This window comes from Lepisma saccharinum, chromosome 28 (assembly GCF_977018435.1).
Source record: "Lepisma saccharinum chromosome 28, izLepSacc3.1, whole genome shotgun sequence".
Taxonomy (NCBI): Eukaryota; Metazoa; Arthropoda; class Insecta; order Zygentoma; family Lepismatidae; genus Lepisma; species Lepisma saccharinum.
The window spans coordinates 32,746,761-32,818,849 of record NC_139256.1 but is presented as its reverse complement, the minus strand read 5'-3'; the positions used below and the strand labels follow the sequence as shown (position 1 = coordinate 32,818,849).

The window sequence follows — 72,089 nt, the reverse complement described above, 5'->3', positions numbered from 1 at the left end:
TCCGTGCTCGCAAAACTGAGCATTCTAGATTAAATTACTTAGAAGAACGCCGGCGTTACGCGCAAGTTTTGGAAAGGGAGAGGTAGAAGGGGGGGAGAGGAAAGTGAGGGCTCTTCAGGAGGCCATCCAGGGCCGGGATACGAGGAACTTGTGGCGGATTATTCGCAACCTGCAAGGGAGTCGGTACACAATAGGCAGTATCTCTGCACGGAGCTGGGAGGATCATTTTCTCAAGCTGCTGGAAGGGGAGGGGGGTCAGGGGCTATTCCAAACGAGGGCAGGTTCCTGGGTACTTTTGTTCCAATCCTTGACGAAAGTGTGTCGAGGCTGGAATATGATGCCGCTGTTCGCTCGCTGAGGAGCGGCAAGGCGGCGGGTATTGATGGAATCGGGCCAGATCTCGTGAAGGTGCTGAATTGTAACGAGCGATTGGCAGAAACGGGAAGGTCTCTGCTCAACAACATATTCAATAGTGGAACCTTCCCCAAAATATGGAAAACGAGCGTTATTTGTCCTCTATACAAGGGGAAAGGGGATGTAAATGACACTAATAATTACAGAGGTATTTCTCTCCTGCCCGTGTTAGGGAAAGTATATTGTAGTATCCTGTACAACAGATTGAGAAAATGGGCCGATATTTTTGATAAACTGACCCCCCTTCAGGCTGGTTTCAGGTCCAATTATAGCACTGTAGATAATGTTTTTGTCCTGAACACACTGATCCAAAGCAAGTTAAACGAGAAAAGGGGAAAATTATATTGCTGTTTTGTTGACTTCGAAAAGGCGTTTGACTCTATCAATAGGCAAATGCTATGGGGGAAGTTAGGGGACATGGGGGTTTCGGCTAGAATGATTAATACGCTAATGAATATGTACAGAGGGGTCAAATTTTGTGTCAAATGTGGGCAGGAGGTGGTGTCTGGGCAGCACGAGAGCACGGTAGGCGTCAAGCAGGGATGCATACTTTCACCTTTACTTTTCATTCTTTTTATTAATGACGTTGCTAGCTTCGTGGGAGAAGAAGAAGCTGAAACACCGGAGATAGTCGGGACAACGATACCAATGCTTCTCTATGCGGATGATCTCGTTTTAATATCAAACGAAGTACAGGGGTTACAGCGGGGATTGAACAGACTTAAACAATATTGCACAACATGGAAGTTGAAGGTAAATACACGAAAAACTAAAATAATGGCGTTCAAGAAAGGTTATGTTTTCGCAGCAAAGGAGCGGTGGACCTATGGGGATTCCGAGCTTGAAAGGGTCAAACGTTTCACCTATCTAGGCATCACGCTGAGTATGGCAGGGGAGTGGACAAAGCACATCGAAGGCAGAAAGGGAAAAGCTTGTTATGGGCTGGGCAAGGTAGAGCGACTGCAACGGAAAGTCCCTACAGTCAGTGTGAGATTGCTGGACCAAATTTATGAAGCAACGGTGAAAGCAACCCTACTTGACGGCGCGGAACTATGGGGGAGGGTAGGGGGGCGAGTAGCGAATCAGATACAAGCACGGTTTTTGAAACAAATACTGGGAACCGGCACGAGTGCAAGCACGTGTGGCGTCCTGAGGGATATGGGAAAACATAGGGAGGATGTCGAAGCGAGGATGAGATGCTTCAAGTACTGGATGAAGCTGGAACAAGGGGCCGGAGACCCCCTGAAACAACAGTGTCTGCGAGTTCAGATTGAGGAAGGGTTCGCACGCCACTGGGCAAGTGGGATTAAGGACGATTTGTACAGAATGGGTCTGGGGGAACTGTGGGAAGAGGTGAGAGGCGGGAGGTGCGAAACTGGGATGTTGCAAATCATAAGGGAAAGGTTGGTGGACAGTAGCAGGCAAGACATCATGGCAGAATGTAGGGAGAAGGTAACGCTCGTCGCCGCACAACCGCCAGGGATGTGGGTGGAATGGGGGAGAAAACGATACATTGATACGTGTACGTACCAGCAAAGACGTGGATTCGCCTGGTTCCTGCTAGGGGGGTGGAAGCAACACAAACTAAAGGGTTCGGACGGTCGTGCCATCTGCACGTTATGCGGCGAAGAGGAGACGAGGGCTCACATCCTACACGAGTGTGTTTGGTCGGCACCCCTGAGAGAACGCAAATGGGGGGACAGTGCAAGGGACAGCATTGAGCAGACCATCCAGGCTATATGTAGGGAGGAGAGGAGTGGTATAACGAATGTAAATATCAAAGCCCTGGGCTCCTATTTGCATGCAGTTTGGAGGGAGCGCAGGAAAATGCTGCAAGGAGTCAGTGAAAGTGAAGGGTACGGAACAGCAGGGGCTCAAGCATAAGTGGAGAGTGTAATGTAGTGTTGTGAAAATGAACAATCTCAAATGTAAGAAGAGGACCACATTGCTATTTATATATGTACATAATATGTATTTTTTTCCAAATGTTTCTCTTTATACATGTTTCTGAATGTATGATAAATGGGGTGCATGTTTAAGGTCGGGGTGTTTATGTAACAATATTGTAAGATACGCACAGCCGAAGGGCTCGTATCAATATCAATAAATATCAAAATATCAAAAGATTTTGGGTGTTTCTCGGCAAGAGAGTTTTTCCAAAAATGTCTGTTGCGAAAAACTACAATGGTGATCTACATTCTGAGATTGTGGGTTCACCGAGTGTTATACACTACCTTCAGAGAAACACATACAAACCAATGCAGACGCTTGACCGAGTCAGTGTGCGCATCAAATGGTAGATTCACTCCGTCCACCGCAGGTTGAGTGGCGCCACTTGTCTTCAGTCGACATTGAATTGCTCTGTGTGAAGTTATCATTTTATTTTTCTGTTTTTGAAGTGTTGACCAAATACGATGTTGACCGAATATATAAATTGTCGATCTCTGCTAGTGCTTTTATATGTAGCGTTTTGTTTTCCACAATAAAAATGAATATAGAAACTTTTATAATAGAAGTAAAGATTACAGTATCGAAATATTGAATGAAAAACGCTGGGAAGAAGTGGACATTTACATCAGATTTTCTTCTTTCGTTCATCTTTCATTAGAAGCAAGACCAGCAGATCTTCATCTTCTGAACGCACATTTGCAATTGAAAATATATTTTCACCAGGGCCACTGACTAGTTCTACAGAGTGGTGTTGAGTGCGAGTGGCTTGATGAAAAACGTGACTTGAATTACTGCCACACATAGAATCTAATGTACGAGCATGAAACGATCCACAAATGCATAACACCGCGAGAAGGGGCCCTTAATCCTCTCCCAAATACATTATTGAAGTTCTACAATAGAGAAACCTACCCTTTCACGGTCCAGTGACGGCGATTGGGTTCCGAAACTAGGGGTGCAAGGTGCCAAAACTGCGGGGGCAAGGACAATTTACTTCACGTTGGTAGATAAAAGTTTAGCATAGTACGGGCGCAAAAGTGGCGAACCCCCCCCCCCCCCTTCTCCTCGCCGCCACTGCTTTCACCCAAAAAATCGACTTTCTTTTAGCAGCCATTTGAAGTTCTACCTCACTGAGGACAGACTCAAAGCGAGTCAACAAATAAATCAGCCACGAGATATTCTCGCCACACGACCAACTTCATTTGTACTTCTGCGGCTTAGGATATCAGTCAGTCTGGTGCTTGTTAGTATTCAAGACAGATCCACAACTCCAGTCACATGTCATGATATATGCTTGTTAAATTCCAATATTTTACTCTTGACCATGCCGTCACAGTAAATTATTTAGATGTAAAGCAACTACCTCGTTGCTCTGGCAACTACAACTTGAATTAACTGTCGCTGATAGCTCGAACAGTTTTCAAAAGTTACTTCATTTAGTAACTTGAGCTATAGTTGTTTTGAGCTGCATTTTGAATATAACTGAGAGTTTAAAAAGTAACACTAACTTTCATTTAATTATAAACCACGGGGAATTCCATGCCAAAGTACCCCATAATGTCAATTTTCAAAATTAAATGGCATTCTATCTTTACAGTGAACCATCTAAAATTGTCATTTGCATAAAAATTTAAGAATAATACATAATTAAGTTAGAAGGTAGAAAGTATTTTACATGTTAGTTTATTTCAACCTTTTTATTTACTTGTGTTTTCTATTGTGTCCCACCCGTGACACCAAAAAACAATTAATTTCTCCTCTAACTGTTACATTTCACCCACTACTCCACTAGAATATTCAAATGTCAATTACCTTCTCTCTCTTTGTATTTTCATCATTTGACAATTCACAGAAAATAAAATAAAGAGGTAGTGTTTTATCTGCCCCACCCGTGACACAAAATTGTTTACTTATCACTTAAATTTAGGAAAGTAAGTGTAGTTATGTTTAATCAACGATGTCAAGTTTCATATTCCATTGCACAGAAACTGTAAGGAAAATATTGCTTAACTATCAGTACAATAGTTACTTTAATTTCAAAAATGTAGTTCACGTGTACCACCCGTAACAAATGGAATGCACCACGTGTGGTTAAATATGAAAATATAGATCTTTGAATACTCATAGTAATCCTCGTATACTTGAATAACTTATGTTTTTCACCTGCTCGTAGAGTGAGATTATTTCCATAATATCCTTGGCTGTTGTGCAGTTGGAGCTTGGAAGTGAGTCATAACTTCCAAAGACTCCAATCAACAAGCGAGCCGCTGACGTCATCTTAATCCAGCGCCTATCACCAAGTCTCTTGCTGACGTTCTGCACTGTTGATAGGCTCGCTAAATATGCTTGCGCAGTTAGCTGGAGATGTTACGGAAATAATCCTAAATAATCCTACTATAACAAATGTAGTATGAAGACTAACATTTAGTTTCTTTTTTAGGGTATTGTTATTACTATTGAAATATACAGAAAATTAACTATAAATTTAATTACCCGTTAATTGAAAATAAGTTTAATTCTTTTCGCGACTGGGCCTACTCGATAGTGTAATGGTAACTCCGTCACCTTGTAATCGACAGGTCCCAGGCCCAGTGAAGGCACTGTTTCAGATTTCAGTTAAAGATGTAGGTCCAGTCCCGATTAACCTATTCGAGCATAAAGAGGACTTAAACAATCACTAGAAATAAGAACATAGTGTCCCGGTTAAGGCAGAACTACTAAGGAGAACGACAGAAGATAAGAAACATGCAACATGCTTGGCCAAACACATGTAAGTGAAATGACTAATTATTCAATTATATGATGTTAACAAATATCCTGCGTTCCTCTATTAAAACGATCCAACAAAAAGTGGACATTTTTTTACCGTGATGTATAGTGCAGTGTAAATGGGTTCTTGGTCGTAAAGAACCTTATTATGTATAGAGTATTTCAATTCGGTCCAGGAACCTTTTTTTCCGGATGAATTTAAATACGGTCCAGAAACCTTTTTTCCATTTCAATTTAAATACGGTCCAGGAACCTTTCTTGCGGGTCAATTTAAATTCGGTCCAGGAACGTTCTTTAAAGATACAATACTCAACTTGGACCGAATTTAAGTTGTGTGAGAAAAACGGTTCCGGTCCATTCGTATTTATGGGTTTCTGAACCTTTACCAACCCTGGTTTGAAGTTTTTATAACTATCGGTATATCAAACTATATAACTATATATATCAAACAGACTTAGATGTGTTATATGAATGGAGTTGTGTGAACGATCTTAGTTTTAATGTCAAAAAATGTTGTTTCATGCAGTTGACGAATAAGAGGTTTACTTCTCAATCTACTTACTCCATTAATGGTCAAGTACTTCCACAGGCAGATATAGTTAAAGACCTGGGTGTCCATTTAGATTCTAACCTGACTTTTAAACATGTCTCACTTGTGATTAAAAACGCGTACAAAACGCTAGGTTTTGTTATAAGAAGTACGAAGAATTTTAGAGATATTGACTGTATTAAAACCGTATATAAAAGTATAGTGAGAAGTAAACTTGAGTATGCGTCTATTATATGGTCCCCTCTTTATAAATCTTATGAAAATAATCTCGAAAGAATTCAAAAAAAGTTTCTAAGATATTTATATTTAAAAAAATATAATAGACCACCACAAATGACAACGCCCTACAGAGACCTCCTTCTGGAATTTAATTTCGAAACCGTTAGCAATAGGCGAAAATTGTTAGATCAATTGTTCCTGTACAAAACGGTAAACGGCATATTAGATAATAGTTTATTTCTTGGACAACTTCAGTTTAATATAAGGAAGACTAATTTACGTTGTAGAAATATGTTCATCCTAAAAATTCCAAAAACACAAAGATTTAAGAGCTGCCCGATTAATAGAATTTGTGACATGTATAATGAAATTATGATTTATAATCATTCCATAGATTTTTGAATGCCATTCTTGACTTACAAGAATACATTAAAGACAATTTTTGAAAGTACGAATATGCAATAGTTAATACATAATAACATGTTAATACATAGTAATATACGTAATATACTCAAGATTATATGATTAGGCTATTATTATTATTTTTATTTTACTTATAAACTGTTCTGTATGTTTATACTTCTGTAATGAATACAATTTGTGAATAGATTGCATATGTATCCATCGTAATTGAAGTTGTATTGTAATTCTGTAATTTTGTAATTATTATTTATTATTATTAATATTAATATGTACGCCTTATGTAATTGGAGGATATACCTCTGTTGAAGGTAATAATAAATAAATAAATAAATAATGGTTATTTACAAGATCTTTTGACCGAAATGGGATATTTTTGCCATTAGTCAACTTGAGGCAAAAGAGAGAAGACATCAAGATTGAATCCATTCTGCAATATGTTCCATTGAGAAACCTATGGTTTGCAACAATGCTTTTGTAATGAATCTGAATGCGAGTGATCATTATGAATTCATACTTATTAGTCTGATACTATACGCATGTGAGAGAACACATCAAATTACTAATCACCACATTTACGAAGTTTTTAAAACCATGTACTCGGTAAACCCGAAAATTATAATTGTGAAACTTTTATCATAGTGAGAAGAATATTTAAAATGCATGTTACGTTATGTAGTATTTAATGAAATAAGATAATATATAACGTCTCTGATATGTTGAACTGTTGCGTACAGATGATGAGTTGGTGTTTTAAGAACACTGGTGAACAGAAGGGTTAACCGGGACTGCACCTACAGTTTTAAAGTGAGATCCGAACCACTATGTGGCCCCACCGGGTATCAAACCCGGGACCCCTTCATTACAAGGGGATGACGTTACCGCTGCGCCATCAGGGAGGCCCCGTGTACAGATGATGTTGGAGAGGCAGATTTTGGCTACATCCTCTTTTTCAGTTTGTTTGTTTCCACACACACACACACTGAGTAGAATTTATTCCGCTCTTCTAATGCTTTGGGAGAAAATAAACAGTTTTTTATGCCCTGAAGCTAGTAAATAAGTTATTAAATTCTGAAGTGACGTTTCAACATCGTGTTATTTTTATCGCACGCAGTTGCCAAGTTGTCATCGTGTGTTCTTTTGCTTTGAATGCCATGTGTATATTGTAGATCAAGAGCACAAACATCTCGAAATACTGATCGAAGCCTGGAAGGTAAGCTTTATCCATTCTGTTCTCTAGTTTAAGACAAAAAGATGTAAAATATTGTAGAAATTTTATATATTTCAGGGATAATTTTTTGAATGCGATATGTGTGAAGTGTCACATTTTGAGAAACAGATTCAGAGTAATTTTCTTGAATTTGTCAATGTTCGAAGCTAAAAATGTAAAACTCGCTACTGAAATGAGATAACTTTAAAGAGAGTTTGGTGTATTCTCAATAATTTCAAGAATATACATAATAATATTGCCTGGAAAAAGAAAAGGTAAGCATAGAGAATGAACTGTTTTCTACGGGGTCAGTTCAGTGTTGCCAGTCAATTTCTTTTTAGAAAATTGTCCCGTATTCCACAAACTGTTTTGATGTCATGTAAGGGTTTTTACGCGACACCAATTCGTCTCTATCTGGCTAACAACAGCTTGAAAATAATTTTTCTATTCAGGGAGAGAAATTACAAAAGCCGATGTTGACTACGATGATAATTTCATCCATATCGAATAGATCCAAAATAAGAATAAGTCTATCTGGAATCAATGAAGGGATCCCGGGTTCGATTCCCGGTGGAGGTACATAACGGTTCGGATCCCACTTTAAACTGTAGGCCCAGTCCCGATTAGCCTTACTATGCAAAAAGTGAACTTAAAACACCAAATCAATCAATCAATCAATCGATCGATCTTACAGGAATAATATGAACAGCAATGAAGTTTCTTGTTTACACTTACACGTCTTTGCATTAAATTATTGTTATTATAGGTAATTCACTTTAATCTGTTTCTAAATACATTGCCAAATCATGCCAAACCTGAAATGTACTTTCAGTGAAAGTATTTACAATTTCGGCTCATAATTATAGTGCAGAATATATATTTTCATAAATAAATCTCCGATGGCGTAAAGAATGGAACAAACGTTTATGTAATAACAGTTAAATCATTCGTGAATTTAAACATGTCATGCAACTTTTTTGTAATTATTTGTTGTAAGAAAATATTAAGAAATGACAAATTATCAGATAAATGCACTAACATTATGAACTAATATCTGTCAGCAAGGGTCAAGCAACTTATAGTACTTAATAAAGTAAGGTCGCAAGTCACAAAACAGTAAAATTCTGCATTTAAGTTATTGTGTTTTCATTTCTAATGTAAAAATATCTACTATGATTGTCCCGGTTCAGTTGTTTTCTGCAAAGAAGAAATGTAACACATCTCGGTCAGTCATAAAAGTGATTACACCTATTTGAGAGTTCCTTCAGTTTCTTACCTTACTTTGTCAGTTTGGAATGGGAAAGAGCCTATGGAATTTCCGTCTTTGGCGTTGTCATTACATAATATAAGTGATTGTACCCTCGAAGATGTTTTCACTATATTGACCCAACACAACCAATACAAGAATATCTTCTCGTAGTCTATATCATTCACAATTCTTTAAAATGCAGACTCAATATTTCAAGCATGTTTAGAGTCTGATATTTTCCTTTGTAAGAGTGCAAGGGACAAGAGATTTATCCGACAATGTGTAATGCCAAAACATGTACAAGGGCAGAATATGTATGCTTACAAGACAGAAAATTAAACAAGCCTCATTAGGTCCGGAAATCGATCATAACTGAAATGTGAATTACCTTGAATACTGATACAATGCCATAAATATATAGTTTACAGAACCTTAGTGGTAACCAACACTGAAAAGTTCTCAAGGACGTACCTGCCAATAGAGCGTATAACGGAGAAAGGGCAATTAATGAAACAATAGGATTATACGTATATACGCTATAACAAGCGTGATTATTGTCGTACCATTTTCATGCCTCGCGGATTTATTCATTTAACAACGCTTTGCTTACGACATGGAACATACAGGAAACAAGTGAAGAGCGTGAGAATTGCGAGCTAGTAATTATCAAAATGTGTAATTCTTACCGGAAATAGTTCGTTGAGAACTTTCTCTCTTCGTATACACAAATTTAACAATGTTTTGCAAATGTATAGTTGCACCTGAATCTCTCGGAGTTTCTTCTGTTTTTAAGTTTTGGAAACAAATGGGTTTTTATTCTTTTTCAATCTGAAGTTACTCGACAAATATGATTTGAAACTGTTGGATAAAAACGAAATTGTGAGGAAAACTGATACAAGAAATTTGTCTATTTCTTGCCAAGATTTGTTTCTTTGCATTCTCGGTTAAGTACAAATGTGATGTCTTTTACAACTCATCTTCTTTCAAAAGATTTTTGTTTAGGTTTGAAACCGATACGAGACGAGATGATACTTAGTCGAGTTTCGTGAATGAAGGTTGTATCAATCTCTGTATCTCTTCATTTCAAAATCCCTGTCTCCGTTCACGGTCTCACTCGACAACTGAATGGATGATATTCAACTTGACGTCATCACGCAGGGTACTCTGGGGGAAAATCCGGCAAGGAGATTCGCGTGTGTTGAAGAAAAGCGTGTGAGAACCCTTCTTACAGCGAGAAAATATGCGTTTATCCACATTACATACTTGTTACGCCTTCGGAAAAGGTTAAAGTACACATTCTTCATGTGATCACTGTAATCACACCTTGAATCACTGCAGCAAAGACATACGCACAATGCTTTCCCTGCATGTTTTCAACGCAGGATTCGATCTGTTTGCTCGAAATATTTCGCAATGAATTGTGGGGGAAGTTGTTTGCTGAACGTCATCCATACCAGTCCCGCTTTCATCTTGATATTGTCTCGAAATCATGTATACAAAAAACGTACAAAAATAACTTCTTAAAAACGGACTATAAACGTAAGCTTCGCACGTTACATAACATTGCGAATCAACAACTCAAGGAGTTCGGCGACAGACACCCTTGAACAAACATAAAACCAGCATAACGTATTGATTGGAATTTCAAAATATATATAACCACCCCGATGGCGGATACATCTATATTCGCGATAACAGTTAGCATAAGTTGTTTAGTAATTAGAAAGGGGGTAGAATATGGGGTGTCCTATATAACACGAACAAGAAAGGAAAATTTATTTCGCAATTCATTCAACTAGACTTTAATATTTGAGCCAACTATCTTCAGATTTTATTGTAATTTCGGCATTTCTCAGGAAATTTCTCTTTTTTCTGTTCACCTAAAGTTCTGCTTGAATTTCCCTGATCCTAGGGAAATTTTCCTCCATGTGGCAACACTGGGCAGACTGATTGAGACTAGCGAACCTTGAAGCTGTCTAAGAATGGGAGATGGAATAACAGCGAAAGGAATTACAGCGAGACGAATTAAGCGCGAACGGAACAAAAGAGAAAGAATAAGAGCGAAAAGATTAAGCGCGAAAGATTTAAGCGCGAAATTTCCACTTTCGGGCTTAATTCCTTTCACGGTTTATCTGGCGACCCCTGCATGCGTGTCTGCGTTCGGGAAAATTACAAACTGATATTGGTGGATACAATATGTATTATCCCGTAAAAGTAATAAATAGGGTCCGGGAGTTTATGTCCTATAAAACTTTAAAATATGTATGTAATTATGTTATAAAAATGGAAAAATATGTCATGAAAAATTAAAAATATGTCAGAAAAATTCAGAAGTATCCCCAGTAAAGGCAAAAATATGCACAACAGTACTTTCAAGTGTCTCATTACTAATAAATAAACATAAATTCTGTAAGTGATGTCTCATGCTTTGTTTATATAATCTAACCTTGGTCGCTACTTATAGACAAGAGATACTAAACAATTCTAAGTAGTAAATCTCGTCGTTATCACACATCGTAAGCTTGTCGCAGAAAGTCGAGGCTAGACTGTGATAACATAATCTAGCTAATAGTGTGAAATGTACCTTGGATTGAGATACGGTATTGTGTTCGAGGTCAATGACATTGATTATCATAATGAATTCCTTCTTTCGTATCTTGAAAGCACGTGATTTGTATAAAAATGCATTCTAAATACCACGTTGATTGATGGCATGAGTGGTGCAAGTCCTTAACTCTCGTTTGGTCTCGATAAGGTCTTAAGGGCCTGATCTCATTCGCGTCTCGATTTGTATAAGGCAGTATTGGAACCGGTGCCATTCCTGTGTAGGCCCAATCCCAATTATCAGCTGCCGATCTCCGTAGCGCAGTGGTTAGCATAGCGAGTTACGTCGCCAGGGGCACCGGGTTCGAATCCTGGCCTAAGGTCTGTTTATCTTGATGTTGTTTTGTTTTGTGTGTTTCTTAACGCTAGTTTACTATCGTTTTCCGGTTTAAAATTACTTCTACTGTACTGGAAATTGAAATATATCCACACAGAATTGGAAACGCACCCAATCATGTTTTAGCATATCAATTAACATAAAAATTTGATTTGATTGAAATGACCTTGTCTCATCTGTTCAGTTAATGCACTTTTAGTGTATCACACGGTACAGTTTCTACTAAAAGTATATTTTGATGCCTATAAATAAACCAGGACGTCATATCTTCAGAATTACCGTTTCCCCGTTTTGGTGTGCTGAGCGCTTTATTTGTATTTTATTTGATTACATTACTTTACACTACATTTGCATCTATTGCATTATAAATTATTAGAGGCATGCATATTCAGTTTTTTACGAAAACACGAAATGTGAAATAACACATTCTAACGTAAATTTCTCATGTTTCTGAAAGGTGTGAGGTGCATTTTCCAACCCTGTTTTGTCACTAAATAATGCGAAATGAACTTAAAAATGCCAAATAGACTATTAAACACGACATTTAGAGTTTATTTACCGACGCGACACTTCCTGGAGTCAGAATTAACCTGAGAGTTATGCAATTGGTGCATAATTATGCAAAACTGGTTAATTCTGCTGTAAATATTTGAGAAGCAAAAATGTACCCCTTTATACAGGAAAAAAAAATTCATTCTGGTAACATCATAAATGTGCCATTAGAAGGGATATGTTTATTTTGTGAAGTAAGTGCAGTTTTTAAATCAAATTTGGGATTATATCCACATTTTTAAAACCAAAATGTCATTTTATATACCGCCTTTTCACCGCTATAACAGCGAAAATTTATTTTACTTACCGCTTTTGAACCCGAAATTGACTTGGTTTTTGTACCGAAATGTTGCTTTTTTATTTACCAAAATTATTTCCCTCTGCAAACTACATATTGGTCATTTTCATTCATTTTGTCCATTTTACAGGATTGTATGGTTAGGTTACAAGTTGTTCCAATTAGTTTCTATTGTACATGTAATTTGGCAGATTTTGTTTTTAATATTAAAATTTTGTTCGGGTATCCAGAACAATGTTTTAAGTGTATTAGTGAAAGTAATGACAAAGAGAAAAAATATATGTATTTAAAATGAAGACAGAGTTATCAAGCATGAATGAAATGTTGTAATATTAAATGAGAAAAACAATAAAGATTAATAAATTACACTAGGTTGTATATTATATTTACACTGATTTGAGCTGTATTCAAGTTTAATAATATATATCTGTAAGTTATATATCGGTATATACATAACAAATAAAGTATAAAAAGTTATTAGTGTTTGTGTAGTAAATTATATGTAGAAAGTGTATGTGTAGAGGATAAGAATAAATACGTATGTAGAATATGGTTTATATGCAGTGTGCGAATTAACGGGGGGTGTCGGGGATTCCCCCACAAAATAATTTATCCCCGGGAAAAGAAAATTAGTTTTATCCCTGCCAGGGATGTTCTTCATCCTCCTCAAAGAAAATGGATTTGAAAGCCTACACCATTTCTTAACTATGTAACGAACAGAATTGAAAAATCATTCGTGTCAATTGATGGTCCTGTCATCAAAGATTTCGCTACCGAAGGGAAACCAATCTGCAACTGTTAACCTCATGGTATAGTGCTGATATTTTACAAATGCATGTATTAAAGTGTTAACAAGAAACTTGTTGGGGAGTTAGATGGACGTTAAGTTTGAACTTTGAATAGAAATTTGGTCAGGTTTTCTCTGTTATTAGTTCGATAGCTCTTTTTGTGTTATGAGTTTGGGTTTTCTTAGAATGTAAATACACTGTTTCTAAATTACGTGTTTTTTTTTGTTTTTTTTTTAAATAACCAATGTTCTAAGCAGGGTTGTTAAAGGTCCAGGGTTCTATTGGGTTCCGCTGCAGGACCGGAACCTTTTCTCCCGAACAATTCAAATTCGGTCCAAGTTGCGTATTGAAAAAAGGTTCCTGGACCGTAATTTCATTGATCCGCAAGAAAAAAGGTTCCTGGAACGTATTTAAATTGATCCGGGAAAAATGGTTCCTGGACCGAATTTAAATTCATCCCGAGAAAAGGTTCCTGGACCGTATTTAAATTCATCCCGAGAAAAGGTTCCTGGACCGAATTTAAATTCATCCCGAAAAAAGGTTCCTGGACCGAATTTAAATTCATCCCGAGAAAAGGTTCCTGGACCGAATTTAAATTCATCCCGAGAAAAGGTTCCTGGACCGAATTTAAATTCATCCCGAGAAAAGGTTCCTGGACCGAATTTAAATTCATCCCGAAAAAAGGTTCCTGGACCGAATTTAAATTCATCCCGAGGAAAGGTTCCTGGACCGAATTTAAATTCCTCCCGAAAAAAGGTTCCTGGACCGAATTTAAATTCATCCCGAAAAAAGGTTCCTGGACCGAATTGAAATACTTAACAGATAAAAAGGTTCTTTACGGTGTAGAACCCATTTACGCTTGCTGATTTTCTCTCCGGGACCGGAATTGAATTTGTTTAAAATTCCTGGACCTTTAACAACCCTGGTTCTAAGGCACTTAGACCCGCAAGACAATTGTTTAGTTTGCTGACTGGCAACATACACAAATTTGCATTAAAAAGAAATCCTCCCAAAATGAAATCACATGTACGCCCCACTTAGTGAGCATCCCCCGAAAGCAAAAAGGTTAATTCGCACAGTGCTTATATGTGTGTTATAGGTTGCATTTTTTGGGGGGGGGGGTACTAGGAACGAGGATGAATGTACAAAAAGGATAACTGTAAAACATAATTGCTGCAAAACAGAAATATGATACCATTCCGGAGGGTCGTCGGAACAGTCATATGTAATTCCCGTTAGGAAGTTGGTAAAGTTAGGTCTTCTTGGTATCATAGGGTAGGGGTTGGTCAAGGCGACGATGCAAGGAAACTTGATTCGCACCCTAGTCATGCATTTGTTCGTTCAATTAATATTCAATTCCTCATCTATTTTACATTAATTTCTTTGCCAGGGCACTTGTTTTTATACAAACTTTAGCGATCTTAACTACACGTAAGCTAGGTGCTGTTATGTATCTATTATTATACGTCTTTTTATCTCTTCATGTCATAATAACAATACAATATTAATTGATTTGCATATTTAAATTTAAACATTGATCCGGGTTCGCTTCTCGGGGTGGGTGATATAATGTCGGAATTTTTCTGGCCTTGCATGAAGCGGTTCCGGGGCTCACCCAGCCTCATATCAAGAGGTACGTGGGGGCAACCCTAGGGGGTAAGGCGGCCGGAGCGTGGTGCTGATCACATCACCTCCAAAATGACCGAGATCGAGAATGTGTAGAACCCTACCCTCACATCATCTATACGTGCCTTCATGGCATGGGAAACTTTACCTTTTTATCTTTGCATTTATATTATTATTATTGTTATTTTTATTATTTCTGAGGCACTTGGTTCGGATCCCCCCCTGAAATATATTTCTAGAAACATGCCTGGCCCCAACGTACTTACTTCGCAACAGTGGCGTCGATTGGGTTCCAAAACTGGGGGGGGGGGCAAGGTGCAAAAAGTGGGGGGAAGGACAGTTTAATTTCCGTTGGTACATAAGGTTAGCATGGTGTGGGGACAAAAGCGGCAAAAAATTGGGGGACGCTCGCCCCCCCCCCTCCCCGCTTTTCAAATCGCCGCCACTGCAATTTCCTGCAGATAAATTAAATTTAATACAGTGTTGGTGTGTCATATGAGGAAACGGCATAAATTTTCTTCCACATGAACACCATTGAAGGTTGGCCACGTGACACTCTAATAAGAAGACTGGAACGTGTATCGACGTTTGAGTGTTTATCAGAAGGAAAACCTGTGTTCTTTAACACTGTGATAATCATGTTTCTGCAGATAAAGTTGTCCTGTCAGCAGTCGCATAGTGCACCTAGTAATTAAAGAGTGCTGAGTTTGGGTGTCAGGAAACTAACAGTATACGTATAAAGTAATAGCTAGAGGCACATATTTTTGGTAAATATAAAAAGCAAAATTTCGGTATAAAAACTGAGTCAATTTCGGGTTCAAAAGCGGTAAATAAAATAAAATATCGGTGTTATAGCGGTGAATAATCACACAAAAAATGCTATGTAAAATGACATTTTTGTTTTAAAATTGTGAATATAATCCTACATTTGATTTAAAAACTACACTTATTCCACAGAATTAACATTTCACTTCTAATAGCCCATTTATGTAGTTATCCGAGTATTAAGTTTATTTCTGTGTAAAGGAGTCAATTTTTGTTTCTCCAATATTAACAGCAGAATTAATCAATTTTCCGGGAATTGCATAACTCTCAGGATAATTCAGACCTCAGAAGGTGCCGCGTCGGTGAATAAACCTTAAATTTCGTGTTTAAGAGTTAATTTCGCTTTTTGCAGTTCATTTCGCATTATTTCGTTACAAAACATGGTCACAAAATGCATCTCACACCATTCAAAAACATTAAAAATTAACACTACAATGCGTTTTTTTCAAATTTCGTTTTTTCGTCAAAAACGAAATATGCATGCCCCTAGTAATAGCTATACGAGGAGAGTAGGTTCTGCCAGTTTCTTACCCTATTTTATTTCGTGAAACGGAATTCTTCATTTCTAGTTGGTTTCAGTTATTAACAACATTTATGCATTTATACTTTTCTTCGTTTATATTTTGGAGCTTTATTTTATGTAGTAACATTTCTTACCTCATAATTCAAAAGGTAAATGTAAAATTAAGGTACATGAAGGCGCGTTTAGGGAATATGGGGGTATGGCCCCACACATTCCCGATTTCGGCCTTGTTGGAGGCGATGCGATCACCACGCCCCAGCCGCCTTTACCCTCCAGGGTTGCCACCAGGTACCCATTAATTTCAGGCTGGGTGAATCCCAGAGCCGCTTCATGCTGGGACAAGGCCGGAAAAATTCACAGCCCGGGAATCGAACACGGGTCAGACGCCCTATCGACTAGACCACCGTGGCTCGACCTCATATTTCTACTTTAAATAATTGAATTCATTATAAATATTACCTGAATTTTGAGTTCTGCAAGAAGTTGGAAGAAATTCCGAGTGATGATTTAATAAATGTTCGTCTTTTGTTTCAATATTTTGAATATTGAAAAAATATATTGTCTGTATTTATATTATCTTTGTGTAATGCACAAAACAAAACAGTAACTTTGCCTGTATTATTATATGGATGCGAAACTTGGTTCCTTACATTGAAGGAGGAAAACAAATTGAGAGTATTTGAAAATAAGATCCTTAGGAAAATATCTGGACCTAAAAGGGATGAGGAGACAGGTGAGTGGAGAAGGTTACATAATTTAGAACTACATAATTTGTATTCATGTTTATTTATTTATTGAAATTTCCAGTACAGCAAAAGCCATTTTAAACCAGAAAGAAACAACAGTAAAACAATAGACTAAGATTAAAAACAGAAAAGAAAGGATAACATAAAATAAACAAAAAACAAAAAAAGCCAACAAAAAAAGTACCAAGTTAAATAGATCAGTTTCACGAAAGCGTTACTAAAGTTCAATTTTTCTATGTTGCTGATAAAAAATGAATATGAAATGAATATATCTATTTGGTTTAAAATGATATTGAACTGGTTCTGTAGCCTATGGAATAGTGAACGTTGTATGAGTGAGAGCCTGGGAGTTGTAGTGTGGAAAGTTTCCTTGCTCCGTGTTTTATGTCTGGGCACTCTGAGTAAGAGTTCGTGGAGTGGGATGCTGCATCTTAAGTTTCCATTTATGATCTTATATAGCAATTTCATATCTGCATTCTAATATTATTAGAATGATTAAATCAAGAAAACTTAGGTGGGCATGTAATGTGGCACGAATGGGAGAGGAAAGAAGAGTATATATGATTCCTCTTGGGAAACCTGATGGTAAGAGACCTGTAGGAAGGCCAAGACGAAGATGGAGGGACAACGTTGAGATGGACCTAAAGGAAATCGGTAGGGATGGAAAAGAGTATATAGATCTTGCTCAAGATAGGGACAGATGGAAGGCCTGTGTTGCTGCAGCCATGAACCTTCGAGTTTAAGAAGGCTAGAGAGTTAGTTGTTTGTGTAATGCACAACGAGAAAACTCTGGAGAAGTTGTTAATACAATTTGTGTGAATGATGACCTGTCGTATATCCCGACCTTTCATGCACAGATAGGTTAATCGGGACTGGGCCTACTGATTAAAGTGGGATCTTTCTTTAAATAATAATGTTAATATGTATTCCCTGCTACTTCTAATTTTACAGAACTACGGAACTCACAGCGAACGCCAAAATTTCCGAACAGGTCACAAGGTGACGTCAGCAGGGGTATATTGGTGAATTTCCTGTTGCGATTTTTTTTCCCAAGAATGGACCAAACCCAGAAAAACCCTTCCAATTGATTCACGCATGTCAGGGTAATGAGTCTATTAGTGGAAACGTACTGACGGAAATGATTGAGTGAGTCGTTTCTCCCCGTCCAAGCGCATCGACACAGAAGAACGGAAATCTACAAAAGCAATTCGCACCATTGAATCGACGTGCGTAAATGTTTTCTCGCTTCCACACACAAGATACCTTATCGCACTGAACCCGTTTGGCGACCTTGTGCTGCGTGAATTCCCTCCTTCCCGGGGGTGACGTCACAGATCCCCTCCCCCTCCCTTAAAAGCAGAAGCCTTTCAGGTATCGTCGCTCCACAGTCAGTCGTTCCTGCGAAGAGCAAGACGGTGGAAGGTCTTTTTTATCTCGTTCACTTGACTATTGTGTTTACGTCGTGCATCGCAAAGGAAGAAAATAAAAAGTCTGGTTTCCTGCCACTTCAAACTGTTCAATCTTCACACGAGGAACTACAACATACGGTAAGTGTGTATAAACGAACACTTGCATGCCAAACTTATTATTACGGAACGGGTTCATATGCAGAAAAAATGTGATTTTCACCAAAATATGGAATTAAATATTTATTCCATTACCTTTTTTAATAATATAAGACAAGAGGCTACATAAAAAACAGTACGCTTACATTGACATTAATTGTAAAAGATCACAAAATGTGTTTTCATTTTCTGTTTCGAAAACAACGAATGACAACATTTTGTTTTAAGTCACTGCACATCCGGCCTGTAGTCTCAAGCAGAAATTACGCGCACAACAATGAATTATCGTGTTCAACAATGTTGTTAGTTAAAAATGTTAAACAATGCTATACATACGTACAGTATTTGAAATTGTGACTTTCTTACAGTAAAGTTCAGTACATACTATGGCTTCTAAAAGGAAACGCGTAAAGTACAGCCTGTATAGTCCCTATGTGTTTAAATTACATAGTAGTACGTAATTTACGACCCTCTCAATAATCCGGCACTTCCGCGAATCCGGCACCCATATGTGCAAGGAATGGCCGAATTAGCGAGAGTCTAGTGTATTTTCACTAATATGACGCTTACTTGTTAGTGTGCGCATGCTTTTAGAATCGAACCATCGCATCAATCTAAAATATGTGCTTATTTAGTACTTTTTACACATAAAATGTTTCTGAATTTGAAATATGTGTTTATTTTGTAACTTAAGACAAGCAACGTAACCAAGCTAAGTGAGCCTTGCAAGTCTTAGATAGGCCTGTATTCTGACTTGGGCACGGCGGAAAATTTTTGAAACACTAAGGGCGCCGTGAAAAATTTTAGAAACCACTGTTGTGAACCTGAATTTCCTTCTGTCGTCTCTTAAGATGGATTTAAATTGACTCAAACTGCGTTCAATATCGCAAGACGTAATGGGAGTGTATTTCAAATTCGCAATGTCTGCTGGAGGTAACATTGCAATAATAAGAACGTTTGTAACAACCAGGAGCCGATGCTTGAGCCCTCATGCTCTATTGTTGACAACAAGCAGTGGCGGCGATTGGGTTCCAAAAATTGGGGGGGGGGGGGGCAAAGACAGTATATTTCCCTTTGTATATAAGGTTTAGCATAGTGCGGGGGCAAAAGTGCCAAAATTTGGGGAGAGAACTGTCTCCCCTAGCCCCCCAAATCGCCGCCACTGAAAACAATTGTAAATGAACAGGAATTTCAAGTGTTTTACAATAGCAAATGCAAACAGTTGAGAGGTGTAAAATTGAAAAAAAAAAATACATTGTATGACATACAACTTGTAATTAACGCAATTGGAGGGTATAAAAAGGTCATAAACTTTCTTTTCTTCGGACTTTTTCAGTTATTCGCAAGAAATTCACCCTGCAAAATGTTGAGAAATGTTCTGAAATATGGAAATAATACGTAAAAATAACTAAAATATGTAAAATATGAGCCAAAACCTAATATATGTACAAATATGGAAAATTCAAACTAAATTTTTCGAGTCTAAATGCGAAGAGATAATACAAAATATAACTGATTTCAGCTTCATACATAAATATGTATTTACATATAAATCCGTTCCCTGCTTATTATGATTTTTTTTTAAAAAAAATGAAACCTTCAATAAACGATATCTAAAGTGTTTACCAACATTTAACCTTCTTTTTTTTTAGAAGCCTCATTTCTATTATCACCTCCAGTGATAACAAAATGAGCCCATATAAAAAAGAAGACAATTTTTGTACAAGGGCAGATTTTGCTAACAACAAAATATAAACCAAATTATCAGATGGTAAAGTCATGTGTCACGCTTTAAAACAAAACGCAGCTCTGTCGAAACGCTTGCAGAAATTGAATTTAGATATTTATATTTCAAATCGCTTATTTTGTGTACGTACAAGGACATTTTCAGAGCCAGCAAAGCTCTGTTTTGTGCAGTGAAAAGTATCAATTCTTATTGTGTGTTTAAAATTAACATTACTGTATGGATCTGGAACACACTGTATTATTCACATGTAGATTTTTAGAAAAGTTATTATCGAGTTATTTCTACGAATTGTATTTTTATTTGTATAAAATTTTATATCGAGGGGGGGCAATTGCCCCTTTGTGAACCCCTGCAGGTGCTCTTGGCCGTCTGGAAGAAATAATGCAAGAAAGACGTGAAAACTAATTCCATCTTGAGTATCCTTTTGTCCTGCTACTCTTAGATTCTACTAGTCTTGCTTTCTTTTAACTTATCTATTTGCTACCATTGCCCCCCTAGAGTTGAGTTCCGTCCAAGGTTGGGGAGGGGCAATGCCCATTGCCCCTGTGGTTGTACCACTGCACCCCGTTCCCCCGTAGTTGCTTTGAACTTGAATCGCTTGAAAATACTTCATTTTCTTTAAGAGTATAATGTTTAATACAGGCGATAAGATTCCTCTACACTAAATTTCTAGGTGATAGTATAATATTGTAGGGACATGGACGTCTGGAAGGGGGGGTGTACAAGGATGGCTACACACACCCCTTAGAAATCGAATGTGAACCTAAATGTATATATTAACACGTATAATTTGATTTCAGTCATAGAAATTTACATTAATGCGATAATTTCAAATTCAAGTGGTGTTATTTGAGGGGCTACACTATTATCGGGGTAATATGCCCCATGAAAAAATGCCTTGCTAATCCTTCCGTTAAAAAATCTGCGAACATGCATGATTATGGGGCAATTGCCCCCGTTGCCCCACCCCGTGCGCACGCCTATGGTACGATAAATATAAAAACATTCGATATTTTTCTAAACTATTATAAAATTATTACTAGCTCAATCTAAATCTATGTTATTTTCGTATATTTTGTAGGTTCACATTTAAATATTTCGTATCTCGAGGATTGGGCCATGGCCCCTTCCCTGGGTACGGTCCTGATAAACTTAATATAAACATTTATTGAACTGTAGGTATATTTCAAAATTAAATTAAGAAGACTCCGTGGAATAACATCCGGGTAGCCAGCGATCGAATCCCATAGCAGCTTTTCTTCTGGCCTTAGAAGCGAAGCCTCAAGCAGCTCCTCAATTTCCCTGGAATCGAACCCAGGACAATTCGTACCAAGCTCGAGAGTGCTAACAATCTTTTTAGAAGTTAAAATAAGTAATCCCCTGTCAATATCTTTCTCATTTAATTACTAAATTAGCTATACCTATTCCTAATTTAGGACAACACCCATGTCTTTCCCGGGATTCGAACCCGGAAACCCTGGCATGTTAACCACTCCGCTCCGGATGTAGCATAGGCCCATAATGGACACTAATGGATTGATATAATTGGATTTTTACTATTATTTAAAACAATTAAATGTTAAACTTATAACCAGACCCACTTTTCATTTTGGGAGATCTTTGGAATTGTTCATGAATAGATGTTACTCTATTTATATTAAATCGGTGTAATCTGGTACTGTACAAACTCCTTGCAAAAAATAAAGCGCGGGAAATTATCGCAAATTTACGATATCCGATTGCTCATTTCAGTCGTCCGTATAAAGGTTTTTATTTAGAACATCTGCAATATATCGTTCCAGTAGCTATTCTCTCCGATACGCCACTGAAGTAACATGTAATTCGTTATGAAGTTATCAGCTTCATGCCTATATCATGATGCGCCTCTTTTAAAATAGATATTCCTTGCGTTCTGTTTATAGGTCCATAGCATTTTGTATCGCGTTTATTTGTTACGACAATAAAAACGCTGTTATTCCCCTACCTTCTACTGTTTTCATTTCTTTTAACGGAGATAGCAATAACTCGCGGTAAACTCTCGGATTGCATATGTACAGTATCAAGGTGCAAGTAACAGCTCGTTTCAAAGTGTGATAACTTTTTGGACATGGCTGTTGGTTTAAGCCTGGCAAATATTCTTTCTGTTGGCGAAGGTGATAAACAGGTTTTATCTTCGGTTAGCCTAGCAGCGCAGTCAGTGGAATCGTATGTTGCAATGGCTGGTGGAGTTCATTGTCACAGAATATCGACACATTTGTGTTTACAGTCGGCCAACGCATGCGCACTGGCTGGTAGTTGTTTTTCTTTGGATGTAATGACGAAAACACGACTTTCGATTTTGTAATCGATATCTGAAATTATAAAGAAGCGAGGTTCTTGTATTGAGTCTCCTTGTGGTAGAGGAACTGACTTCAGGCTGGGATATGGACTGTCAATAGGTTGTAGATTCGTATCTTGGATAGGGGGCATGTTCGTTTGCATAGTCCACGCGTGTACTTCGTTAACGTCCAAGAACTGAAGAAAGCTGCCGCCACGAATGTGGGTGTGGTTAAACAGCGGGCGAGTTGTTTTCGTCCAATCACACTCAACCTTCAGCCAATGGGCGCAGCTGTCATTCTGCTCGTCTTCTCCACGTGGAGTCTCGGTCACATGACTGCGGATACGCTGTTGCCGTACTTTGCAACTTCAATGTGGAGACCGTGGGAAGATGGTTTTGCTCGGAGGGGAAAAGTGGGGAGAGTAGATGTGTGGTAACACTGTGCGTTGAATGTGATTGTTCCAGCTGGTGGGCGCGCTTCGTGGACTTCACAGCCAGCCGGTCGTTAACGTAGCTAGCGCGTCGACTATACCGTCATCTATTTCGTCTAGAGAGGTTGTAAAGCACCTTAAAACAGCAAAACAAATAATTCGTAAATTGTTATCAAGTGATCCCAGTGATTGACTGATATGGTTTATTTTACTTCGCTTTCTGCCACTTTTGGCTAACCTCTAAGATGAGGATGGGTGATGATATGAGGAAATTGATGAAGGGACACTTACAAAGAAACACCCACATTCAGGCTGGAATTCGAATCCCTGACCGCTGGCGTCGTAACGCGCTGTGCTAATCACTCCGCCATGAGGCTGACCCGTATATTCTGATTACATAACAGGTATTCTAATATTCTGATATAATTATTGATTATTTTAAAGCAAAACTCTGATAATTGTTTTAATTGTTAGTTTTTGAGCCTATCTGTGCATAAAAGTGGACTCAAGACAAAACACAATCAACCATCAATGGTCAGATTACCATCACGTTCAATTTCTACAATTCACAACATATCATAATTTAAATTCTCCATTGTGTTTTTATTATTTCATTACCATTCTTAGTATTTACTGAAAAAATTAATTTTGTTTAATGCTATATTTGGGAACCTTGCAAGCTATAGCTTTCCATTTCATAATAATAATACAGGGTTCCACTCGTAAGGGACCCCGAAAAAAGTGTTATAAAAATCTTAATAAAAGAGGATATGAAACCGAATTTGTACATGACATACCTTTATGGTTGAGAAATGAAAGTACATTACAAGAAGTGCTGGAAGAGACCTTCCCCCACCTGTATACACAGTTCAACACGGCACTGCATGTTCGTGAATGTTGCTGCCAGAGAATTCGCCGTGACTGCCTGGATTTCACGGCGGATGTTCTCACGTAACTCGTCGATGGAGCGTGGTTTGTTCTTGTATACACTACCTTTAAGTTGTGTGTGTACAAGAGTTACGAGTTACGTGAGAACATCCGCCGTGAAATCCAGGCAGTCACGCCGAATACTCTGGCAGCAACATTCACGAACATGCAGCGCCGTGTTGAACTGTGTATACAGGTGGGGGAAGGTCTCTTCCAGCACTTCTTGTAATGTACTTTCATTTCTCAACCATAAAGGTATGTCATGTACAAATTCGGTTTCATATCCTATTTTATTAAGATTTTTATAACACTTTTTCCGGGCCCCGAGTGGGACACTCTGTATTATTATTAATAATAATAATAACAACAACAATAAATTTGGAATAAATTCCTATATATTTCTTAGTTTATGGTAGTTATTATTGTAAAAATGATAAGCATGATAATAACAATCATTATTATTATTTCTACTATTCAAGTTTTAACAATGGCCTGACCCCTCCCCTGCTACTAAAATTTCTAGGGACGCCAATTTGAATACACTTTAAGGGTCTCCCCGATGGCGCAGTGGTAACGTCGTCGCCTTGTAATCAAGGGGTCCCGGGTTCGATACTCGGTGGAGGCACATGGTGGTTCGGATCCCACTTTAAACTGTCGGTCCAGTCCCGATTAGCCTTTCTGTACATAAAGTGGACTGAAAACAACAATTCAATCAATCAATTCAATGAATACATTTTAATTCTGAGACATTCGCAGAGTAACGCTCATGTCCGACTCGAACCCGAACTTTCCGTGGCAAGATGTTTAGGTGTGCAATAATATATTGTTCAGTTCCAACTGCTATCATTTTCATTCCTCACCATAACTCGCAGTTATTGCTGAGCGCACGTCAAAGTCACCTACAAAAGTTTTAACCGAGCAAACAGTGATACATACTCCTTATCTTGCATATTATGTACGGTAGAACTAGTGTGTGCAAGTGTCTTTAATGAGCAGTTATTGCATGCTTGTTATTGTACATACCTTGTAGGCACAGACTACTCAACACGTAACATGAGTTGACCTTGACCATTTGATTACTCTGCAATCCTTAGGCATGATGTGAAGGAAGAAATTAAATAAAAGAAGATCGCATTTCTTCACGTCCGAATGATCAAGCTTAAAACATGTTCCACCGGAAGTAGACCTATGCTTTTTTGTTCTGTAATATCCAACTCTGCTCGCATTGGTATCTGAAACTATACAGGATGTGGCATAAGTTAGTGACCATATTTTGTAATCACATTTTGAACATCTTGTGATCATATTTTGTATTCCGATGTGGTCACATTGCAGAAGTTCGGATCCTTCTTTAAATTTGGATGAGCTTTAAAAAGGTTCACCGTTAGTAGTTTATATGCACAGGAGTTAAAATACAGGGTGATTCAAAAGTCTCTTAACACCCCCTATAAAATGTAAAGAAGTTAGGCTGGGTACAAATGGTCATGCTAGAAACAAGTTAGGCTTAGAGGGAACCATAATGGTGTGTTCCAATAGGACGTCCGCCATATCGGTGTCCGCCATATTGAATTCAACTCAAAATTTTTTAAATGGGAAGGGGGTGATGTGATATATCAGGCTAGAACTTCACGAGAAATGCAATGGTGAAGGGTTTTTTTTTCGACGTATCTTTAACCAGTAAAACGTTTCGACTATATCTGACACAAAACCTGCTCAATATGTTGTGCTTGTTCCTGAATGCACACTCGTAGCCGTCTTTCTCCCTCGCACGCAGAACATTTTGCAACGTAGCAAGTGTTATAGCATTGCAAGCAGCAAGATCCGAACGGTTGACTAACACCACATTCTTGTGATAAGCGTGTGATACGGTTTGGGGACTGCAAATGAAGCCAGGACTGCTGTGGCAGTTTCTTCGTCGGTGGAAGTTCTGGGACCTTCAGATCGTCGCCTGTCGTTCACTGATCCTGTCTCCCGGAACATTTGGTGTAACTGTCACATGCGACACTGGATCTCGTTGGGGGTGTCGTTGATTAAAATCATTTCCAATGGCACGTGAACGTCTCTCCCCAAACAGCAGTACTATCTCGATGCGTTCCTCACGCGTTAGGATCATTCTGGCACTGGTTTCTCATACCTGGAAAATGAGACATTTTTTTACAATCATGCAGTGATAACTTTATATAAAGATACGTCGAAAAAACCTTCACCATTGCATTTCTTGTGAAATTCTAGCCTGATTTGATATGTCCCATCACCCCCTTCCGAATAAAAAAATTGAGTTAAATTCAATATGGCGGACGTCCGGTTGGAAGATACCAATATGGTTCCCCCTAGGCCTAACATGTTTCTATCAAGACCATTTGTACCCAGCCTAACTCCTTTGCATTTTATAGGGAGTGTTACGGGACTTTTGAATCACCCTGTATATTAAGCATATTTCTGTCAATGGGGCTGGGCCTCCCCGATGGCGTAGTGGTGGCGTCGTCGCTTTGTAGTCAAGGTGTCCCGGGTTCGATACTCGGTGGAGGCACATAGTGGTTCGGATCCCACTTTAAACTGTAGGTCCAGTTCCGATTAGCCTCACTGTGCATAAAGTGAACTTAAAACACCAACTCAATCAATCAATCAAGTCAATGGGGGCCATGTCTCCCACTTGAAAATATATATCATCTTAACATTATAGATTTCATACATATAATTTGATTTCAGTCCCAGTAATTTATGTTTATTGTAAGGGCATTGCAGGAACAATGAAGGATTGTTTTTGACGGAAGCAACTCTATTAGGGGAGAAAATATGCTTCGTTTGCCTCCACACCCTACATGGAAAATATCCTGCGGACCTCCATGGACAAACATTTGGTTCCCGTCAGAGGCTCTCGCATAAAAAACTTGATTGTTTGTTATGCAATAGAACACGAAGCTTCCAAGAATCCTGGCTTACCAACTGAACGGTTCAACCTAAACGGCGCCTTGCGAGTTTGCGTGGTTCATTTCCAATTGAAGGTCTCCCGGCCATAAGTATTGCTTTGTTGCCCGAATCTATAGAGTACGCACTCCAGGCGCGCTAAATTTGTTTTCGATAATGTTCGTCAAGTGCTGGATCTATAGACACTGACAGGCCTATCTGTTGACTGTGCGCTTCAAGCTAACGCACAGCAATAACTGTTGTGGTTGCCTATCGCAGGAAACAGGAAAGTACGGGAGGCATGGAAAGTGAGTGGTATTGACCAAGAAATATGGAAATGTTATACAGGGTGGTCATAAAGTTTTGAACAATTTTCAACATAGATTTCCTGTTTGTTTATACACTGTTTGACGTTTACGTAAAATTTAAGACCGAAGCGACAAACGTGGAAGCTAACCCTCAGTAATCATTCCAATATTTCGAACCGAAGCGACAAGATAAGCTGCACGTGTCGCTCAGACTGAGTCGTTTTCGTCTGTAATAAAGAGTGCGTTCTTATATCAATTCGGTAAATACACAGATTGATTTATTTGCTTTATTTTAATTCGCTTTTGTGCCACTTTTGGATAATCGCGATGATGAGAATGGATGATGATATGATGAAACTTATGAATAGACTCTGACGGGCTTGTAGCCAGGCAGGGACCAGGGGTGGCTGAGCCCCCCCCCCCCCTGCAACTACCGTCAGCCCCCTTGACATTAGGTAAAACTATTTTGTGTAATTTGTTTCCAGTGAAAAGTGAAAATGTAGACAGCAGATATTATTTTGCTCACAGCTTGGTGAAGGATAAATTCAGGGAACATGAACAGCAGCTATTTCATTCGTTCATCTTATTTATAAGAAGACTTAATTAGCGGCAAGTATTTAGGAGATTTTTCTTCTCTAGACTTCAGAAAGTTTCCTCACAGGGAGCTTCTTTATCTGTACCTTCGTTGCCCCTGTTGCGACCTCCCATTTAGACAGAAATCTATGACTTTGATGTCATTATGCAAATTCCCTGCGCGTCTGCGTCAAAGGTTAACAGCTCCCAGGTTTTGGGAACGAAGGGGAGTTTTATTGTTTCGGCCGGGGAGTGGAATGTACGGTAGACACTATGATTGAATATGTCCATCTTTTCCTGTGTAATATAAATATCTGTATGATCAAACGTAGTATGGAGTGCGTAGTAAGGGATGATTTCAGTAGCAGCCAATTAACACTTCCAGTGATATTTTAGAAGATACAGAAAAATGTAGTATTTGTGTGTCATTTCTAAACTTTATGTAACTTAATGACCCCCCTCCCCACATGTCCAGGACGGGATTCGAAACCTAGACCACTGGCGTCGTAGCGCGCTGTGATAACCACTTAGCCACGGAGGTCAGCTGTTTTGAAAATGAATAGCCACGAAACTATTACGAATAGCTATATTGGCAACAGGAAAAGCAAAGCCTTAAGAACGGTTATGGCTGCTGAAAATTGAGGAACATTTAACAAAACAGAATCGGTGATTGTCGATTGCTAGAATGCAAGCAGACTGCAGCTGCAAATGTAGATCAATTAAGACGTGCTTTCCAATCATGCATGGCGCACTTGACTCAAGGGCTGTCGAGCTGGTCTGCCGCTCTTGACTGTGACCTTGCGTGCGAGTCTAACATCATTTCCCAGAGGCGTGGTTGGTTGTTTTTCCCACGCCAACTTGCCCGTCCACGTGCTGGCAAAACTGACCAACATTTAGGGTAGGCAGGAAATTACTTGCGGCCGCTCTGTCAGGTGATTTCCAATCAGAAAGGCAAATAGGGTTCTGCGGGAAGAATATCGTGGGGATCGTATGGTCAAGAGCAAAAGTGAGTTCCGATCAAAAGGGAAATTAACGTCCTTACCTTTTAACACTCATCCAGTGTTGCCAGGTGGTCAAGATGAAAATATGGGACAAAATCGCTATCACAAATTGAGTATAGGGAACAAATGAAGGCAAAATTGCAATCACATGTTGAAAATAAGATAAAATGTCAATCGGAGGTTGAAAATAAGGGACAAAGTTGCTATTGCTGGTTGGAAAACGCTATCGCAAGTTCAAAAGAATTGACGAAATTGCAATCACACAACATATATTCTTAATAAACATGCCTACTCACTTTTCATTTTCAGATTAGGTTTTCTTATTAAAAACTACTAATAGATGCTGTAGATAAGAAGATACTTTGTTATTCTTGTGCTGTATTCTTCGAGCATGCTACATTACATCACTGCGACCACTGTGTGCTATTGAGATTCTTTGTTGCAGTGTTTGCAACCTGCTTTATATTTATTAGCTCTATCCTTTAACCACAGGTGAAAATCTTCTTCCTTTGCGAAATATACGCAGTCGCCTTTCGTCTTCTTTGAATAAGAAGAATCCACTTTTCGATACCTCCGTTAGTATCGCGTTACTTCTTTCGGTACCTGCGTATGCGTTACTCTTTTTCGCTACCCGCACCGCGTTAGGAACGCGTTACTATTGCTGTGCCCACGTTAGTAACGTGCTACGCTTTTCGGTATCTCCGTTAGTAACGCGTTACTTTTTGGTACCTCCGTTAGTATCGCGCTTTTCTTGATAGCTGCGTTAGTAACGCGATACTTTTTCAGTACCTACGTTAGTAACGCATTAATTATTCGGTACCTCCGTTAGTAATGCGTTACATTTTCGGTACCTCCGTTAGTAACGCGTTAATTTTTGGTACATATGTTAGTAACGCGTTACTTTTTCGCTACCTCCGTTAGTAACGCGCTTTTCTTGATACCTGCGTTAGTAACGTGATACTTTTTCGGTACCTACGTTAGTAACGCGTTACTTTTTCCGGTACATCCGTTAGCACCGCGATGCTTTATTTTCGATACCCGCGTTAGTAACGCGTTACTATTTATGTGCCCACGTTAGTAACGTGCTACGCTTTTCGGTATCTCCGTTAGTAACGCGTTTGCTTTTTCCGGTACATACGTTAGTAATGCGTTACATTTTCGATACCTCCGTTAGTAATGCGTTATTTTTTCGTACCTCCGTTAGTAATGCGCTTTTCTTGATAGCTGCGTTAGTAACGCGATACTTTTTTGTTCATATGTTAGTAACGCGTTACTTTTTCGGTACCTCCGTTAGTAACGCGCTTTTCTTGATACCTGCGTTAGTAACGCGATACTTTTTCGGTACCTCCGTTAGTAACGCGTTATTTTTTGTACCTATTTTAGTAACGCGTTTCCTTTCGGTACCTCCGTTAGTAACGTGCTTTTCTTGATACATGCGTTAGTAACGCGCTTTTCTTGATACCTGCGTTAGTAACGCGATACTTTTTCGGTACCTCCGTTAGTAACGCGTTATTTTTTGTACCTATTTTAGTAACGCGTTTCCTTTCGGTACCTCCGTTAGTAACGTGTTTTTCTTGATACATGCGTTAGTAACGCGATACTTTTTCGGTACCTCCGTTAGTAACGCGTTAACGTTTTTTTACCCTTTTTAGTAACGCGTTACATTTTCGGTACCTCCGTTAGTAACGCACTTTTCTTGATACCTGCGTTAGTAACGCGATACTTTTTCGGTACCTCCGTTAGTAACGCGTTATTTTTTGTACCTATTTTAGTAACGCGTTTCTTCTCGGTACCTCCGTTAGTAACGTGTTTTTCTTGATACCTGCGTTAGTAACGCGATACCTTTTCGGTACCTACGTTAGTAACTGCGTTAGTAACGCGTAAACGCGGGAATCGATATTCTAAGAAACTGACGTTCTGGTTGTATCTTAAAGGCACAAGGGCAACAGATGTACAAAATGTGGGTGTATGAGGGCTCGTCAAGGGTTCCCATTTCTTACACTCACATACGTAACATGCAAGGTTGTTGTCGTCTGATTCACCGTACCAGGAAGTGAGGAAGTATGTAATATCCTTCACGGGTAATTATATATGACCGCACCATTTACCTTCACCTTCAACTTGATTCTTTTTTTTTTTTTTTTTTTTGTACGCGTTCATGCGTGTTCTAGCGTACAAATCGCTCCGTTCTTTTTTCCAATGATAAAAACCACATGCATAAGAGCAGACGAAGAACCGATATTATAATTTTCCCGCCAGTCTGATTGCTTAAGGTTCTTGCGTTAGACCAGCCTGACCTTGGGAAAGGACATAGCCTTTGAAGCGGGTGTCATTCTGGTTTGGCCTTAGGTGAATATAGCGCGCGTCCATATTCTCAAGGTTTGGTCGCTTCGGGAATAAAATTTTTGGCATTTTTGGTTCCTAGCTTTCTTTCGGCACTTTTCGGATAATTCCACGATGAGGGCGATTGGTAAAGGGACTACGAAACGACGGTAAGAGGTGAATTTAACCATTGAAACGCATTCCAAATCTATACGCTAGTGTTGCAATATGCAGATAGGAAAAAAATATCAAAAATGGAACACCCGAAAATTGTTGTTGATTTGGTGTTTTAAGTCCACTTTATGCACAGTAAGGCTAATCGGGACTGGACCTACAGTTTAAAGTGGGATCCGAACCACTATGTGCCTCCACCGGGTATCGAACCCGGGATTAAAACTTTTCTGCCTGCTCCGTACTAAAATTTCACGATCCGAGCACTCGTTTTTTATTTATATAATTTCAAAGAGAGCGATCGTTTGCAAAACTAAAAAAACTGGCACTTTTTTTGTTCTCACGGCGATAAAAAATAGAAGGCGTACTCGAAAAAAAAATCCTTAGCATATATTAACGCAGAATTGAATAAGCTAAATTTTCATGTAACTTGTATTTATGTACTAGGTCTACTGGTTAATTTTTAATTGGAGTCCAATTAATCCGCCGCGTTTGTTAGAACCTGTCCCTTTTCCCGCGCTAGGGATCGCTCAACAGTTTCGATGCCAATGAGAAACGAGGAAAAAATCGTCTGCTGGGCAGCGAGGAGCGAATGGAAGCCAGAAGAGAGGCGCTTACGTAGACGCTGTTGCTACGTTGCGTATTTTAATTGGCTGCCTGGCTTTGACTTTCCCCAGCACGGAGAAAAGCCAGCGATCAGCTAGCGCGGGAACCGGGACAGGTTGTAACAAACGCGGTATAGTGTCCGATCGTGAGTTTTTGGCTCACGTTGTACACTCCTTTCCTACCTCACTAAATTTAATGGCAATGATGAGGTTGAATGCTGAATTAATGAGAATCAAAGAACATAGTGGCCATGAAACTTTCAAGTCTTACCCAGGATTCGAATCTAGTTTCCTTGAATTCGCAGCACGCTATGCTAAGTTTTCCGGCACGGCACGAAACAACGGTCCGGTTGTTTTGTTTATTATCGATCGCTTTGTTGCATTTATGATGGCTTTTACAATTCTTAACTCACAGCGGAACCTGTTTCCCTTATCCGTCCCACCCCTATCTTGCCAGTAGACTCGTCCAGTCTGCGCATGCGCACTTGACTCGATGATCGCGAGGAAAGCAGATAGACTATACATTGCAATATTTCACTGCAAGGGAAAACATTGTGCTTGGTCTTAGTGAAGGTCAGAAGAAGGACAATCAATGACACTAGCCCCATCATCAAGGTTGAACTTGCACCATAGAGACAGAACGAAACGTAAACATTAGAACTGAATAAACCATTTTGAAAAAGTAAATAAAAGAGAAGGAGGCTATAAGTAGCAAAGTAAGCCCACATAATTAGTTCTGCAATATTGCTGACGATGGTTGCAATGAATACACCTATATTCATAGCTACTGCGATTGTATTTACCGTCCTTCATTTTGCACAATGGAGGTTTGTATATGATGCCGCACCTTAGACTTGAACACATTAGCCGGGGGGAAGGGGGTTGAAGGGGGATGTACTACAGGTTGGACTTTCCAGACTCTTATGATATAATGGAGATGAATTTTGAGCCAACAATGTCTTTCGCATCTACTCCCACGCACAATAAATGCATATTTTCTCAAGCGCTAATTGATATAAGCAAACAAGTACCACTTGTACATAAATATGCACTAAAAGTACTAAAAATACAGGATGTTCATAAAATAATAATGCAGTTTCAACATTTTTTTGTTTCTCGTAGGGACGGGGTATGAGAACAAATGTTATATTGGATGAAAGAAGAAGTGCTCAAGTTTGTACAACTTACATTACAAGTGTTCAATGTGCGATCCCTTGGTGAAACGAAATACTTCGGAAGTCCATTTCCTGCCACGCACACTCGTATCAGCATTTCTGATGTGATGTACGGAATGGCTGAAACAATCCGGTTTCTCAGTTCAGGCAGATCGGTTAGTAGTAGTGCAACGTAAACATGGTCTTTCATAAATTCCCAGATGAAGAAATCGCATGGCGGTGCAGTCGGGTGAACGAGGCGGCCATGGTAGATAAGCAGAATGCTTTCTGCTGGGGAGTCGCAATTTCACGACAGTGGCGTCGCCCGCGGCAGTGAGGGAAAGTGCAAGTTCGCGGGAAAGTTTTAAAAAAAATTTCAGAGTTCTCCTTTCATCCAATGTAACATTTGTTCTCACACCCAGTCGCTACGAGAAATAAAAAAAAAATAAACTGCTATATTCTTCTATGTACCCTGCATATCTTGAAATGTTAATGAAACAGGTCATCCACAAATGTTAACAAAAATAGCTCGTTTTCTGGGATCGATTTTTTGCCTGTTTTCTTGAACTTGCTCATAAAATTATTTTCATCGTTCATCATCATTGTCGCTAATAACCTAATGACACTAGCGTACGAAGGATTTTTTTTTCGGAAGAAGCTGGAATTGTAAGCGGACAGGATACGCAATAAAACATATTGCAATTCCCATTTTTAAACTTACCTTTAAAAATTCGTTGAAAGATAAAATTGGTGATCGAGGGTCATTTTGAGGGGAGTTACCGATTACCACAATGGTTTTTCCAGAGTTTTTTTATTGCTTTCATTTGAAAAATTTATTTTTCTCAAAATTTCGGGGGCTCTAGCCTCATCGGTTCCCTCAGCATACGCCAGTTTCTAATTAGGTAGAAAACTACATGAAATAAGGGGAATATGAATACAAAAGTATACAAACGTGGTAACAGGAATTAATTCGCATTATGTAATGAATATACACAAAATAAATAAATAAATGCGTAAATTCATGATCATATGAGTATATGTTTACGCATGTAAGAACCAAATATTCTATACTCTGTCTCGGGTATATCTGGAGAAAGCGTACGAAAATAAGTTTCAGTTGTTTTTGTTTTAATCCACTTTATGCACACGTAGGCTAATCGGAACTGGACCTACAGTTTGGAGTGGGATCCAAACCACTGTGTAATGTGGCTCCACCAAGTATTGTACCCGGGACCCCTTGATTACAAGGCGGCAATGTTACCAGTACGCCTTGGGGAGTTCCCACGATTGATTGATTGATTGACTTGCTTTATTTTACTTCGCTTCTTGTGTCACTTTTGGCTAATTTGCGAAGATGGGGATGAGTGATGATATGATGAAATTGATGAATGGACGTTCACAAACATCCATGCCCAGGCCAGGATTCGAACCCGGGACCCCTGGCGTCGTAGCGCGATGTGCTAACCACTCCGCCACGGGGCCGCCAGGGAGCTCCCACGAAAACAAGTATTTGCGCAAGTAGTGATTCGAGTAAGTTCATTCAACGCGCTGCAGCTACCATCCGTTTGCAGCAGCGCGCACAGCTTTGCACCCACCACTCGCTTTCTCCCCTTCTCTACCGTCATGGGCGGCCTTGCACCACAGATTCCCTACCCAAAGTGGTTACGAATGTATAATTTTGATTTTTGAAATTCGGCTGCGCGAAGTTTTCAGGTTCTCATCTTACCTGGTCCAGAAATTACAGGTGGAAAGATTTGGCGCTTCAAAAAAAAAACTTGTCCCAGTGCGAAGGACATCTGGCGGTGAAAATCGATATGAGGTGGCTTTTGTAAATATTTGTCAGGTACTTGAGTGCGCTCTCAGAAGTTGCGTCTCAAATGGATTCTCCCTGTAGAAGACCGGGAACCCTTTCAAGTGTTTGAAACTTCTATCTTCACCGTTTTTCCCAGGTACCTATCAATGCTAGCACGGTTTTGCCATTTTCAGTAACCTTCTTTCCCTTCTAGCTCGTTTGCTGTAATCAGGATAGCAAGGATTGGGAAGTATAAGATATTTCCTGGACTATCAGGAGCATCGACTGGAATTTAGGTGGGCGAGCTCAATGGCGAACGAAACATATTCAGGTGCGTTCTGCTTCATTGGTCTTGGCTATTTTAGAGTGGAACCGCAAGCAAAAGAACCTGCGCAGAACTGCGTTTCGTCTGCATCGTCCTCGCGCAGGTAGGGGAGAGATAGAGTGCAGCAGGCTTCCCCGTTGTCCGAGCTCACCGTATACCAACCGCGTGGCAGACGTATACCAATCAAGGGTTGAAACCTGCGAGAGGTCCTGGGTTGGTTTCAAGTTCAAAGCAGCCTTAAAATAAGGATAAAAAGTACGTCAGAGTACGAAGGTACGAGAAAGTACAGGAGTCATTACGAAGATAAACCTCATGCTGTCTAGACACAATATTTCTTGTTTAAAAGTGCTACACACTATCTAGAAACCAGTTTTGCTACTGGATAAAAATGCGGAAATGCAGTGGCGGCGATACTGCAGACTTTGCGGTGCGAGGGGGGGCGGGGGGGACTCAAGACGCCTGGTTTCGTACCACAGTCTGGAGCGATTAGCACAGCACGTTACGACGCCAGGGGTCCCGCGTTCGAATCCCGGCCTGGACGTGTGTTCTTTGTGTATCATCATTAGGGCTCCGAAGTTGAAGACCTATAAAAAGACCTAAAAATATCAAAAAAAGGACCCAAAAACGGAAAAAAGGACGTATAAATGTGATCCAAATTAATTAATAACTTCAGTTTTAATCACATATTTAATGAATATGCGCGGAACCTTCTTATCTGACTTGAGAACTTGGCAGGAGTTTTCAGAACAAGTTACGGTTAAAGGACCTTGTACCGTATCTGCTTCAGTCGTCCAAAAATGTTTTCTCTCTCGTTCATATATATATAATTTCCTAACTACAGAAAGGATGTTTAAGAGGTGATGAACTGATGATGATTCGAATTGAGAATGGGCAGTAACAATGTACTCGAAAGAAGGTGAAGTTGCAAAAAAAAAAAGCCGTTAAGACCTAAACAAAGGCTAAAAAAAGGACCAATAAGCCAAAAACGCCGAAAAAGGCAAAAAAGGACAAATAAAACGCACCTTTTTCTGGCCTACATGACCCAAAATGAACATATATTATGTTGGGCCTCGTCTTCGGACACTAGGAAAGAGAAGAATTTTCCTCAAATTTCGAGCCCTAATCATCATTAATCCCATCATATCATCACTCATCGTCTCGATTAACCAAAAGTGGAAGAAAAGCGACGGTAAATATCAAAATGCAAATCAATCGTATCTTGTAACTCCCCCACCCCAACCCCTGAGATTTCTGGAAAGAGTTAATGTAATTCGAATGGTGAATTGTAGCGAGATTTTATAACAGAAAATATTGTTTTCTGTGACTAACAGGCCGTAAGTTACAGCAACAATTATTATTATTATTAGAAATAGGGTGACATTTAAGCTTACATTCTGTTTTACACTATAACTATAAAAAACAGCTTTTTTGTCCTACATGAATTAATGTTAATTATACATTTATGCAAATTGTATACAGGGTGTCTCATAAGTAATAGCGCAAACTGACACAGGTGAAAGTACACGATAATAGAAGCAAAAAAGTCTCAGTAAACGTGGGTGTGCAAACGAGCCGTTTTCGAGATAATCACGAATGTGTGATTACAACCCGCCACTGACTTCATTGTTTGTAAACGTCGTCCTAGTTCGTAAAATGCTAATAATGTATGCAAGCTGTCATTGATTCCATTTTGTAAACACCGAGTGCTTTACTCTTTGCGCGTTCCGAGGTTTGCTCTTTGTTTACAAAACAGAACATTTCCGAGAGGTGGTTTTGTAATCAAACAGAACATTTCCGAAGTCAGTGACGGCTTGTACCCACACAATCGCACACATTATTAGCATTTTACCAACTAGGACGACGTTTACACATTCATAATCACACATTCGTGATTATCTCGAAAACGGCTCGTTTGCAGACCCATGTTTACTGAGACTTTTTTGCTTCTATCATCGTGTACTTTCACCTGTGTCAGTTTGCGGCTATAACTTTTGAGACACCCTGTATATATATACAGAATATTGCAATTTAAAAAAAAAACATGTAATGGTAATGTAATAATAATAATAAAAACAAAAAATAATAGCAATAATAGTATTAATAATAATAGTAATAATAAAAATTAATAATAATAATAAAAGTTTCTGTGACTCTGTCCCCCTGAGAAAAAATGCTGCGGGTGCCCTTGTCTTGTAACCTTTGTTCTTCAGCCACCTCTCGCAGTGCATACGCATATCGTCTCTCCTTCATTGCCTCGATTAACCTTGCCGTTGAAATGTTTTCGAAGCTGTCTACGCTCTTAGGAAGGGAGCACTGAATTGTCCCCGAACAAACTGATGAGTCGATTGCGTCACTTACTCATTGAGAGGGAAGGGGAGAATTTTTCGCCTGGGGTCGCAGTAAAGAAGAGGGAAGGGTTCGTTTATAACCTTTTTCCGCTGTCGAGTGGGTAACTGCGTCAGGGATGTCGTTTGTTCTTCACCAAGTATTCATTGCGATGTCAGGACTCACGGTCACCTAGCTTTGAAGTGTTGAAGGTGAAAGCCAAGATCATTCTTGTTTCTTCGTCTGTTTGTTCGGTTAATTGCACAACAAACTTGATAAGCAACTACCATATTCTGTTGATTGTAAAATGGAAATAAGTTTAACGTTCTCTAATACACACAAGCCAGTTTAAATCTGCAATGAAATTAATTTTTATTAAAGTTACTCATTGATCACCACCTCCTTCAAAACATCAAACGGGGGTGTAAGGGGTACCTTGCACGTAGGCGCCCAAAAGTCAATCTCACTTCCACGTAGTGCACCCTGGACTGAAGACTAACGAGGCTCTGGCGACTGGCACTATGGCCAGTATAATTTTGTGTGTATTGTCCTGTTTTTTGTCCTTGTGTGTGTTGAGTGCCCGTTTACAGCCTCAGCTTTTAACAGAAGTCAGAAGATTTTAAGATTTTTAGTTATGCCACGTTAGAGTTGTTCTTTGTAATGATAAGGGGCTGGCCCCCGTATAATGTGACGGGAGCAAAATAGCCTAAGTGCTGACGCTCCCAAAATTTTAAATTCAAATTAAATTTAATTTAATTAAAAAAAACAACATCAAACGTTCCCACTCCGTTGCACCTGTCATTTGTTTCGCTTCACCAGCGCACGCAGCGGGTCTCTGGTAAACTGTGGCGCACTCGCACATTTCCAAGTGTGTTACCTCTGACGCTGTTTGCAGCAATCAAAGAGAGAAAGCGATTGGCTCTTTTGGCTTGTATCACTAGGCAGGGTGCGAAATCCTGCCAACAACATTCTTGGCCTCAAAAATCCTCCCCCACCAAAAACATCCGGGGGGAGAGTTTTTTTACAACAAACAAAAGATAAGCCATAACTTTTAATTTCAAATATACTGTACTAAGAATAGTATCGAATACATACACAAATTAGTGTAGTTGTGAGTGTTCAATGCTTTTTCTCTCTCAAGAGATCATTAACAAATCTACATCAATATGCACAATAAAAGTAAAACAAGAATGCAAACAATAATAACTATGAAATCTAATTGATTTATATTAACATAAAGTAAAAACTTACACATAATAAAACCACTTCAACTATTTCATAATTTATTAACATCTTTAACCAGTTAGTAAAGGACGTAGTTTGCTACTTTATAATATCTGATATATTTAAAAGTAACAAATTTATTAATTTAGTAATTTATTTTTACTTTTAATAACATTATAAATAGCTATGTATACCGTATAATTTATATATATGTTTGTGGGAAGGGGGGTTTGTAGATTAAGTCCCCCCACGGGTCTTAAATGATTTCGCACCCTGTCACTAGGAACTTCATTCATTAGCACAGCAATGTCATGTGCTAATACCACCAGCCATGCGCTGAAATGTGTTGGAATTCCGTTTCATTCGAGACAGTGTGGCAGAGTCGAGGCAATCCACAAATCATTGAAAATCGAGGGATTTTTTAGAAAACAGAAATTTCAATGGTATTTTCCCCATCTCACCCCGTTAGCATGGCAGGGGTAAGAAAGAGAAGTTGGAGGTGTGGTAAACAACAACAACAACAGCAATTCAACTAAAGCTCGGCTGTACCTTTCGCCGTCGCCAGCCAAGCCGTTTGTGAAATTTCCCCTCCTTTTCAAAAACCACTATGATATTACAAATTCTTAAAAATTACATCCACATACAATTCCATCTAGAGATATCCCGTGGATTTTATTGGGCTTTGCTTTCGTTGTTTTCTAGATATTAGCAATAGTTTCGTGACTAAGTAAGCCTATTGAACTAGTAAAATAGTTGTAACAAAACCTCTTTCCCCAAACTTTTTTGTGGGGAATTTTTAGGACAAGATTTTTGGTAGGGGGAAATCTCCCTGTCCCTCCAGTTGCAGAAAAATAGTGAATAAGAAGAAAGGAAGGGGAAAGATTTTTTTTTTTCAAAAAGGGCGTTAACATTTTAAGGACACTTAAATACTATGCAAAAATAGCATATTTGATGTAAAACATATATGTCATTTCGAAGATTTTCTTGTTCGTTGGTTGTTGGAATGTTGTAAATTAGGCGACTCTTCTCTTTTGGCGTCGTCACTGTACCCATTGGTCCCGGGAGTGCCAAATATACGAGTTATAACATGAAACCTTGTAGAAGTTGCTTGCACTTTCTCAGCCTAGTAAAATAGCTTCTCATCAAACAACAACCCACATAAGTAAGCCCTGATTTATTACATTTCGTAGTAGAACATGCGTGGAGCTATTATTTTCCTCACCTACCAGTGATTTTTTTCTGAATCCAAGGTATGACGCAAACAGAAAATTACATGCAACAACCGTTGCCATGACGTAAAAGGTCGACACCCAGACAACGCCCCCTATTGGCTGTCTGCTAGGCAATTTAGACTTCCTCCAATTTCTCTGCAGGTATTCTGTAACTTCAGGTCTTGCTCTTGTACTCTCCCCACACAATCGATATACAGGGTGATCATAAAGTTCGGAACGAATTTGAGAACTGATGAACATGCTCCACTTCACGAACAGTTTCAACACATTCCCTCAACCGTTTCAACATGCTTCCTTGAATTCTCTTCAGAATGTGAGGCTCCATAGCAGCTGTTGAAGTGGCCGGATTTCAAAATTTTCCATGTGCCAAATCCATGAGGTTGGTGTACGCATGTGTTCAATATTTCAAGCGGTTGCCAACACCCCATGCTTTCTGGTTCTGGCCACAGCACTGCGAATATGATATAAATGACTTCGTCTCGTTTTTTGTATTGTTAGGCACACCGTTAAATTTTAACGTTTAATATTGTAAATCTTAAACTAACTTCTAGCAGAGTGCCAAGAACTTTTATAAATTTAAATATAAAAAAAGGAAGCATATGTTATAACTTGACAAGTTTAAAAACAAGACGCTGCAATCCATTGTTTGCGCACCTCGCATCACATTTCCCCACCCCATTGTCTGCGGCGACGTTCGTTCGCAGTGTTGCAAACCTGGAGGGAGAGGAATCGTCTGAGAATTTTCAACGAAATTTGAATGTGAAAGACATGAATTAATATCCCCTCACCTACGCTACCTATTGATTACGCTAAATTCTAAATACATTTTGATATTTTCCCTTTAAACCTTAAATCAATTAAGTTATATTTGGGATATTTCTTACCAGCATAAGAAATGTAACAAATAAAATGATAGAAAAATGAAAAATATATAAACGATAGAACTGAGCTCACCTTCTAAATGTTTTCCTGTTCTCCTTCTTCAGTTTCACTCTCCCACTCATCCGAGTCTGTGTCTACCGATGAATCAGTGTCCGTGTCTGAATCGGCTTTACCAAGTCTAATTATCAGTTCATCTACACGCTCGTCCCAGTGGCGGATTTAGCTTCCTCGCCGCCCCTAGGCACAAACTTAATGTGCGCCCTTCTCAAAAGAAAAGTAGTAACTTATTTGCACTGACCCAGTACGTAAGTTCCGTCTGAATATGTGATTCAAAATGGTTCCCCAAGGTCCCAACAGATTTCTGCCTTGTTAAGAGTGCCAACTCGCAGTTTTTGTGGTCTTCAGAATTTTCGTTTGATGCTAGAATATTTGAAATATTTTTCCAGTCTGAAATGCCGTGAGTTGCGATGTTTGTCTTGCCCTTGAACAACCTGCATGATGCACAATAAACGGCACCAGTGCTGCACCAATATACCAAATAATTTTGCAAAATTGATTCTCCATTTACAAGTTTACGAAAAAAAACACTATTATTTAAAAATCTTGTCTTACCTGCTATGAGTCTTTGCGATTTAGAAAAATCGTTTTCAGCATTCTGATTAATTCCACGTCTTAGAAGAATGTCAATTGTAGACTCATTCAGACACCACTCGGCAGGATCGTCACTAACGAAATTTCCACTCTCACTGTCACAATCAGGAACTCCTACGAACTGAGGGGACACTACCTCAGGTGCACTTTCTTCCTCCACAAAACCCGCAATATTTTCGACATTTTACGTTTCACAGAGTTCACTCGATGTAGCCGCTTCCACTTCAATTTTTGGATTGCTTTCGGAAATCACTTGTTCCTTTCGCCTAAAAAACGTGTCCACTGTACCAAGCTTTTTCTGTAAGGTTGCTTCTCTTTCACGCTTTTCGTTTGCAAGTTTACGATAAGCCGCCCCGCTTAACCTTGTTCGCTTCATGCTGCCTGCTGCATAAAAAAAAACAAAAAAAAACACCAAATCGCAAACGCACTAGCAACAAACTGAATGCACCAGCCAGATAATCCAGTAAGACAAAAACTAAGTTGCGGTCCACGCGAAACCTGCAGTCACTTACTCACTTATCAGCAGTGTTTATGTGTTTTTGTTTGTTTTTGTTGTTTTTTTTGTTTGTTTTTTTAAGACTGACATTGTTACAGATGAGAGTTTCAAACAATCAGTCTTCTTTCCTGCCTGGCCATTAACAAACGCTTAGTGGAAGATCGAGGAGTATGTATTTACAAAAACAAATCAACAATGGCTGGCCGGCTTGCATTGTCATTGTAAGCGATAAAAGCCACAGCACGGGTTAAAAACAAATTGATTGGCGCCTGAAGGAGGCAGAGCAACGAAACATTTTTTGATAACACATAAATCCGATACATCAAGGTTTCTTTCGTATGAAGCGAAAGTGTTGCAAACCGTTGATTTGAAACATTGTTTTCATAGGTCTAAATTGTCACTGTGTACGTAAGACACTTTTTATTATTCTTGATATTCTGAAAAGAAGATTTGCCGCCCCCAAGGGTTGCCGCCCCTAGGCACGTGCCTAGTGGGCCTAGTTGGTAATCCGCCACTGGCTCGTCCAGAAGTCCATCTCTTTCAAAGTAAGAATCTTCAATTTTTTTCACGTGTTCACAACATTTAATCCATTTCTGTACAGAATATTCACTAAATAATTTTCCAAGCAAATCTTTCTTTGCGTCCAGTGAATCCGAAATGAATTCCCTTGCCTTACCCTTGATTTCCCCCCCACACAAGTTCCATGGGATTTAAGTCTGCGTGGTAAGGCGGAAGTCGTATTATGGTGTGACCCGCGTTTCTAAATTTCGTGTCAATCGCATACTGTTTCACATAAGGTACACTTTGAATTTTTAATTACAATTTCCTTTTGTTTATTGTTCACAATGCTTTCACTCTATTCTCCGCATCGATTTCAGTTTCGTTTGCAGGTTTGTCTGTCGCTGAGAGCCACTGTACCATGAAAATCGTCATATTTGTTTTAGCTTAATTTTGCTGAGTTGGCACCACTGGTGCTCTCAACGCCAGACCAGTGAGTAGAAGAGTGGTGGGGAGGATGACGTAATAGGAAGTGCTCCGCAGCGATCTGCGCATATCGGGACTTAACTTGTCAGGCTATAGTCTCGACCCGATAAGTGCCTCATAGTGCCTTAGTCTATTTTTGGATCTCCTTTTGAAAACTTTGGCATCCTCTGAAAAGGAGCATTTCAGCTCTGAAATTTGAACTGTTTTGTCGTTCAAACATTTTCCTTTAAGGTGCAAAATTGAAATATTGATACGATTTATTTTACTTCGCTTTTCTACCACTTTTGGCTAATCGCGAAGATGAGGATGAATAATGGTAAGATGTAATTGATGAAGGAACAAATGCACATGGACAATGCACAACGTAAGACCTCCACTGGGCTGTGAACCCAAAGACATCAGAGTCTGGCGTCTGCACTAAAGCCTGGCGAAAGAACAAACTTCAAAATTCTATTCTTGTCTTTTCTGTCCAAAGCCAGGGAGGGTCATATGAACCGCTGAACCAATCAGCTTTGTCCAGTTGCCGTGCTGAGGGAAAATTCTCGTGGTATTCTGCGTTGCCAAATGTTTCGTTTCGAGTCGCTTTCGAAAAAGGTGGCGCCCTCAACACGGTCAAGCACGGCGAAGCCTAATGGTTGCAGCTTCGTAGCAAGCTCAGGTTCCCTGCCTTTCCCTGAAATTCGAGCGAAGGATGCAACTTTTCTCTGTGGTGCAAGGTTTCGTGTACGACTGGACAAAAATCAGGCATGTAGCAACGCCGCTTTTCCCCCTTTGAAACTCCCACAACTGGAAGCGAAAAGTCAGGGTTTCCAGAATTTCATTCTTTGGAAGGGAGGTTGATATTTGGGTATTTTCAGAAAGGGCCACCCCCTTATACCGCTGACTCAAGTCGAGAAGATGGGCGTCGACTACCCTAGAAATTTCCAACGATCATTTCAAGTAACAAAAAAAAAGAAAGCTTGTTATTTTTATTGTTAATAACTTAAACAAAGTTCACTTATTTGGTATTCGAGCAGAATACCGAAGTAAAATGCTCCAAATCGAAAAAAAAGTGTTAAATGCAGAAACTAACTTACATTTTTATCTCCCATTTAGCTACATCAAAGAATAAATGGTTTCATAGTTTTCAAAATTCCAAAAATTAGAGTTTTATATAGTGGGTCACACAACTAAAAATTTTCCATAGCTTTTAAAGCTTTCTCTTGAACGAGGTATATAAGGTTAATAACATTTGTGTGGATATTCACTCGTCTGATTGATAGAATATAAAAGTCTCCCGAGTATGTAATAATAAAGAATAATAAAATTGGAATAATACTTTTTAAATTCTATTAGTTTATAATCGTTATTATTGTATAATTATATTGTACCTACTTTGGCCATAAATACGGTTACAAACTTTCAGCTTGGACTATACAGCCGGTAGTAAGGCTCATGAACCATGCTTGTGCTGAAGTTCACTCCTGACCATTGTGTGTTCAGCTGTGAAAGAGCAAGCGTGTATCATCTTGTGCTTTGCATGGAGTGGGGCGAATATGAAAACAGAGTAGCCGTAATTGCTCTGCATATGCTTGGGAAGTCACTCGCTGAGATTTTCCAGCCTATAAAAATCCCGAAGATCAGCAAAAAGTTTGTGTATCAGACAATCCAGAGATTCACTGAGACTGGTAGCATGAAAGATCGCCCAAGAGTTGGTCGACTTCACACCGTATGAACAGCGACGACTGTTAAAGCAGTGATGGCTCGCATCTGCCAAAATCTTATCCGGAAGCAAGTAATAATGGCACAGGAGCTGAACATTTCACAACAATCAGTGTTCATGGCACGTAATGAAGACCTTGGAATTGGAGCTTACCTGTGGAGTACTGGAAATTTCCTGACGACACAAGTGAAGAAGCAGAAAGAACTGAAATCGAGACGGCTCCTGCAGCGGTACGTTGCCAATGGGCATTGCAGGATTGTCTTCACTGATAAGAAATTGTTCACCACTGCATCAAGTTTTAACCGCCAAAATGAAAGGGTGTATGCTTCAAACTCTCGAGAAGTTTGTGAGAAAGTTCCCAAAAATCAGAGATGCCACCAGCCCTCCTCAGTCATGGTTTCGTGGGGGGTGAGCTATGAGAGTTCCACCAGGCCTCATTTTTTAGAAAAGGGCTTAAAAGCCGTGCGAAAGTGTATGTGGAAGGTGTCCTTGATCCTCTCGTGACACTGTTGAACCAAACAATGTTTCACAATGAATCCTGGATGTTCAAGAAATATTCTGCCCCACCTTATAAGGCAAGAACGACGCGACGGTGACTGAAGACCAGTGTACTCGATTTCATCTCCACTTTTGACTGGCCATCTGATAGCCATGATCTCAGTACCTTGGACTACAAACTGTGCCCAGAGCTAGAGGGGACTGTCTGCAAGACGAGGCACCCTATAATTGAAAGTTAAAAGCGCTCCTTGATAGCAGCAGGGGCGGACTTTCCCATCAAGACCATCCGTGCTGCAATAGATGCCTGGCCAGGGAGACTTCCAATTTTATTATTATTTGCTATTATATACTTGGGAGACTTTTGTATAATAATATCCATAAACATGCTAATAGTTATTATTTTTGTTATTATTTATTTCAAGTTTTATTAATGGCTTGGACCCTTCTACAAAAATTTCTAGCGACGGCCCTGGTCGAGAACGAGTTTAAATATCGAGAATAGATTAAGGGAGATTTCACATCGAAGCGACACGTGTAGCTTGGAAGCGAACCCTAAGTAATCAATTGAACATTTTGAACAGAAGCGACACGACAGGCTGCACTTGTCGCTTGTAGGTTGTATGTCGCTTGTAGGTTGTATGTCGCTTTGACTGGCCTGTTTTCTCAATACCGTGAAACATGTCGCCTCAAGGAATGCGCGGTGAATGTTTTGCTTTACGGAGAATTCACACCGAAGCGACAGACAACATTTATCGCTTGGGAACGAGCCAATCATCAGCAACGTTTTACACCGTAGTGGCATAACAGCCTGCGTTCGATTGGTGAAATCCTCAAGCGACATGTGCTGCCTGTCGCTTCGGTGTGAATTCTCAGTTAGACGGAATGAGCTACTGTCGCTTATCGTTTGCAGCTTCCGTGTGAATTCTCCGTGTCGCCTGTCGCTTGTCGCTTTGGCGTGAATTCTCCATAAGAACAGGGCATGTTTCCTCACGAAACGACAACAGATCGCGCTCTCATCCAATTTAGTGCCCCCATAAGAAAGCTGGTGTCGTTAATCTGTCCAGAGTGTGCAAAGTTCAGCTCCGCGTGATGTTTCTACTCATCAACGCCTCGACCGTCCGAACAGCTGAAGACAGTCCTTCATTTCGCCCCTCCCCCTGCCTTACAAGACGCCGAAGGCTGCAAGAAGAGTCCTCCGGGTGATTTGGCAAATTAAAAGAGAGTTGCCGGTCTGTTTGCTCAAGGGGAACGTGTGTTGACTCTCGGTAACAAGCTCTCTGGGGTGAGCGTCTAGGCTTGTGGTGTGTCTACGTCACTATAGAAGAAGGAGGAGAAGAATCAGGCAAATTTGCATACAAAAGGAAAAACAGTTGTGAGTGATCGAGTTAATTGCGGAAAAGGTTTGCTTTGTCTCTAAGTCAGGATTAGCGAAGCTGCTAAACCCAGAACAATGTTGCCAAATCAGCTCTTTTAGAGCCAGATCTGGTTCCTATCGTCAGGAATTGTACAAGGCGCTTTTTATCACCACCCTACAGTTGAAAATATAGGTCTTATGTAGTTCCAAAATTTCAGAGGGTATTCGTGAAACGTTAATTGGAGACCATGTTGCATTAACTTTGGATCGTCTCTCCATTAAATATAAGGATGTAAACATTTAACTTCTACAAAAATGTCATTCATGGTGATGATGATTGTGATATACCCATAAAAAGGCATAATACAATGCGTTTGTTTTGGCTCTGGGCCGAGATAGCGCGTGACATGGCGCAGATGCCGGCATTTTCGTCCCGTAACGTCTCGCTTAGTTACGTGCACATCTTTAGCATGGAGACAATTATATTTATATTGCATAACGAGTACCTACCTGTGTTATAGAGAAAGCAGTTTTATAATAAAAAATACGAAACGCGTATCATTGTATTTCATGTTCTTGTTAATATTGCTCTTTGAATTTCTTTTGTTTTTTTTAATAACTCTAATAATACTGCTAACTGCACTACAAATGAAAAGCTTGGGAAAATACTTAAATAAAAAACCGATATAATGGACAGAAAAAGCAAGATTTCTATATTTTTTCGTTCTCTTCGTGTTTAAAACTGTTAATACAACAATTAGAGCTCTCAGTTTGCCGCCAAATGTTGTGTATAAAAGAAACAAGAGCTTTGTTGAGACTTTCGCATCAGACTTACTCGATAATTCTAAATGTTTCATTGTCGTCGAGAACGTTCTATCAGACAGTATAGTCGATGCGCTAGCTTCGTTAACGATCGACTGGCTTTGGAGTCCATGGAGCCCGCCCATCAGCTGCAACAATCACATTCAACGCACAGTGTTGCCACATATCTACTCTCCACATCTACTCTACACCACCTTGTCCCTCCGCGCACAATCACCTTCCCACGGTCTCCACATTGAAGTTGCAAAGTACGGCAACAGCGTATCCGCAGTCATGTGACTGAGACTCCACGTGGAGTAGACGAGCAGAATGAAAGCTGCGCCCATTGGCTGAAGGTTGAGTGTGATTGGAGGAAAACAACTCGCCTGCTGTTTAAGCCCACCCACGTTCGTGGCGGCGGCTTCCTTCAGTTCTTGGACGTTAACGAAGTAAACGCCTGTACTACACGCTGTTGGCTCGCGTCACAGGTTGTATTGTCTTGTATATGTTCCGTTATTTGTAGAGAAGTGAGATACGGACATGTAAAAATAATTCAAAATCCTGCGTCTTCACGCAGACAGCTTTGTATGTCAGATATATGGGGCAAGTTTCTCGGGGAGTTTCATGAAGCTTGGTGAAGAATAATGCCGTTCTCAAGAAGAATGGTAGTTCTCATAAATACTTCTGGTATTCTTCTACTTCAGCGTAGGATTAACATCAAAAGTTAATCGGAAGATAACATAAACACACACACACCCCAAGGCCAATGGCGTCCCCCCAAATCATATCATTCGCGCCCTTAAACCACATCGTAATCCCCACAATATTTAATTACGACAGCGTGTCTATCGAAAGTAACTTTTTTCTTAGCTTTACTGAACATTATAATTGATCTGACCCTCCTTCCTAAAAAGGGGATCCATCACTCAAGACCACCCCTAAAATCGTTCATCATAATCGAGAATATCGCGTGGATCCCACTTTAAACTGTAGGTTCAGTCCCAATTTGCCTTAGAGTGCATAAAGTGAACTTAAAACACCAAACCAATCAATCGAGAATATCGCTTGTCTTGTAATGCAGCTTTAGTATAAATCTTCATATTAATCTCATTAAAGCTCCAAACACACATATTAGCAATAAAATATACAAATTTTTACATCCATTTCTTTGCAGCCTTTGAAGAATATTAATTTAATGGGGTGTCAAAACTTTTTTAAGATCCCGAGATATTTAGTCTTTTCCATTTCCAGCTTTTCCTTTGGCACATTCGGGGTCGATAATGTGTGGATGCCTTATCGCTAAATACAGTCTCCAAAATGTAATGTTTGAACTCTCTCTCCACTGCAGAAATCCCTTGACAATCTAAGATTTAACACTTTATCAAGAGAAATCTCCCCCTTTATATTTCATACTCAATCCTATACCACCAAAATTTCCATGCCAATTTTAGATTTACTGTTAATATTGAAGAGTGGATATTGCCTCCTTCAAAAAATTAATTCTCAGTCTCCACACCAGAATTTCCGCAACAATCTAAGACAATAGTAATACACAACATTTGGATACCAGCCTCAATTTAATGCTCAATCACCATACTCGCCATAATCTAACACCTAGAATTGGATACTGTCCCACCCAAAATTTAATTCAGAATACCTCTCAGGACCCACGTGTCACTTAAGGCCTAATATGTACGAGTTCGATATCCCCCCCCTCCTTTCGATAATGGCCTAAACACTTTCATTTCTTCATGTAATGGATTAAATATGGTGCATTTAAGGTGTAACATTTTTACATATATGTTGGAAAAGATATAAATGTTAAATTATATATTATTTGAAAGGAAAAAAATACCCCCAAAAAAAAATTTCGATGGCGCAACCTGCGCCATAAACCCCCCTGTGGGCACCCCTGAACACTATTGTGACATGTGTTAGGAAGGAACAAGGAAGTGTAAGCATGAGCTGCAATGCGGAGCGGTGCTAATGTAAAATGTGGTAAGGTTGTTGACGTATGGAGGGGGAATGATTGGGTGTTTTGGAGGAAAACGAAGAACAAGGGTAGAGGAGTTGAATTACAGCCGGCAACGAAATAGCATCCATTCAGGAGAAGGTCCTCACTCATCCCAGGTAAATTATACCAACCTAGCACCCAAATGTGAATCTGTCTGTTGTACCAGTTATTTAGAAATGGGGGAATAAATAGGTAATTCGACTATGTAAATTCGTAGGCGTTTGTTCGCTCCTTTTGCCAAGTATGAACATCCGCCTATTTCATCCCCAATGAACGACATAATTACCTCTCGCAGCCCTTCCTTATTTCTACGAAGGCTACGCTATGGAAGTCATACCGTGATTATAATAATTATTACCTTGTAATTAATTTATATTTATGCTGTATCATTAATGTGGTCCATACTTTAATGAATAATAATAATAATTTATGTTATAATTAGGCCTAAGCAATTTTTAAGGAGGGGGTTGAACTGACCTACTTGGGACGTCGCGTTTTCGTGCCAAAGGATTATGTCACCCTAGTTTCATAACAAATTGCAGTTCTCGGTAAGCTCACTGAAGTTATGCCCAAATTATATAATGAATATAAAAGAAATGAAAGTAGAAGATATGCGCATTGTAGCAGGTATACGCTAATGAGTGCCGTTAATCAGAAGCTATGCGGCACATACCTCTCTATACTCTCGACTACACCCCTGAACCAATCGTCTTCGGGGGCGTGTGCCTCGATGAGTGCCAACAACCTCAGTTGCGAAGTAAAAGCTGTAGGGGTAGCATCGCTCTCCCGTTTCAATGTTGCCAAGTGTATCTGTTTTGTCAGTTGTTTCTATAGGTTTGTTTGAACAGTGTTTGGGTGTTTTGTTTACTAATTTTCCGTGCTTTGTGTACAATTGTACACCTTTTATCCAGTGACGGCGCTGATCAACTCTCTCTCTCTCCCACGTTTTACAGTACGTTCGGCAACATGCTGTGCATCCGACGCTCATTTGTTTCGGTGCCTCGTGACCCGAAAATGCCCGATGTGAGTCGAAGAGAATTCAACTCATCGCTGATTCGTTGTTACCCAGCCGCCAGCTGGAAATGCGAGAGCTATAATATTCCCCATCGACTGGAAGAACGAACGTAATATGAACAAAAGCACGTGACTTCTTAGAAATAGTTTCTTTCCTTTCCTATAAGCGTTAGTTCGGGCGTTAATTGGTCATTATCCACTATCTAGTGCTTTTAACTATACTTATTCTTACAATACAGGTCTGGCTGTGGTGGGGTTTGTTTCAAGTCCACGAATAGATGCAAGGCTCCCAGACGTCCCGAATTTAGAAGGGACAGTCCTTTCATGGGAAGTGGTCCAGAATAAATATTGGTACTTCAAAATCGTCCTGTTTTTAAGCTGTTTGTCATCGTGCATTCTAAATTCATTTTGGAACTTTGCAGAAATTGTATAATCTCAGCTTGCTGTTAGTAGGAACCATATGTGCAGTGCCGGATTAGCGAACCTACTTGTGGGGGTTCTATTTTGAGCTATTGCCGTTTTTTTGCTAGTTTTAGATATCACCTCTAAGAGTGATCGCTTAAATCTAGACTTGAAAGAGGGGAATTGCTATATTACTTACTCAAATGTTCATTGACTATTGTTAATTTTAGTGTAAGGGTTGATCGCTTAATGTTAGATTCAAGGAATCTACACTCTTAAGAATTTATTCTTATACTAAATGGCAAGTTAGCCTAAATGTTAGCTTTAGATGTCTGTAGATATAGTATATACTATTTCAATGAATCGAAAGAAATTACTGACATTTTCCCCTTCACACTGGTTTTTATAAATACTCAAAGAAGTAAGTATTTTCACTCTAAAGTCTAAATCAGAAATAAGTTGTCTCGCAAAACGAGGATGAAGAGAAAATTATTTTAAAATTTCATACAAACATATTTTTTGCAAAATATATTCCAATCTGGAAACAAACTAAAGCCATAATCACATATTACTTACATGCAGCAGAAATAGGAAAAAAAAAGTACGGACTCGCATTTGCAAAAAGGACACGCGGAATTCAGTCTCTAGGAGACGAAACACTCGGTTTTATTACCCTCTTATCGGCATGGAGAATTTTTCTGAATGGATATTGCACAAGATCACAACCTTACAACCGGCAATGTCAATGACAACGCTGTAGGCCATGCAAAACCAATAAAACCTTATGCAAGAAGGTGTTCCACAAATCCCAGGATAAAATTTCCCATGTAGGAGATAGGGATTGAAGTGGTTCGGAGATTGGGTATCCTGATTCATGGCGTGCCCAAAATTTTTTAAAGAGGGTTATGCAGTCAATCCTCGTTTTGCCATCTTTTTCTGCCTTTGACGTTCTTTTTTAAAGAACATTGGGCCAAAAGGGAAGGGGGTTATGATCCCCACAATCCCCCTCTTGGGCACGCCACTATTTTGATACATTATTTTGTTTCTTATGATATAAAAGGCAAACTTAGTAAATTTTCGCGTTATTTTGTTAGTTCTTATTGTAGAGCCGACCCTGACTGATATGCAGGTGAGATTTACACAGGTGGATACTTTTCAATACTTTTTTTGTGTTTTGTGCACATGTCTTGAATGTATTTTTCCAATTGATATCTTCTAATTTTATGTTAATGATATGAAAAAGTAATTTCACCAAACCATTATTATTATTAAACAGAGAGTCAATGTTCTCCATGTAACGTCACATATCCTGCCCTAAATATTCTAGACGAACCCCGACTTATTTATTCCATCTTGGAGCAGATTTACGTCAGAGTGTAACTCAAGACCATCGAGTATACTCAACGAACATGATGTCATGGGTATGCCACATGATATTTAAGTTTCTTGTAGAAAGCTTACACTATCTTCCATTCAGCTTGTCAATGTAAGTTTGATCTGGCAAGCTGGATTCAAGTTTGATGTAAGTGATACTGTGCAAGTGAGTGTTCTGCCAAATCGTTACTGCCGAAAGTTTAAGCTAGTTATGACAAACTTGATGCAGGCTGCCTTGGCAAGTTTGCTGCAACTTCGACTTATTTTGACTAGATAGCTGGGTGCAAGTTTGCTGCAAGTTCACAGCTTGCCATGGAGAGCTTGCTCCAAGTTTGCTTCAGGCTTGCAGTAAGTTTTCTGTGCTATTACAATATAATCTGTTTCTTGCAACTAATTTTTCACACAAGGAAAGCCTTTAATTAGACTAACATTTCGGAACTACCGGTTTGTGCATCATTTCGCTAGTGAATAAGCTGAAAATTCCAGAACTAGAAAGTATAGGTCAGACTTATCTCTACAAATTTCACTTTTGGGAAATTCCAAAGAGATTTTCGATTATGAAATTTTTTCAAATACAATTAGACATGAATGAAAGGTGTCGGCGTATCATTATATCATTGCTGAAGTTACAATGTATTTGCATCACTTATAGTTAAGTCTGCCTAGCCAATGTAGGCAACAGAAAAAAAACAATGTTTTTAAAAGCGATTTGTCGTATTTTAAACAACATCAGCTTTTTATTTTTATTAACATCTTTTCCAAAAAAGGCACTGTAGTAGAGTACTTAAGTGTGCTTTCCCTATACACGAAGTTCCTGCACGTACGTACGTTAGTTCTCTTTTCTAGGCGTAGAAAACGGTGAACGATAGATTTGATCTGATTATTTGGATTTATACGTAAATTTCGCTGCCCCTGGCAACCTTGTAAGTCCCGAAGACTACTCTAGAACATCTGTTTTGAACTTGTGGTGGCCAGCGAGCACTCCGTGCAGTAGGAGTTTCCCGCCTGCAAATTGCATCGTAAGGCCAATAAACAACAGAGCAAGAATGGGACAGCCATTTGCGTTTAGAGGTACAAAATACTGTGGAGAAAGGGGCTCTCATTATCATGGAACCACCTGCTGCTTCTTCTGCATGAGTGAAATGGCAGAGTGCACTGTTACTCACGAATCAGTTGGCCTTAAATTTTCCCACCGCAAGAACGCGACCGACGAAGCCTCCCGCTTAGCTCCCTTCATCCTCTCCGCGCTGCTCGCTCTGCAGTTAAGTGAATACGAGAGCGCTCTCTCACCGCGTTAACGCACGTAATGTAAATTGAAGGAAAGTAAGCAGCGTCGCCAGGCACATGTAAGAGCCACTTTTAGGCATTTCTAGAAGGCAATTTTAGTTCAAATTTGCGATAGCTTTTTCGTGTGAAGATTGATTGATTGAATTTGCATCGCTTTTCTGCTACTTTTGGCTAATCGCAATGGGATCAATGGGGCCCCAATGGTGTAGTGGTAACGTCGTCGCCTTGTAATCTAGGGGTCCAGTTTTGATACCCGGTGGAGGCACATAGTGCTTCGGATCCCACTTTAAACTGTTGGTCAACCTGATTAGCCTTTCTGTGCATCCAATGGACTAAAAATAAACTCAAACACAACCAAAAGAAGCATACATGGCCCGAAAACATCACAAGTCCAGCAGGAGATTTTGCCGTCTGCGAATTGAGACGCCAGAGCCTAGTTAGTCTGTAAGAATGCAGTCTAGGGTGTGGAATAGAGATTGACATTTGGGTGTCTTGCGTGAATATGTTGTCAATGCTTCCAAAGTGATACTTTCGCATTGTGTTACCAATCGCCATTCTCACATGCACCACTTCCTTCCCACACGGATTCTGTTCACAAACAAACAATAGTACCCATGGCTTCGAATTACACCACTGTGAAGTTGTGTATTTGGCTCTTTTGGGGGGGGGGGTGAATGCATCGACTCGCACTATTAATAACTTCTAGTTATTCTTCGGTTGGCCAGTAAAGTAGTTACAAATCTCCATGAAGAAGAATTTATATTGAAAACATAATGCACAGGTGTTAGTCGTGAATGATTTTATCTTATTGACGATCCAAGTTTACGTTCTAAGACTTTTGAATCGCCCTGTATACATACGAAAAATTGGGGAAATTTTCTCACAGATGGAGACTTCTATGACTGGTGTCTGGCAGCACTGAAGGTTTACACGAAGCAAACCGAACTCCTTACTCATCAAACTGAGAACGCTGCACACACTTTCAATTGTTTTTTTTTCCCCCGCTTGGTTAGCTGTCTCGTTCCCCTCCTCCGTTCCCTGTTTTAATCCAGTGGAGTGCTTCGCGAGCGGGAGATTTACCGGTTAAATTTTCTCCTGCCTTCTCCTATGGGAAAACGTGATTGGCCACAGACTACTTTTCCAATCATGGTGGTCGATATTTTATTCCCGATGTTGTAGCCTTTTAACATATTGAGGTGTTTGGTGAGTGTTAAAGTGGCGGTAAACCAGATAGCTTACTTCATTCTTTAGAAACATCACAGGGTGAGAACAAGATAAATTTCAAGGCGGGGGGGGGGGGGAATGCTGAGGTTCAAGCCTAAATTGCATAGTGTAAATAATTCCTGTTCCTTGTTTTTTGAAATTTTGCTTTTAGAATTTTAATGTCGTGTGTTCAGCGTCGCTCCAGGATGAATCACTTCAGGTTAAAATGATGTGTAGAATTCGAGACTTCCAGAGCTTCGGGAAATTTCGAACATTTCCCGTCCCGAAAATTTACCGACGTCGGGAAATTGGAATTTTTTCCCGTCCCGAATGTCGGGATATTAAAAAAATATCTTTGGGTGTGTGTGCACGTGCGATTGTACGAGTGGGCAGAATCAACCAGTGATTGAGCCGAGACGAGACCAATAACGAGACGAAACGAGTTTTGATACTATCCCATAATACCAATCACTGAGACTACATTTTATGTTGTACAGTGGTATCCATTCAAATTATTCATGGCTATTTTAATTAATTTTCTCTTAAATCCTGTGTGTTTTTAAGTGATGTATGCTGTGCAGAAGTTGTCAACAAGTTTATTTGAGATTTCTTTTAATTCTGGAAGATCTTTTTTGTCAATTTGTACGGTAATACTCATGGATCCCACTGCACTTGGATATTCAGGCTCGTGAATTAAACTGCACAGCCATAAGAAAAAAATACACTTTTGGGACATTTTTATAGAAATTACGTTTCATCACTTTTTGAAAAAATGATAAATATATTCTAAATATGCACACAAGTGTTTCCAGTCCTACACTTACAGATACTAAAGATTGTGTGTGGTAATGATCATTGAAAGTTAACGAGTTCGTTACGTCACTTCCGCTTGCTGCACCTATAAGCAGGATAAGATAATGTCAAAAAGTAGTTCCCTTACGGAGGAAAGGGTATATTTCAAGGATAAGTGCGCATATTGTTCAAGAATTTTGGCTTATGGTGTACACAAATGCGAAAATAATGATGATGGACATGCATATGCGAACAACTTTATCTCACTTAGCTGCATATACCAGTTAAATTTCCGGTGCAATTACATTTGAGTAATTTGAGCTGTTTTATCATGTTATGTAATTCCCAACTCGATGGCCTTTTACTACTTTTTTTTCGTGATTAAGCGCACTAGCAGTTTTGAAATATTCGTTATGTTGATAAGATAAAAACTGCAATAAGGCCAGAGGATACGATTCTCTGTCACGAATAGTAACAAAACCATCCGCGTAAGCATACAATAACTGTAGAAATGTGAGAATAATTTAAATCAAGAGAACTTAGAAGAATTTACACGATCCCTCTTGGAAGGAATGGTACGGGATTGCCAGGTTAGGCAGCTTTAGACGGAAGCATTCCCTTTAACATTTTTGCTAGCATAAATGAAAATAGTGTTACTTACATGCACCTGGCAACCATGGAATGGAACAAGACTGGCCTTTCCTGTTTCTTTCCAAGCGGTGGAAAATGTAATCTCATCGCATGGTTGCCAGGTGCATGTAAGTAACATTATTTTCATGAAAATTTCCAAGTCTCTTTTTTATTGTTTTCAGTATTTGCATGATATATATAGTTTCCAAACACACCTTTTGTGGCACTGAAACACCAGCAGTGTTGCCAATGCACGGTCTTAATTTCTAAAAACAATGATTTTCCTAGTTCGCCCTTAAAGACGCCTCATCCGATTGGCTATCGGTAGAAATGAACATTTCTTTTTTCACTGCCATAGATGCCGACCTAATCCACCTAACCAAACTGAAAATTACCTACGGCATGTCCGTACATGTGTGTTATGTGCCATTTTTCATGCTTTGTAAAAACTTTCATTTACACTTCCCGTTACATCTGGCAACACTGTGCAGACACTAATGAAATCCAATCATTGTACCCCGGTTTAAAAATATATGTGTGAACAAGGCTTCAATTTGGTATCAGGATTATATGTGTACCACTTCCGGTTCAAAAGTTGTACTATCCCCAACTCCGGGTTGCGTTGTAAATGGAACACCTGACATTTCGGCAAGCTTTTGCAATTACAATGTCAGCACGAAAGACACGTCGAGTTACACCATGTATGGTGAGTGCAAGTGAAATAGTCTTCCATACGTGTACTGTGTACTAGTAAGCAGCGCCATTGCTTTGTACCTAAAACCTTTTTGTAGGAAACGTTATTCCTCTCGGTTGAATAGTTATCGGCTTTTAAAAATGTGAAGTGATACGTTGTTTACATCTCACTCGGTCGCCATTACAACTGCACTCGTGACCTAGATGTCGCTTCTGATTGGTTCCGCTACGAAAAATGATTCGGGCCGAGCCTATCCTTGAGAAATGCCATGAAATATACTATGGCATCTGAAATGCCTTAAAATTTATTGCAGTTAAAACAATTTAAAACAAGTAATGACTCGAGAGGGCTTGACCAATGAACTCGTGGCATCCCCGATGGCGCAGTGGTAGCGTCGTCGCCTTGTTATCAAGGGGTCCTTGGTTCGATACCCGATGGAGGCACATAGTGGTTCGGATCCCACTGTAGGTCCAGTCCCAATTAGCCTTACTGTGCATAAAGTGGACTTAAAACACCAAATCAATCAATCAATCAATGAACTCATGAGAAGGGAAGTGAGTACAGCTACCAGTCATTTGCAGCAGAGCGCACTGCTTTGCTCCGCCCACTCGCTTTCTCCCCTTCTCCACCGTTATGCAAGTCCTTGCTCCACATCCTCCCAAGACAAAATGTAGGCTAAGTTATATCAGATAGTTAATTATATAATATTTTAAAATATTTTTGTCATATTTGAAGTGTTTCGTTTTTTAAAAAACTCTCTAGACCTTTTTAAAAACTATTTTTGCCTGTGGATGTATGGAGAGAAAGAAAGCGTATCAGAGGCAGAATTAAAAACAGAAAAATCGACAAGGAAACAACCGAATAAAGAAAGAATGATGAATGAGAAAGAAGGAAAAGAAATAATCAGAAAGAAATAAAGACGAAGTTATAGGGAAGTGATGAAAAGAGAGAGAATAAATACTAAAGAGAAAGTGAAATATAGAAATACAGAAAAATGAGTGTCAGAAATGGAGAGAAAAAGTAATATAGAAACCAAAGAACAAGAGGGGAAAACAAAAAAGGATCGCATGAAGAATACTGGCATCAGTGCGCTAGACGTTTAAGATTCTATACATGTCACACACTCCTTACACAAACCACACCCTTAGATTCCATCGGATCCTGTCTCCAGCTCTGTCAAGTTATGGATGAACTCAATGATTTGTCACAATCGCCAGACACATTCAAAACGATGAGACTTGCTCCTATGTTCTGGATTCAATAATCAAGGAGTTCCTATTTGTCGAGTGTCAAATAGCTGTTTTTGACTCATAAAAATTCAAAACAATTTTAATAATGAACACAGTACTCTATAGAATGTCAAACATAATCAGTACAATGTCTGTAGTGGTGTAAGAGTCTCCCTTTAAAGCAAGTAGTGTCATCCGAACCGAGACGAAAAAAGTCGCAACATGGATTAAGGGGGAGAGGGACAACTTTCCCTAGGTCTTTCTCGCTGCGGCAGCTGCCGATCACTGTTGCCAACTTAACTCTTTTGGAGCCAGATCTGGCTCTTTCGTGCACTCGTTTGCTGTGAACTGTGGTATCCGCCCCCTGCTCCACTATGATGCCACCACTGGCCCACAAATGCCAACTTTTGCCATGAGTGTACATTTTGCACGTGACGTGATATTGTTATATTGCCTGCGTCACCCACCCCCTCTTACCTCCCCAGCTACTTTTATATACTTCTTTATAACGCCGTGAAGATGACATAATATTGTTATCTGGGATAATGCTTAATTTTTTATTTCATACCACCATCGGTGAAATAATTATTATTTTATTATTGTGATGCCGCCAGATCTAGACGGGAAAAACTAAGAATAAATTGTCATAGCTTTAAAGTTAACAGTAATAGCAGCACCCACCCCGCGGCAACTAACATTACCCTAGGAGGCACTTTGTTGAGCCTTGGAAAATCTAGCTCCTTGAAAGTCAGTTTTAAATCCATTTAAGGTGAAATTTAGCTCTTTTATGCGCATCGGGTTTGGCAACACCTGCGGAGAGGAGTTTGTGCGCCGGAGAAATACATTACGCTCATGGGAGTACTTGTTCTCTTGGGAATATCAAACTTCCGATTGCGTACAAACACATATGCACGGAAAGAGAGCAGGCTAAAGATTTTGTCACCGGTTGCAAAAGTCGAAATGTCCATGATTAGACGTAACTTGAAGTTGAAGGTGCCTCTCCATAAGGGACATATGAGATCCCGTAAATACTTATTCGTCATATTTTGCACAGATCGTATCTAGCTTAATAATCAATTCCACTTTCAACATGGAGGGAAATTCATGCTCTCTTTTGCGTCTGTCGTTTTCTTCAGTAGCAGTTCACATTTCGACGTTTTTGAAACAAATGTCCAACTGGTGCCTCAGTTTACAGCCAAACTAGTCAGAAAGAGCCAGATGTGGCTCCAAGAGAGCTAAGTTGGCAACACTGCCACGGGGGGAAGAGCTTGCGAAGAGCTCAGTGGAAACTGTCCCGCATGCCCTTAAACAAGAATATACGTAAATCCTGCGAAAGCCCCCACACTTATTGTTTTTACATTTCTCATTCACTCGCAAACACATGAAAAATAAACTACTTCGTTGATACCTGTTCAAATTACAGTAATTACTTGCATGCACTGGTTGTCACTTGTGCTGGAGGTTGAAGGTTATGACATTGACCTTGGCTCGTTTCGAAAGGAGCTGTTGGCTGGAAAGGCTCTACAAGCTATTTACAAACACGTTCCGTGAAGGTCAAGGGACATTTTCACTTAATTACCTCCACCTTTTTACCCAGAGCGGAATCCCATCATGCCCCTGGATCCGAGAAGTCTTCAATCTGCTTCTTGCAAGAGCTGAAGCAACAAGTTATTGGAGTTCTTGGCGGGGATAATTGATTATCCACTTCCCTCTTCGGGTAGCGTCACACGATAGATTTCTTGTCAGCATTTGTTGTCGAGAGAACCCTAACCAAATGCGCCCGCAGGATTTTTTCTCAGGGGCGGGCAGAATAAGATTTCATATCTTGCTTTTCATACAAACTTTTATTATTATTATTGCATTATTATTATTAGTAGTAGTAGTACTTTACAAATCATAAAATTCAAATTAAACTTTGGTATTGTGTACGGGTTCAGACTCGAGTTTACGATTTAAATAGAAACTGGAATCGCTTTGCTTCCTTTCCAAAAACATCTATCACTTTGTTGGTGAACAGTTCTATGTCTTTTGTGCTTTTCATAATGCATAGACATCAAACAGAGACCTCTTAATCTACTGTCCTTCATGGACCATGGCACCTCTGATCCATGTTTTTACATGCCGAAGGGTACTATATATTATATATATATATATAATATGTGTGTGTGTGTGTGTGTGTGTGTGTGTGTGTATTATAATGACGAGGTGTGAATTGTTAAGGTCATATCCCAACATCAGGAAATAATTTGCCAACTTTTCGAAATCTCGAAACAGCCGAGAAATTCCATATATTCTTAAATAAAAGGGGTTAATTCTGGATATTTTCTGCTCTTTATGTGTCTGAAATGTCTTAAAAGTAACAGTTTTTATTCCAGAAGTGCAAAACAATCACTTGAAGAGGAAATAGTGCTTACAATTCGAAATTTTCACCGCATCGGGAGATTTGGAAAATTTCAAATTCGAAAATTTTCCCGATCGGTCGGTTCCGAATGTCACAATTATTAATATTTCCATCCCAATACCCCGCACACGTCTAGTTATGGCAGCTAACAAGATTCTAATGTCTCTTCTGAAAACATTCTCTCGTTATTTCGTTGTAACAGACAGCGTGTAAATCATAGCAAAACTATATTATTTTAATAATATCGCTACAATTTCATCATTCCAATTACACCAACTTTTCCCAGATATCTCAGGGGGGAGGGCAAGTGCCCGCCCTGGCTCCCCCTTGGTCCTAAGAACTACAAAAAACGATAATCAAATCTAACTGGGCATTTACTGGCATTTCTTCAAATGTTGAGCCGGATCTCAAAATTCGACCCCACCGATTCAGGGTTTGAAATCCGGCATCGATATTTCTAACATCTAAAGGTGTACGCACGGGGGAACGAGGGAGGGCAAGTTGCTCCCTTAATATTTTCACTTAGAAACTCAATGTAGCGGGATTTTATAGCCATTAACTCCTTCAGACCTGATTTTTTTTTTCCAATAACGAAAACATTTTTTTTGCTGACATGTAGCTATAAGAGGTTACAAAAACAACAACATTTATTTTTTTCTGAAAACATATCCATATATTTTTGGCATGTACATGATCTAATCTAAATCTATCTTATAGTGAAACAAAATGTAGGATATTTACATTCAATGTCGTCAGCTATTCCAGCCATCATTGCTATTTACTCTCTATTTTCTGTCTGTGATACCAGGTGGTAGTAGCTTAGTAATTTCTCAGCAGACGAAATGTAAAAAAAAACATGCGGAAACAGAATCAAATGCTGAAACATTCGCCATCACGCATTAAAAGAATAATAATAAAAGTGATGTACTACAGACCTAGTCTTTAAAAAAAAGCATTTTCAAACTGATGAAAGCGTTCCGAGCTAAGAAGGGTAGGGCATTATTTCTTATGTACGGTCACTGGCAAGAAAAAGGGGACACCTAACTCCTGGAATACTAGCTTCCTGCAAGGCGTTATGTGTGTGTTGCCTAGCTCAACAGCGATAAGTGGATTTTAATAGCAATTTCAATCAATGCCGTAGAACAAGCGAGTTTTCACGATCTATGTGTGCTATTTCTATTGCCCGTGATTGTACTTGGATGACGTCAATGACATGGTGGAGGTACTTAAAACGCGTCCAATATCTGAACAAATACTAACTATGTAGAAGAGGATATTTTCTTAAGGCTGCGGAAGTTCATATTAATATTGGAGTACCAACGATGTTTCATATGCTACCCAATATTTGGTACTATGTGTAGGCCTACATTCATTTCCCAAGAGCGTGTGTAGCGAAAATTTCAGTTTAAGGAAATTGATTGAATTTGATAATTTTACGTCGCTTTTCTCTCACACTCACAACATCCATGCGCAGGCGGGGATTCGAACTCGGTACCCCTGGAGTCGTAGCGCGTTGTGCTAACCACGCAGGTGGGCATTAGTTTAAGAAAATCCATGGATTTTATTTAGACTCGGCTTTCCTTAACTTGGGAGTTTGACATACCAGATGGCGCAAAATTCAGTTTACCCATACAAAAATTCAAGTTTATTCATAAAATTCCAGTTTCAGTGGTTTTGTTCAAAGTGTCCTCCATTGTTTGCAATACATTGTGTGCTACGATCAATAGCAGAATTGTAAATACGATGCAGTAAACTTATATTATTACTGATGACATGAAACGCATTGATAATCGAGTCTTTCAGTTCATCCAAATCTGTCGGTGATGATGAGTATACCATATCCTTAACAATTCCGCACAAAACAAAATCGCATGGCGTTAAATCACAAGAACGCGCAGGCAATGAATGGTACCACGGCGTCCACTCTTCAAATGTGTCATCTAACAACAAACAACCACACTACAACAAGCCAGAGACTCAACTGGCGACAAAAGAATAACAAGTACACCGTTGGCAGTGTCACACAACAATGTTACCAACCGTATACCTAAAAAATATTACTTAGCACAAGAAGCACATACACTATCGTAATACTATTATCAATGTCCTTTTGTGCCACCCTGTATTGTGAATTTATCAAGATAACGTAACGAAGTACCGTTAAAATTACTAAAGTAATTTCTGTAAGGCGTCATACTAAAGCAAGTAACGAAGAAGTAACCGTGCTACTCAGAAGTGAAAGTGTAGGATGTCTGAGGCTCTTTTGCGATTTCCTTCTGGCCATGACATCTAAGGCTTCTATCTGTTCGTAGACGTCAAGCCTTATCAAATTTCCTGAATCCCCGCATATTCAGTCGGCTTCTGTTGCAGGACCGTATCGATTCCGTGTTCCATTCAAATCTGCTCGTACCTCGTTGGAAGTGCCTTCAACAAACTTCACAAACTCTCTCTCTAATTGCTGAAGCAAGAGACCATTCATACCAGCTAATGTAATTACACTTTTAACCTTTTAAACGGCGATGTCTCGAAGCATTTGTCGTTTTCGCTGTCGCACGATAACACAGCACGGATAGGACAAACGAAAATACGAGGGCTATTTTTTTTTTTCAACCTCCGATGTGGCATGAAATCAAAACCACAGTGAACAGCAAACTGGGTTTATTGACAAAAGTTACGTACACGTATAATCTACTTTTCAACGTAATCGCCAAGAAGATTCAGACATTTATCGTGCCGATGCACCAGATTTCCAATACCCTCTGCAAAAAAAGGTGCCGCCTGTCTGTTGAGACAGGTCTGCACGGTGTCCTGAAACTCCTCCTCATTGGTATGGAAGCGCCGTCCTCCCAACCACTTCTTCATCGCCGGGAAAAGATGAAAGTCACTCAGCGCCAGGACTGGGTAGTGATCAAACACTTCCCAGTGGAATCGTTGAAGAAGGTCTTGGGTTGAAGAAGCAACATGCGGTCGGGCATTGTCATGAAGGAAAACAGTGCCTCTCCGTAGTCTGCGCAATGTCTCACAGTATGCAGCCGCATTGATTGTGCCGCTCTGCGTGTAGAAATTGTATCACACTACGCATTTCGCACTTGGCGGGAGAGTCGATTGTAGCAGACATCTCTACTGGCTCGTCGCTCAGCTTCAACTGAAGTGTTGGTCTTGGCAGTGGTGGCGGTAGTGGCAATCACGCTGCGTGACGCCCCGCTTCCTAGTGCTTCACGGGCCACCTAGCGGCGCCATCGGAGGTTGAGAAAAAAATAGCCCTCGTAATTTATATTTCTATAGGTTGTTTTCCGTTGCGCTTCTTCCGATTGGGTTGATCGCGGCGATGAGGATGAATGTGACGAAACACAGTTCACGCTTCGGGCAGGATTCCAACCTAGCACCTCTGGTTCGACGTCGAACCTTCCATCACCTTGCTGATGAGGTGGGAATTGGTTATGGGACATGCCAACGGATTCTGACTGCTCAATTTGGCTTGCGTCATTTGTGCACCTGATCTGAAGCAGCAGAGTGTTGGTCTGCAAGGAGCTTCGTCCGTTTGCCTCCAACGATCCAACTTTCTTGTCGAGGTGATGAGAGCTGGGTTCACGGTTACGGCCCTGACACAAAGCAACATTTTCCTCCCATTCGAAAAGTCCAAACTCGCCAAGACAAAAAAAAGCAATATTTCAGGTGTTTATTATATGTATTTAATGGAAGCCTCCACGTTCTGTTTTTCACAAAGTACGGTGCCATAAGGCTACTGATATTAAGGCTGAAGGGGAAAATACTTTTCTCCATGACTGTACATGTACAGAGTTAATGTGCGATAAATAAATATTAGTTTCATAAAAGCTGCTAATTTACTTGAACAACAATATTTGCAGAGTTTAAGTTCTTCAAAATAAAGTAATGGATGAAAAATTAGTTCAGTATGTGAAATGATTAGTATGAAAAAATCAATGATTTATTATTAATTTATTATCTTAATGTTTTCTTCTATTCATCTTTGCTATTATTTTTTTTAAAAAATAATGTACATTTATCACGCCCTCTCACCCCCCCCCTCCCCGAAAGGGGAACGGATTTCTTAGCATCCCCCCGAAGTTCGCCAACTGAAACCCACTACTTTTCGATGGGGGTTACAGCCCTCTTTCCCCTTTTGGCCAGTGGAAGGTTATCCTAAGTTGAAAGTTGCAGATTCACCAGAATTATATTAAGAGCGAAGAGTATTCAAGCTGGCAGGATAAATGTGTGGGTCTCTTCTAATCGCATAGCTGGTTTATCAAGCTTGCTAAAGTACAACACATGGCTTTTGATACCCTACAAACCATGTTATTTAGAACGTGGCAGAGCTGCTGGCATTGGTCCAAAAGTACGAGCATATCAACGCAGACCTGGTCTTCTGAAAGTGTTGGAATTACATTAAAGACAAGGATGTATTTGGAAGAGGCTCCAAGGGGGTCCGAGCTATAAAAGAGTTGCTATTTACTAAAACTAAGATAAATACTTGTTTCAGCCTCACTCACATGAAGGTAAAGGGTGATTGTTATGGATTGAAACAAACTCATATATTGATTGAGTTTGTGTTTTAACTTCACTTTATGCACAGTAAGACTAATCGGAACTAGACCTACAGTTTAAACTGGGATCCAAACCACTATGTGCCTCCACCAGATCGAACTCGGGATCCCTTGATTACAAGGCGACGACGCTACCACTGCGCCATCTGGGAGGCCCTAAAAACTCATATATACTGCAACACCAAAACATGTATCTATTCCCTTGGAAAATATGCAAACTACAAGCTTACCCTATGACTTAAATATCTGACATTACTGCCACTGCTTCCAGACCACAGCTTCATATTATTGTGGATCTGTAATCATGGACTTCACTTTTAATCAAATGGAACTAACAACTTTCTTTGTTATTTTAAAAATTGTACATCTTTCTATTTGTCTTCAAATATATATATATTTTTTTATTTTTTGACTGTATTGGTATTAAGGCTGTTTTATACCCTGTTCAAACTTTAAGTTTCAAGCCATTGTACAGTTTACGGAGCTTTATACATAAAATCTTGTAATTTTATCTGAGCATTTAGAATGGGCCTTTCTCACAATCCTTAAGCTTCATATATAAATATGTGATGTTATACAGGGTGTCCACATGAAACCTCCCTGACTTTAAATTACAGTTGTAAGGAAAGTTTTCGACACAGAGCCTTGCGGTTTGCGGCATCATGCATCAACTCAAGAAGTTTTTTATCTTTTTTTTAGCAACGATGACGAAAGCACAAGAGAGAGCGCAGTGCGTGGTATGCAACATTACTCCAAAGACATTTCAGACGTGCGTTCGAACAGAGCCACCAGACGTAAGGCCAATTAAGGCTTGGTATCCCTGCTGAAAATTTTGTCTACTGTTTTAGTAGATCTATAGGTGTTTTGAAACATCTACTGTCTTCAGATTTTCAAATAGATATTAAAACAAATTGTAAATCAGGAGGAATGAAAAGTTATATTAACAGCCAATATGTTGAGTTGCATACACTGTATACAATATTACATGTAATACTGAAGAGAACATTTCACTTGTATTTCTTCTACTGTGCATGTACCATTGAGTTTCAGTAGATTTCCGAGACACACAGTAGAGTACAGTTGATAACAGCAGATTCTGTCTACTGAAAACAGTAGAAAGTTCCAGCAGGGATGACAAGTTCCTAAACAATCCATGACCCCCGACATGCTAGTGCACACATGGGTCGAGATCGAGTATCGGCTAGACATTTTGAGGGTTACGAAACGAGTAGAAGTGTACTAAATATTTTTTTAAAAAAACTTGACTGAGTTTCTTTACATGATGCTGCAAACTCCAAAGCTTTATGTAGAAGTTTCCGTACAATTGTAGTTTTAAATTAGGGAGGTTTCATGTCGACACCCTATATTTCTATGCTATTTATTTTACCTCGTCATTTGTTATATGTAATACTCTTGACTAGTCTGCAAAGACTGGGGACAGTATTGAAATGAGAATCATGCCAGAACCTGTGAGACTTGTTGAGATGAGACAAGGGAAATCACCACCAAAAGGGAGGAAGCGGGTGGCTGTAGTGGACAAAATAGTCCTATCGTGCCTAAGGAGACAGAAATTGATAGAAAAAGATGGAAAACAGATGAAGAACAAGACAAAAGCTAGGGAAAGAATGCAATGAAGACATAAAGGAAGGGAAAGACGAAAAGATTGTAAGATACAAACAGGAAAGTGAGAAAAAATAATCTTCGTAGCCATGACAACCATTGCTGCAGACTCCATCTGATCAGACTGAAAATGAGACAGGCATCTGTAACATCGAGACGACATCAAGACTCACTGCCCAAAAGTTTTTGTCTCATTTCATACTCTCGTAAATTACATTGCAAATTATATGAAAATTTCGGGTAATACTGTGAAACTACGTAATTTGAAACATACCACAGCGGTAGCTACTTGATTATTTAGATAGGTAATATGTATAGTTCAATGATATAAGTTGTTTTTTTAAATATATTTTTAGAGTAAACAAATATGGAATACCATTTTTGTTTTGGGTCATAACTAGTAAAAAAAAGTAAAAAAGGAATGTTTTGCTCTGATATGTACGAAGACATGTTAGGTGTAATGTGGTAAACATCTTGTTCAGTAAAAGACACTTAGCAGAAAATTAGACAAATGGGGAAAAAAGGACAAATGTGTTCCTCTTTGAACGGGTCGATAAATATGGAATGCCTGGTGCTATGTATAGCATACTACATAAAAAATAAAATATAAGACCTAAATGTTATCTCTGTACACCAAAATAAGGAAAAATATATTGACAAACTAATACAATTGTGAAACATGACAATCTGGTAGCAATGAGGGACGTAACAGCAGAAACTGTTCCAACAGCCAAGATGTGTCCAATAAAACTATTTGCAGAAACCACCAACATACACTTAGCCTGAATATCCTACACACATTCTTGACAGGCCAAATTGGACCCACTGCTGACCTTGATGATACAATTCCATATTTATTGCCCCTTCCATATTCCACATTTGTCGCTCTCCCATATTGGCTTTCTCTTCCCCATTATTCAATAATATTTCAACACCTCCACCTATTTTTTAGCTCCAAATGTGCACATTTCAACAAAAACGCGACACATTCAAGGCACTCACATACACTACATTGTTTGCGACTACATACATACCTGCAAAACTTTCTCCACGGCCAAAAACAGTTTTTCTTGTGCATTAACCAGCAAACACCTCCAGGTTCCACCAAGGGAGTTTCACAACTAACAGCCGGCTATTAAGATGTGGTTTATCAGCGTTTTGCCAGATGTCCACACATATTTATCACCCTATTCCATACTTGTCTACTTTCCATTACAACATTGCAGGCAAGACTGAAACGGAACCAAAAACAAGATTGGCATTCGAAACTCAAGACTGAGAACAACACATTCATTCTGAAGACGACACGATCAATTCCTTCTTGTCTCGTCTCAATACCGTCTCTGGCAAGAACCTCCACATAATTAAATACATTTATAGATACATGTCATCGCACATTACTGTTTTGCAAAATGTAATCTTAAAATGTTTTCCTAGTAACTCAATCGCAAAATTTTCCCTCTCATTTCAGAACCAAGATGTCCAAACTGAGCTACAGCATCTTTCCAATCAGGGAGGATGATACGGAGCGAGTGCTGGATTTCCTCCGTCGTTCCTTCTTTCACGATGAACCTCTCAACATGGCTGTATCATTGATGGCAGACTCCTCAACATGTGCGGAACTGGAGGACTACTGCAACAAGTCGCTGACGGAGGGACTGTCCCTCATGGCAGTGGCCAATGAGGGTGGCCGGATAGTCGGCGTCTGCCTCAACGGTGAAATGAGACCAGAAGATGAGGAAGCGGTGCACGACGAAGCAGAGCAATGCCCGAACAAAAAGTTCCAGAAGATCCTCCGCCTTCTGGCCAGAATAGGACACGAGGCAGACATCTTCAACAGATTCAACGTGGAGCACCTGTTTGAGGTGAGGGTAGTGTCCGTGGACAGTGCATGGAGAGGGCAACGCATTGCCACCAATCTCCTCCAGAGAAGTCTTCAGTTGGCACGTGACAAGAGCTTCCCCCTCTACAAAGTCGACTGCACTAGTCACTATTCGGCACGAGCAGTTTCCAGCATGGGGCTGAAGTTGGTACACTCACTAAAGTATGCCGAACACACAAGAAACGGAATCCAGGAATTGACACCGGACCCTCCGCACATGGAAGTCAAGACCTACGTCTTGGAACTATAGTGTGTTTCCAAAATACAGGGACGAGTAATACCCACAGAAAAACTAAAACATATCACTGTGATTTGTATCATATAAAAATATATTTTATTTTAGATCCAGAGTGGACTGGATGACGTGTAATATATTTGATGAGCTACTTTTAAGTACAAATATGCTGTATTAAATAAACTATGTAAAAGTATGTGTGTGTCGTATTTTTAATGCACAGTCCCTAAACTGTATTGGAATGAACAAGACGTCAAAGAATGTACACAATACTTGCTTAAAGACCCTTGCCAATTAATTATTTATTTAAATCAGTTTAAAATAAAGAAAATAGATTACTTCATACCTTACCAACATTCCAAAACATGGGTTTACTTTATAGTTTAAAGCATTTAATCTAATAATTACTTGTTTACATCATTCAAATGACGTAATGGTTGGATAAAGTCTTGTCTTCAAACTCATCATTTTACATACAATATTATTAATATAACCTCAGACTTCAATGTGAAATACTAATAATATAGTTCATTATTTTTAGTGCCGTGCATATCAAATGTCAAATATAGCACAATAGCTACTGGGTCATTCCATGTCAAATCATCCAGAATTTTGTGAAAATCTCACCCAACATCCCCGATTTTGATGAAATTCGGTATACTTATAGAAATTTTGATGCTGATTACAAAAATGACAACGTTTTTAAAATTGGTCAAGGGGGTCAGAAGTTACGCGCTTTTTAAGATCTCCGTGTACGCCACATGTGGCTCCACTTTGAATGACACGCATTAGGTTATAAACAATCGTATCTTTCCTCGGGTTTGCCGTAGAAACATCAAGTTTCTTTTCCTTTGTTCAGAATAGTATAAGCTTTAATTTAAATAACGTTTAAGATGAATGCATCAATAAACATGTATTTTTATGTATTTTTTTAGAAAAATAAATGACTAATTTCAAGAGCTAATTTCATGCAATGCACCCCCTTGAATTTCCCCACAATTTTATATGTAGGTAGCCCAGAGTGTGTACTAATGCCTGATGGAAAAATTGAGATGGGTAGTTCAGAGACAGGGTGATAAAAAATAATTTGTATAATATGACATGAAAAGTAAATCTTATTAAAAATGCTTATGTATTTAGCAGAAAGCCTTAAGTACAATATGTTTCAAGCTACAATATTCAAAATGTATGTTCACTATGTGTGAATGTAAGCATAGGCGTAACCTGGCGAGGGCAAAGGAAAGCACTTGCCACCTCCCAAATTTATAGATTAATTAGAATTTACAAGTTAAATATATTTTGAGATCCTCCTAGCACTTGAGGAACAAACGAATAAAGAGTAATAATTGTGATTTTTCAAATGTATTTATGAAATAATCCTGGACACTATTTTTATGCGATGAAAAGCTTTGTGATTATCTCAACCCAAATATAGTTTCCAAGTGACACCCATTAAGATAGTACCTAAATAATACTTGCTCTATTGTACTCTATGCATTGAAAAAATTTCATGTACTATAAATTGTGCCGTTCACATTTTAGATGGATATTTGGCCATTTCAAACACACTAAAGTATTTGACTTATCACTATAACTACATATGTTCTTCCATTTGTTAATGTCCACTGGACACTGCATACTTTTTGGCCAGCAGTAGGAAGTTGATAGCCCAAGTGGATGCAAGAACTTAATAGCTACATCTTCATTTTCACATGGACTTTCGAAGCAATCCTACAAACAAGTTTCAGTCACGCACACACATGCTACTACATAACTGTTTACAATTGGAATTCGGAAAGCCACTTCTTCACAAAAGTAAAACCATACCGTTATACAAAACATATTATATCAGCACTTACTATTTTTGCTCTGACTGTTAAACAACTAGTGTTTCGAAGTAACTTGTTACAAAGTTACAAGTAACAAGTACTTTTTATTTAGGAATTCTAACTATAACTAGCTACTTTTATAAGTAAGTACCTGTAACGTTAACAACGGTAACAGAGTTACTTTTTGCAATAGGGAAATAGCTAAATTGGGCAATTCTGTTTCAGACTATAAAAATAAAATATGTACCTTCTCCGGATGCTTGGAATTGCTTGCAAGGAAGCTATGCTTTGTTGCATGCTAAATTTTAGAACATCCACGCTTTACTGCAATTCATTTCTAATTGTATGTGAAAGCTCCATTGTTTTTGGTAGACTGCTGCATTCGTTTGTAATGAGGCTGTCCAGCTAGGAAAGAGTCATTGTCGAGAGAGTGGATCTTGTTGAACTTGGAATGGAGGAGAAAGAAATAGGTGCAAGTGGAATCAATGACACCATATTCAAAATACCGTGGTCAGCATCCAGATGATTTCTTAATTATAATCGTTCAAGCAAAGCTGACTGTGTTTTCAATCATTTATTTGCAGTAATAATGTAACTATATGAGTAGTGTAATTGGGTTGTTTCAAAGTAGTACTTAGTAGGTATGCATTTGTAGCTTCTGTTTTTTACCAATCGAATATCAGTTTTTGACATATTTTGACAATTTTTTGTCGATGTTTTAGCGTTTAGCGATGTTTTAGTAAAATTTCCCTTTTTTCCCACTCGTACTTGGTAGGTATATCACGATCTTACGTGATACAACTTAACCTATCTTTTTTTTCTTACGATTTTTTAATTTTTTTTACGATCCTAAGTGATATAACTTAACCTATTATTTTTTTTTTATTTACGCACCGAACTAACCTTCAAGGGATTCTGTTTGTTTTAATATTTCAGTCGAGAAAAATAGAGAACATGAAGACGATACCTGAGGAAATAGTTCTAGTGTTTGCTACTAGATGTCACCACCGGCGATGTGGACGCAGTGTGCTCTCATAGTGTGACAACACCGCGTCCACATCGCCGGTGGCGACATCTAGTAGCAAACACTAGAATTATTTCCTCAGGTATCGTCTTCATGTTCTAGTGTTTGCTACTAGATGTCGCCACCGGCGATGTAGACGCAGTGTTGCCACACTATGAGGGCCTTCCCAAGGGGCAAAATTTCCCTTTTTGGACCATTTTTTCCCTTCACCTAAGCAAATGACATAATAGAATAATAATTAGTTGTGGTAGTAAAAGCAGCATTACTAGCGGTAGTGCAGTTGCGGTATTGTGGTATTTTTAATCGAAATTTCCTTTTTGGCTAAAAATCTCGGCATGTGGCAACACTGCGTGGATGCATAAAAGAACAATTATACACGACCTCTCTCGGTCCTCCTCCGTAGCCGTGCTTGTTAAGGCGTTCACTCGTTCTTGTCATTGTTCGTTCTACGTGTGGCCTATAGGTTCGAACCCGGTCGTGGTCGAAAGTTTTTCAGCGTGTCTAGGAGTCTTGATCAGCG

General features: G+C 39.3%; 1 protein-coding gene across 1 annotated transcript; it reads left to right on the top strand.

Annotated features, from left to right (window-relative positions):
- The first annotated feature begins 18,473 nt into the window (after positions 1-18,473).
- LOC145980625 (arylalkylamine N-acetyltransferase 1-like) lies at positions 18,474-69,277 on the top strand. Its single transcript, XM_083113663.1, has 2 exons — positions 18,474-18,627; positions 68,071-69,277. Exon 2 carries the CDS (start codon positions 68,078-68,080, stop codon positions 68,729-68,731), a length of 654 nt encoding a protein of 217 aa, XP_082969789.1. The 5' UTR covers positions 18,474-18,627; positions 68,071-68,077; the 3' UTR covers positions 68,732-69,277.
- The last annotated feature ends 2,812 nt before the right edge of the window (positions 69,278-72,089 follow it).

Bases quoted from the DNA above. Each gene is read 5' to 3' on its own strand.
- LOC145980625 (XM_083113663.1), top strand. From the start codon at position 68,078: ATGTCCAAACTGAGCTACAGCATCTTTCCAATCAGGGAGGATGATACG.